Source organism: Parasteatoda tepidariorum, chromosome 12 (genome assembly GCF_982258835.1).
Source record: "Parasteatoda tepidariorum strain Cologne lab strain chromosome 12, Ptep-v5.0, whole genome shotgun sequence".
Taxonomy (NCBI): domain Eukaryota; kingdom Metazoa; phylum Arthropoda; class Arachnida; order Araneae; family Theridiidae; genus Parasteatoda; species Parasteatoda tepidariorum.
Window position 1 is genome coordinate 65,405,951 of NC_141766.1, and position 65,050 is coordinate 65,471,000.

General features: G+C 26.8%; 1 protein-coding gene across 2 annotated transcripts; it reads right to left on the minus strand.

Moving 5' to 3' along the window:
* Positions 1-213: 213 nt before the first annotated feature.
* Positions 214-56,934, minus strand: LOC107439758 (protein lap4). 2 transcript variants are annotated; one of them, XM_016052450.5, is made up of 28 exons: positions 56,659-56,934; positions 55,024-55,141; positions 52,615-52,693; positions 50,707-50,796; positions 48,237-48,357; positions 47,477-47,551; positions 43,053-43,226; positions 42,359-42,648; positions 41,548-41,614; positions 41,095-41,200; positions 40,891-40,979; positions 40,699-40,815; positions 38,953-39,064; positions 37,764-37,891; positions 33,117-33,207; positions 29,577-29,692; positions 29,424-29,501; positions 28,890-29,006; positions 27,631-28,206; positions 26,776-26,886; positions 25,251-25,313; positions 25,028-25,144; positions 23,299-23,415; positions 22,814-22,876; positions 18,190-18,399; positions 11,039-11,224; positions 8,478-8,530; positions 214-951 (listed from the first exon to the last, which is right to left on the minus strand). In XM_016052450.5, the coding sequence occupies exons 1-27, from the start codon at positions 56,806-56,808 to the stop codon at positions 8,492-8,494; spliced, it is 3,600 nt and encodes a 1,199-aa protein (XP_015907936.3). In that variant the 5' UTR covers positions 56,809-56,934; the 3' UTR covers positions 214-951; positions 8,478-8,491. The 2 variants fall into 2 exon arrangements, with proteins under 2 accessions (XP_015907936.3, XP_071044474.2); XM_071188373.2 differs by having other exon boundaries at positions 214-2,889.
* Between the last annotated feature and the right edge of the window lie 8,116 nt (positions 56,935-65,050).

The window sequence follows — 65,050 nt, forward strand, 5'->3', positions numbered from 1 at the left end:
AAAAATAAAACTAATACATTTACACGAAAGTATATATTAAATTATTCATTAATAACAAAAGAAAATCTCGTTAACTCCTAACTACAGACTTTATTTTCTTTTCAAGGATAAATTATTTTTCTTTTCTCTTATCACTTTTGAGACAGTGTGCATCTGTAAAGAAGTACATATTTCAAATCTGAAACTTTCTTCATTTACACAGTCTCCTGTACATTTTTATTTTTTGCACACTTATCTTTCATGGAAATATTATAAAATTCAATGACTGATTTTATGATGAGAATGTTACATTGCATAGTTATTGAAACACAATTATATAATTTTTCAAAATTTCTGAGGCTTTGTCAGACACAAAGCATGTGTATTTCGATTGCACCAGATCCAGATGCAACTTTAGCCTTAACAACTAAACTTAAATCTATGTAAATCTGTAACTAAACATTCGACTAGTAAATTAAAATTAAAAACAAGCATATTCTCTTAATTTATTTCAAACAAATTAGCGGAACTCAAAAAGTATTATAATGTTTAAATCAAAAATAGAAATTTGGTAAAAATTATCATTTGCAATTCTTAGCAAATGCTGAAAGAGTGTTCTCCAGAAACAGCCTTGTTGCAATAGTTGCATACATATTTTGTCATTCTGAATTTCTCAGGTATAGAGAAAGTACAACTTCTTAATTTGTTCACCACACTTTTAGTTGTGTCTTCTGTTAGCTTTTCAATATTTGATACATCTTCAATGTTTATTTTGACAGAACTAAACATTCAGCTGTTAGAAAACGATTACAGCAAATCTCAAAATGTAACAAGCATACAGTCATGTTTATCATTTTCAGATTATTCATTTTATCAGTTATGAAGATACTGTGAGTGAGGTAGTGTGAGCGCAACAGGAACATCTTAAATTCACAAAATGGGCCGGTAGACTATTACACATTTGATAATTATCTAGGGTTAAAATCAAAAAACACTTACAATTTTATGCAATGAGTTTAAACAATAAATAATGGTAGAAACTATGTCTACTGTGCAAATGAAAAGAGAAGGACAAATAAAAAAGGAAAGCATCAAGAATTAAAATTAAATTAAAAAAATACCAGTTTAAGCACAGTGAGAAAGTTTTTTTTTTAAAAATCATAAATTTAATTCTTAAAGTATAAGAGCAGCTATTATTTTGTTTTGCTTTTTAAGTCACTTGAAGTAAAACCAAACAAAACACCAGATTGTTTTTATTTTTCAAATAATGAAAAGATAGGTAAAAAAATTTGTAAATGAAAAAAAGTAAATGCCTTTTATCTCTCCTGTATTTCTATATATTAGCAAAATGCATTTGTTTAAAGGATTTTTTCTTGGTCTTGATAATATATGAAAATGCCATATTTTTCTAACAAAAAATTACTAATAACAAGAATTTAGCAAATTACATTTGATATATTACGCGTAAATGCTTTTTATGTGTAATTTATGTAATTTTTAACTGAATTGGTTCAGAAAAGTTACAAAAACAATGACTTTGCTTCAATTTGCAACTCGTGAAAGTTTATGCTTAAAACACAAATATATTATCCTTACCAGGAAAGAAAAAGTTAAAAACTCCAAAACTCTTCAATGCTTGATATTTTCATTCAATAATTCAGCTCAGAAAAGGAATAGAACATAATTTTTTTTGTTAAAAAAAGATATGTCAACATTTTATTCATTACTTTAGTTTTTTTGTAAAAAAGATTTTTTACACTTAATCACTAAGGCATCTTAGTGTCTTAAAACTGGTATGTATCTAAAAATAAATGAGGAAATAAAAAAAATTAATAAATTTACAGAGAAACTGCTTTGTTAATGAGATGGGAAGAAAGATGTAATCAGTATTTTTCAGCGAAAAGTTACTAATTAAGAGGAAAAAGTAGGCACACATATTTTGTAATAGTATATTGAATTCCATTTAAACTTAATAGAAGAAAACTTCAAAACTTTTAACATTTAGACATTTTTACTCCATCACATATAGCATAATATTACTCTATAGAAATAAACAGCATATATAAGCACACTGGACAAAACTATAAGCATAATAATAATAATTTGTAATAGGCCACTAGAAAAATTTGATTCATATTTGAGAAATTTAAAATATAATTAATACTTTAATTACAAAAAATGTTAGTTTAGAGTTATTCTTGTTACGTAATATTTTCTAATAAAAAAAAAAGGATTTGCAGAATTAGATTAAAATTTAGAAAAACTCAGAACTCAAAGATATAATAATTTAATCTGATTTTCCACATAGGATGGATTTAAGAAATTTACTTCAAATATCTTTGATAGTTATCACATTTATTTGATCTCAGAATCAAATTTTCAGCATTAACAATATTCTTAAAAATCTGAAAATATTAACTTTTTTCAATATAACTAAAAAATAAAATGACAAGAGAATCAACACGGTTAGTCTTAATTTTCTTAAAAATGAGAAGAAAATGCAAATTCACATACTTGAAAGACAGAGCCTAACACATTAGTTTTAAACATAAGATAATATATTTTTTTTAAAAATCAGTATACAGAATGATAATCAATAACAATTTTTACAACACACTTTTTCACTGTAGAGACATAGAAATATATTAATCAGAAAAAAAAAATCTATAGAAAACATAAAAATATATTTCAATCTAAGATAGCTTAATATTTAAATAAAATGGAAAGAGAATAATATATTAATAGTAATAAACAATTGCACACAGAAAACTGTCTAATATGATACTTCAAATATTTAAAAATTAAACAAACTTATATAGATATTATTCAAAGTAAAAAAATGGAATGCTCAGTCTTCAGTAACCACTTGGCTTAATGAACATGAAAATGATAGTGTGAAAAGATGTGCTCCTAAGAATAAAAAGTACCCAAGCATAAATTCAACTAAATATCTATTTATAAAAATGATTAAAAAATCTAAACAACAAAAGTTAAAAACTCAACACGCAGTGAAGTATAACACACATAATTAAATAGAAATACAGTTTATTCTCCTTAGTGCAACTCTTCCATTATAATGGTCATTACATGAAGTCCCCTTTGCTGCTCGATAGACGAATGTCATTTTAACAGCGATTAAAACGTCTGTTTATTCCAATATAGTGAACAAAATTGTTTCCATTTCTTTAATTACCCAAAAATTATTCGAAAAACAGGTGTACATTTTTGTGTTTTCAAAACTAACACTTTTCCATTGAAAACCTGTCAATTGACTGCAAAAGTTTTGAGAAAACTATTCAAACCACTATTTTTTTTAATGTTACAGCTCAAACATGAAAAATCTTGAATTCTCTATTTAGGAAGAAAGAGGGACAGGACTAGGATTGGGCGATGTAAGAATTTTTTTATCGTGATACATTGTCTGTTAGACATCGATGTATAGCGATGTATCGCGATTTAGCATATTTTCAAAAATTATCTATTAGAAATCCTTAAATTAATCAAAAATAAATAAAAGGAATAAATTTATTAAAAACTAAATGTCTTAAGTAAAAACAAACTCAAGCTTTATTTTAATTTTTTTAAAAATTTAAAATGACTTAAGATTTATTGGTTTAAAAATAATAATAAAGTTAACAAAATATTTTACATACATACATTAAAAATTAAAAGGAAAAAAAAAGTAAGAAAAACAAACAAACTAAAGAAATGTTAACTTTAGTAAAACGTTTTTTAAATTATTTGTTGAAAAAATGCCTTTGAAGCATTGTCAGACCTTTTTTAACTTATTTATTTTAAATAACAAAGTTGTATTAACTAATGGTCTAATTCTATACTTAATAAATGTAAAAATAAATTTAAGTTTTTAATTTATTTATTATTATTTTCTTTTTCGAAAATAAAATCGACTATGGATTTATTTGTTTAAAAATGATACAGACTGTCTAACAAATTATGAAACAAACCAGTATTGAAAGTATTTTAAGAAACATTTAAAAAAAATACTTTTAAGTTCTATTGTTAAATTATTAAATAGGGTCAAAACATTGCTTAACTTTTTATTCAATAAAAAATATATTTGTTTTAACTAATAGCCAAATTTTTGTAAAATTAAAAACCACTGAAGATTTATTTGTTTAAAAATAATCAAATTCTATCAAATTATTATACTTATGTGCAGTAAATAAATTTAAAAAAAAACTAAACTTTTTATAACAAAGTTAAATACAAAATACCCCTATTAAATTGTATCGCTTAAAATGAAAAATAATAACTAAAAAAAAAAAAAAACAATGAAGAACCTTTTTTTTTATTCATGTTTTCTTTTCATTAATAGATTGAGTTCAGAACGAAAATTTAAGATAACAGCAATCGCGCAAAGATCGCCAAGTGACCGTAGGTCTACTAAATTCTTTTTACAAGAATCGTTAAATACCGACAGACAAAAAAAGGAAGAAAAAAAAGAAGAAGATGAAAAAGTGACGCAATAATGCACAATGAAACGATCGCTAAGTAGTATAGTGCACAGCGATCACAAAATAACGTAAGTCCAGCTGAAAATAATGTTAAAAAAAAGTAAACTTCCAAAGACAAAAATGGCGCATAAAGAAACTATGCATAGCGTTCTGTTTCAACGCCGATCATCGCACGAAACCGGGAGCTTTTCGTTATTCAACATCATGAAACTAACATCGTCTTCGTAGCTAGACGCTAATAACGCCTCCGCAGTTAGACGAAATCAAAAGTCTTCGTCCCCGCGGTGACAGCGTTAGTGTAGGCAAGTATTTTGACATGTTAAATCGTTAAACCGCGAGCGTTGTCTTACATGACGGTTTAAATCAGATTCTTGATGCATCGCCTAAAATGAGAGTCACTCTCGGCAGCTTAAATCAGATTTCTGATGCATCGCCTAAAATGAAAGTCACTATCAGCAGCTTAAATTAGATTTCTGATGCATCGCCTAAAGCGAAAGTCATTATATCCGCCAGACGATATATGTGTTAAATCGATATTTCGCGATGCATTGATTTATAGCCCAGTCCTAGACAGGACCACATATTCCTAAGCCTAGGAGGTCTTTGGTTTAATCTATGGTCAAAAGAATTGTAAAATATAGATTACTTATCATTATTGAGAATTTGAAGTGTACATTGCAACAACATTTAGAAATTGGAGTTTCCTAAATAATCATAACCTTCTAAAATTTCTTTTCAAAAAGTTCAATATATTCATCAATCATATTTTTCTTGTTTCAAAATTGTATTTAGTACTCTTTTTGTGAAGTGTTGCAATAGGTGATTGATTTTGGAGTTGAAACATGTGGTATTATTCACATTCTCTTTTGATTTTAGTTTTGCTTTTTCTCTGGACGTATGTTATTTAGCAAAAATGGTTGTTCCCAACCAGTATAATAATATATGCTTAGAGCAGAAATTAAGAATTTAAATGAAGTAGATTGAAGAACACTAATTGCTAAAGTTAATAGTAATGTGATTGTTAAATCTGAAGCACAATGTGTTATAATTTCAAGACATCATACCCTTTTGGTTTAAAAATCTAGAAAAAATTGCTGAGTGAATGTCTTAAGTTTATGCACAAATTTAAAAGATGTTATTTGAAAATATTTAGATGCATTATTAAACTTTAGTGTACTAGATTAAATAATACTTTATTGGCTTAAAAAAACTCCATATTAGCCAGTTTTATAATTCTACATAAATACAACATGTTTGGGCCAAAATAAACCTAGCATTTATAAAATATAAGTAAATATTAGGACGAATTTCATGTTGTCACAATATAGAGACCTCACATTATAATGTCTATTTTCTTTTGGACTATAGAGAATATAGATTGAAGCACATTCAAACATTAACTGTAAGTAATTTTCTAAAACCATACCTTATTTCAAATTACTCTTAGTATCCGTAAGAAAACCTACTTAAAGCTTCTAAAAGCAGCAAATATTCTTAAAAAAATTACAAACTTTAAGGGGTGTTTATTATTTTTTATAGAACTTGTGATAGAAAATGCAAATTCCATAAATTGCACTATGCAGGGAATGCCCAGAAAAAAAGTAGGACAATAGATAAAGGCACATTACCTATTACAGTTTGTGGTAAAATGATGTTTTTATGATGTTATGGTAAAATGATACACACCTACAGTTTATTCATGTGTCTAAGGAAAATATCCCTATTTTCTGAGCGAAACTTATTCTATTCATCAATTTTTCTATTTAAATTGTTATAAAACAGCAACAGTACTTTGTATTTGTTACCACTAGGAATAAAATTTCATTTTATATGAAAACATAACTTAAAAAACCAAGTTCCCTCGGAAATAAAAAGGTAAATATAATTTAACCCTCTGCTTCTTAGTCTCAACTTATTCCAAACTTTCAGCAGTATGCTTTCTTGGATAAAAAAACTAGTTTCTCAAGTTTTTTAATGGTAAAGAAGTTCGTGGCAAGAAAACCTTAGAACAATTTTGCCAAGATGATCAATCCTTGAAAAGTTAACTATTTTTTCAAAATGATCATTCTTCTATTAAGATTATAACAAACTGTTTCCTAATAACATTAAAAAAATGTAACAATGGCAATAAAATACTATATTTTCCGCAATAGTTACAGCATAAATTCTCAATGAAATGTACAAAAATTAATATTTACTATGCAATTCATCTAAGTGTTAAAACTCATTAAAAACAAAACACATTAGGTAATGACTGCCAATAGTTTATGATTGTTGATGTTTTTAAAGCATGCAGAATTTATTCAAACCAAAACTATCTTCTTACGTTTTCAACAATACTTTTTAATTATCTAATATATAGTCATTAAACATGAAGTAGTGGGAGAAATACTTTTAAATAGATAAGTTATGCAGCATTAAAAATTGATAATTTGTACATAGTTACTAATAATTTTCTTAAAAATTAAAAATTACTACCAATATAAAATCTGAATAACTCCAAAACTCAAAATAAAATGAAGACACTATACTATTCTCATAAAGTCATAGATATTAATGCTGCTTCTTATCCAATAAAAATGCTAAAACCCTAGTATGGATTTATGAGATTAAAATTTTTGTTGTGAAAAAGTTAACATTAATGACTATCATTTCTTTTTTTAATGTAACATGCATATTATATCTATTTAAATTTTTCTAAATCAGCACAATAACTATTCTCTCTCAAATAAAAGGTAGGAAAAAAATATTCTGCCTCTCATATTTTTCTTTCTTTCTAAGCAATTAATAAAAATGCAGATATTAATAGCTAGTTCCCAAATGAATGAATAAATTTAACAGCTAGTAAGAGCTTCGGCTTATGGAGTTTCGATCTAGATCAGTGTTTCAACAACTAAAATGTAACTGTTAAAGAATCATAACTTGAGAAATTAATCAGACAACAAAAAAAAAATTATCTTTCTACCACTAAATCCAAATAATTAGCAGAATCAGGGGAAAATAAGAAAATAAAAATCGGAAGTAATTAAAAAATGAAGAAAAAATAATTAAGACTAAATTCCAAACTAAGTAATCATACAAAATATTTTGTCAATTAGCTCTATACTCCATTTCACCTCAACTTGGCACTGCTGAGAAAGGTAGGTAGACTAGATAGCAGCCGCTGTCATATAAACTGGGTAACTCTTTAAGTTAGTTAGGGGAATGATGCAGCAAAAAAAGGAGAGAAAGTGGCCAGTATTTGAATACATTGCAGAAAGCAAAGTGCCAATTTTTTTTACACCTAGATTCTTACTAAAATTTTGATGAAGATACAGAAAAGAACAAAGGATAACTAACAAAAAAAAAACAAGCTAACATTTAGTAATTAACAACAAAAAAAACAACATAACAAGGAATCACAAAAAAATTAACAATTAATGCAAAAAAATTAACAATTAATGCAAAAAAATTAACAATTAATGCAAAAAAATTAACAATTAATATAAAAAAATAACTATCAATAACTATAAAAAAACAAGTTAACAATAAATAAGTAGCAAAATCGTAATAAATAACAATAATAGCAATAAATAACAATAATAGCAATAAATGATAATAGCATGACACCTAAGCAAACTCGAAAGAGCTGGCCGACCAGTGCAAAAATATAGCCAATGCACCAATTTCTCAACATCAGAAACTAATTCACCCCCAAATTAAAACACCTCCTTCTTCTTTGCAAGTTCTCTTTTCTGAGAAGGCACTTACAAGATAAATACATTTAAACATGATAAAACTTCTAATACACGTTTCAAGATAAACTTTTCTTATTATACAATATTTATTTATATTTGTACGCCTATTTAAATTGTAATTAATTCCAAAATAGCAAGGAACTACTTTTCAATGACGTAGTATTACATTTCCTACCATTCCCTGTAGTGCCAACTTGAGGTGAAATGAAGTATAATAGTATGAACAAGAGGATACAAACTAAAATTGCAAATAGTTTAAAAATTCCAATGTAAACAAACCACTTACTTATTCATATTTCATTAAACTTCATATGGAAGATATGATTGAGGTTGAGAACCCTGCAAGAAAAATAAATGTAATAATTGATAAACATATTAATGAATAATTTAAAAACAAGGTGCTTAAATTTGTAATAAACTTGGTGATTAAATTGTCAAAAATCAATGCTAACATAAACAGAAAATTTGGACTTGACTAATTACTGCATTCTATTACATTTGTCAGAGGCCTCTTATTCGTTAGAGCACATGGTAACCTGATATCTCAAAAATTATATTTATATCGCTAATATTCACTATATAAATCCATTGCAAAAGGAAAGAAAAACAAAAAACTTCCCTGTTAAAAAAATCAAATGTTATAAATCAACTGCTTTTTTAAATTTTTTTTATGACATTAAGACATTGCAGACAAACCTAAGCTTCACTGAGTTTTTTTAAAAAGTTTATAGATTTATAATACAAAGTTATTCAAAATGAATAAAGGAATTACAACAGTTATAATTATTTAACTGAAAAGTTTAATGAATTGAATTAAATTTATAATTATTTAACTGAATTAATTGATAAGAACTACATAGAATTTAGATGGAAGTTCAAAATTTTACTATTCACATCTGATACATTTCGGTAATCTAATTGGCAGTCCATTTCATGCCACACTTAAACTTTTGTTGGTGATTAAAAAAGCATATCTGCTTTCGCAATCACCAACAAAAGAGCATTAAAAATAAATGTTTTGAGTTCTAGAACTATTTTTGGCAAAGAAGGTACATACACACAGACTTTGATGTAACCCATAAGAAAAGGCAACTCAAAATGCACATTTTGCTGGCGGTACCAGATGTGCTTCAGAATATATACAATTGACTACTAATTAGATGTTATCTGTGAAATCAAGGGGAGCGGGGTTAGAACAGTCAGGAAGTAAATAAACAAATTTTTGAACTTCTCTTTACATTCTTCATAATTTTTGTTGATTAATTCTTCTTAATTAAATAATTATAGCAAATTTTAATGGAATATTCATCTGAATTACCCTGTATTTATGACATTCCATATTTAAAGAATAGTTGTAGTTTGATTATAAAACAATATGTTCAATCTCTGAATAGTGTTAATCTATCTTATTATTTATTTTTCCATTAAGTTCTACATAATTTGGTAGATAGTACTGTTCTGATTATGCTCTACTATCATAAGGTTTTATTCTCCTTAAAATTCTAATATGTCGAATTGTGATAACTTTCTATTATTACAAGGTTTTATTCCCTTTAAAAATTTTAACATGCTTTGCTTTTGCAAATGAAATTTAATTGCTTTTTCTTTAAAATGTAAATGTTCTTAATCTCACTGACATTCAACTTTTTTCAAAAGATATAAATGTTGCCTTATTTGTGTAGTTTGTTTAAATACACAAATTTTGTCTTAAATACACAATGCTTGCCTTAAATACACAAATTTTGTCTTATTTGTGTAATTTTCTCATCTTCCCACCTTTTAGCTATAGGTTCCTGTATCAGTGACATCACTGTGAATTGTTTTCCATTGATTGAAAATTGAGAGCAAGTGGCAGTTTCTGGAACTGCATGACAGTTTATGGCACTGCATGGCCACAGGGAATCATAATTGATGGGTTTTAAAGAAGTGAATTTTGAGTGCTATTGAAAAGCAATAGTATTGTGAAGTGGTTTTTAAGATTAATCCCTGTGCATTTGCCATGAATCCTTATATAAAATGGTCGTTTGTTTTGTTATTATGATTTATAAATAATAAAGTGAAACAATCATAAACAATTTAATCAATCAGATGCATTGAAAATTATTGATGAGAATCTTGCAATAGCTTATTTTTTTGATGTTAGGCAGCAGCATACCACCATGGATGAGTAGTTCTAACACATCTTTTAAGATAGAGGGTACAGTGTAACACTAACCTAAAAGAATGAACATTTATGCCATTGTTAAAAATTTATATAGGTAACTTAATTTTCAAAATGTTACTCTATCTTTCATTTTCTTTCTTTTTGACCCGATGAGCATATAGTGCTTTTGCATCTTTTCACAACCTTTGTACTAATTTAAATTTTTTTTCAGCCCCCAAATTTACTTCTTCTTTGAGAATAAATTTCTAATTTGTAGTTTTAATCTTTTCATCTTTCTTGTGGGTTTATCTTGCCACATACAAATATAGTTTATGATTTTGTTCTTCACTATGATTAAAAACTTTATAATATACTAAAAAATATAAACTATTCAAAATGATGAAAATTTTCTATACAAGTATAAACTAAAGAAAAAGGATATGCTAATTCGTAAGTTCAATTTCGTCAAGTTTTTTTTCATACAGGTTTTATATTGTTTAGAATGGTTTTTCTAATGATCTGGACATTTTTACTATATTCCTTAATGTTTTGAAAAATATCTGAAAACATGCTTCTGATAGGATAAATAAGTTTGAATTGTTCCATCCACTACTGTAAATGAATGTTTTATATAATGTGTCTATTTTTATAAATAAATTTAAATTTACACATATTTTAAGGCTTATAAATTAAAATATCTTTACTTCATCCAGGGATGGCTGATGAACAACATGTTTTGACAAAACAATGGTCGTAGTTCTTTTCTTTTTCAATGAAGAAGTTGGTTGTACAAAAATCTGAGGTGAAGGAGATACTAAATTTTCTGCTGCTCTGATGACATCCAATACCTTCTCATCAACACTTTTATCACAGGACACGTCTGCATTCGACTACAAAATAAAATTTATATCTTTAAAAATGAAGTTTAATGCTTTAAAGGGAAGTAAAACTTTTTACAATATACAAAAGTAATAACAATTTCCTGGAAGAATATTTGTCCAATACAATTCATTCAAAAATTACCTAACCAACATGTAACTGAATATATATATATAAACACAAAGTAGAAGTTATAAAATAAAATCGAAATTTTTTATGAGAAAACGTAAACAAAATCAAAAATCCTAATTAATGCATAACTTGAAGCTAAAAATAGATTAAAAGACAGAATGTGAATATTAAAGTGTGAGAAAGAGCATTTAGTTTAAAATAATAAAATAGAAAAAAAGATTTAGATAAAGGAATAACATTGAAAAAAAATCAGTTGAAGCTTTTTATGCTACACACACAGATATATATATATATATTATGTATATATATATATATATATACAGCCAAACCCTGCTATAGTGAACACGGTTTATAGTAAACTCCCGGATATAGTGGACTAAATGTTTGGTCCTGTGCCTTGCTATACATGTATAATGTTATTTTATGAGGATATAGTGAACCAAAAAAGTGAGGAAGTTGGATATAATGAACTTTTTTCTGTCTTTGACAGTTTTTTTTTCTGAATTTCTTAGTAATAATTTTGAAATTTCCACTTCAAAATAAATACATATACTGATTTTTAAAACCAGCTATAGAGGGGAATGTAGCGATAAGCATTTTTTATTGATTGCTACTTCTTATCTCACTTTCCCATCCCTAAACAAACCAAGCAGATGTTTCCAACCCAGGCAAATGATGCACCTGTAAGGTGTCAGTGGGATCAATATGCATTTTCTGTCAGAGGGAATGAGTAATTATTCATTATTGGTCAAAGGGTTGGACGCTGATCTGTGTTGATAAGGCCCTCATTTCATCTCCTTTTTGCTCTCAGTTCAGTTAAAAAAATCCTGCAAACAAGTGTCCCAAAGTTAACTATGGAGAGCATTAAATGTAAAACGTTCTCCATTTATGATAAAATGGGCATAATCAGAAAAATTGAAAATGGATGGAAATGGAATCAAGTAATTGAAAATGGAATCAAGCTGATATTTGCAGGGAACACAAACTATCCAAATCTACAGTTTGTAGCATGTGGAAAAATAGGCAATTAACAATTTCTTCTCATGAAAAAAAATTTCGATGGCAGAAAAAAGTTAAAAAGCAGATCACAAGGATGTTGAGGAAGCATGAAGTGGTTCAGAATTCGAAGAAGCTGCAATTTTCCAGTATCTGGACATTTGTTGATGAATTTGCTAAGCGATTTTGTGAGATCACTTTTATGTGCTCGAATGGCAGATTAGACAGTTTAAAAAGCGGAATAACAGAAATTCAGGAAAAATAATCTGAGAGTCGGGAAGTGTTTCTATATGTGATGTTGAGGATTGCTGATCAGCTAATTTTATTTTGTGCGCAAGACGAAGAGTAATAAAAAATAACACATTTTTTGTTACTATATAATATTTTTCAGTCATTTATTTGAATAATGTGTAATAAAAGAGAGGAGTTTGGAACAATTAGTAAAATTGCCTGTGTAATGGATATAGTGAACTCCCGGTTATAGTGAACCGAGATTTCAGTCCCTTGAAGGTTCACTATAGCGGGGTTTGACTGTAGATATATATATATATAAATATGTATATGAATACGTATATATATGTAGTATATATATATGTATATATATATATGTATATATTTATATATATGTATATATATATGCATATATATATATATATATATATTTATGTATATATATATATGTATATATATTTATATATATGTATATATATATATATATATATATTTATATATATGTATATATATATGTATGTATATATATATATATTATATATAAATAAATATATATATATATGTATATATAGATATATGTGTGTGTGTAATACAAAAATTATAAATATTTTTGTATTAATAAAAGCATTAAAACTCTTTCGTTTTCATAAAATGTCTTTGTTAAAGAATGAGCGTAGAAATATTCTATTTTGGGACTTCAAGGATGAAAACATACCACTGAATTATAATTAGATTTATATTTCAAAGGAGGAGTTATTTTTAGAATCTTGTCCCTCTTTCACTTCCATATTAGGAAGCATTAAATGATTTTTCTTAATGCTTAAGGTTACAAGACTGAGCCTTTTCACCTTTTTTCCATTAGTATATAATGCAGGAGCAATTGTTTTTGCGTGTCTCTTGCCGTATGATGATGCCAACCTAAGCATCGCCGCGACTGTCTTGATATTAGTCCACCCCCCTCCAGCTGGGAGAGTTTAGACCATACTCCAGTAAACAAAGCCTGTTAAAATCTATCGGCTTATGTTTTCTACTATGTAAATTAAAAACACTATCAAAATTAACGGGGTTGTTGCCCTGTTATTAAAAGCCTCGCAGGATATTAGCTTCGCTGAGGAAACCCTTTGGAGGAAACTATTACAAATTTCAATAAGTTGAATCTTAAGCCTAACTACTGCTGAATTGCCAAAGGTTCCCATCCCTGACACCGGGAAAAAATTGAAGGAAGGATGATCCCACCCCGTCTGTTCCTCTACCTTGCTGTTATCAGAAGAAAGTTGGATCGAGCTTGTCTAATCCATAAACCGCTTGATGTCTAAAATTTTTTCATCTAAGTTGGAAGAAACATCATCCATGTTAGTGAGTCAGCACCTATAGATTAAGAATGTGTGTTGGTGAACAAATTCAAGTGAAAGTGCCATACGCGTGTGAAAATCACGGAGAGCTACATATGTGCTAGTATAAAATGACCAACAAAAATTTGCTTCTCGGTGTCCTAAAAATACCTGTTGGTAAAGTGATGAAGCACACCAGTGTTAAAATCAAGTGACGTTTTTTTTAAACACCGATACATGTGAAGAAGAAGGAAAGAAATTTATTTCAAAAGAATGCATATTTTTTTTTCTTCATAATTAGTAGTGATAATTTATGATTACCTATGTCAAATGACCTAAATAATTTATTCTGAATAATTGAATAGAGAAATATATTTAAGAGCTAGATTGCATTTCTTGTTTTTATATTGCTTTTTTTTAAAAAATTATGATATAATATTGTATTTATCGTGTATTTAAAATGTTTTTAAAGGAAATAAACGTGATTCAAACATCAATTAAATTAGTGACGGCAAACAAAATTAAGTTATTATTAAAACTTTTATTTCCTAATGATTTATCAAGATTAAATCTTAGAAAAATATTAAATTTTTCACAATTTTCTTTTGGATTTAATGATGAAGAGTTTTCAAATAAACTTATTTACTTTTTCGGACTTGGTCAAAACTAAATATTCCTATTAAAAAATGTGAAAACTTAAATGTTATCCAAACAAAAGGACATTTAACACTTAACAAAATTTGTGAGTTTCCCCTTAAGATAGGCGAAATTGTTAACTCAGCTAAGTTTTTATACTTGATACTGATTTACCATATACTTTATTAGGATTGCAAACTTGCAAAGATTTTTGTTTGTTTATTGATTGTGTCGGGTCAGTTGTTACTCAATTTGGTAAGAGACTGATCACCTCTGCTAATTCTAACAATGACAACTTATCTTTGCATATTAGACAGCAGAATTCTCAAAATGTTAAGGTTAAAAATGATGAAAAAAAAATAAGGTAAAGGGTAACAAAAAGAAAAAGAAAGAATGACCAAGAAGCTAATTACAAAATAAATTAAAAGAATAATTTAAGTAAACAAATTTTTGAAATAGTACATGTATCAAAGCTTAGGAAATATCACAGCCCACAAATGTTGAAATTAAGTTGAAGCGCAATGAATGGTTATATTCTGCATTAATTGTTTTTATAATTAATTATGAACTTTAAGTTTGTTTTAACTACAACTTTAAATTCTTACTTAATTATAAAAACAATTAATGCAGAATATAATGAGTGATGTCACGTCGCTTCAAAGTCATGATTAGTGTCCAAAGGAAAATAATTTTTTATTTACTTTCTTCAACAGAAGAAGCAAACCCTATTTTTTTTGTGAGATCCAGATCCGAATCGCATGTGGAGATGTTTACCTCAGCATTATTTGGATGTGAGGGCGATGGAAGTTGAACTTTTTTTTCTCACAACAAGATGAGAAAAATTATATAAACTATTTTTGAATAGACCTGTCTGGATCTCTCAATATCACTCTGCTTCATGAAATTCTGTTTTCCTCCATTTTAACGGGGAATACAGATTTTCATCAAGCCCTTAACCACACAGAATCTTAAATTCTGATTAAATGACACTTGTTGTCCAGTTCGCTTGCATAAAAGTTTTGTATATTTTTGTGTGAAAAATTTTTTTGAAAATTTTAGTAGAATAGTTATATAAACATGTTTCTTCTTTCTTTCTGTTTAGTTGACTAAACAGATAAATTACATTATCATGTTGTTATTTTTGTCATTGTAAATAAATTTTTTTACACATAATTGAAAAAATGTTATTTGTAGTAGGGAAAAGGAACAGTCATACCAACCTAAATTTTTTAAATTTAAAGTATTCTAAATTTTTTTATTTTTGGCTTACCAAAATTTTTTTTTGGGGGGGATGTAATACAAAAATTATAAATACTTTTGTATTAATAAAAGCATTAAAACTCTTTCGTTTTCATAAAATGTCTTTGTTAAAGAATAAGCGTAGAAATATTCTATTTTGGGACTTCAAGGATGAAAACATGCCATTGAATTATAATTAGATTTATATTTCAAACGAGGAGTTATTTTTAGAATCTTATTCCTCTTTTACTTTCATATTAGGAAGCATTAAATGATTTTCCTTAATGCGTAAGGTTACAAGACTCAGCCTTTTCACCTTTTTTCCATTAGTATATAATGCAGGAGCAATTGTCTTTGCTTGTCTCTTGCTGTACGATGACGCCAACCTAAGCTTCACCGCTACTGTCTTGATATTAGTCCACCACCCTCCAGCTGGGAGAGTGGGTGAGACTTCTGTTTACACCGTACTCCAGTAAATAAAGCCTGTTAAAATCTATCGGCTTATGCTTTCTACTATGTAAATTAAAAACACTATCAAAATTAACGGGGTTGTTGCCCTGTTATTATATATATATATATATATATATATATATATATATATATATATATATATATATATATATATATATATATATATATATATATGTTCTATTTATAGTAGTAATTATGTTCAATTGTTTCATATTCATTATTTTCAAGTAGATTGAACGATAATTCAGACACAGATAACAAATATAGACTTAAATAGCATTATTTTAAAACTTAATTAAAAGGAGTACTATTTCCCATTAACTACACTGACTTGACTGAGGTTAAGACAGATATTAAATATAGAAGAATAATTAAAACTTATAATGATATTAACTAGGCAAAATGATTTATTTAGGTATGATGATTGAAAGGATAATTATATATGGACCATGCATGATAATAATTTAATTGAGGTCAAGACAGATATTAAATACATCAGAGTAATTAGCATGTTATACAAGATTAAAAGTCATAATATATTATAAGTCATTATCTTTAACTTAACCTTATTCTCAAAATCATTGGTAACTTTTCTTTGCTTGCAGTTGCTAGGGGTTTGCCAACAAAATTGCCTTCAAAGAATATGACATAAAAAAACACTTACTCTACTTTGAATAAATTACTCTTTTCTTCTGAAACACCTACCTTCTCTTACTCACATTCATTTATTAAACTAAAACAGCTTCAACACAAATATTTTTTCATACAGCAGTTGAAATACATAAAGAAGAAAGAAAAACGTTGAATTATAAATAAGCTTTTAAAAAATTTATCAAAAATTGTGCTTTAATTTTTAAGTGTTTTTTTTTTGTTTTATCAGTGGATATAAAAAAAATGGCATGTCATCTTTTGAACTCTTAAATTATATGAAACTGAAAAATTATTGTTTTTGTATAAAGAATTACTCACATAAATTTCAAAGACGTACAGTACAATAAAAACAACTTATTTATCAGCAGTTGAAAGGTTTACTGTGAAAGGTTATATTTACAAGTGATAAACATTCAAAAGTAGAAAAATTTACTATGAAGTACAGTTTATGACTTCTCATTTTTATTATCAATCCAATTATGTTTGTTTGACATTCAAATAATTTATTTGAACTTTTTTTACTTTCTTTCAATACAAGTAAACTTATAACTTATTTTCAAATAATTTTGCTTGCTTGTAAGAGTAATACAATAAGGTCATGGTACGTGTACTATAAATTTTTGAAATTCATGAGTTAATTTTTTTTTAAAAAAAATCAATAAACAGTCAAAAATAAAAAGTCCTATGATAAAGTGCAGTATTCTTCTTTCACTTGATTGGGTCAAAAATATATAAAACTGATAACTATAATCAACACTTTATTTAAAATAAATAAAGCATTAATTACGTCTATTATGTTTTAATTGAAATTCAACAACAAATATTTTTGCTTGCATTAAAAGAAAGAAATATGAACTACATGATGCATCAAACAATCCTAAAATTATACTTTAGAAATGAACTAAAAAATAAGACTTATATATAAGCTATAAATATATATTTTGATGATTTGACATATTTTTGATGTGAGCATGAAAATGAAAACTTAGATACAAGTTGTTGAGTGATGACCAATATTTTTTAAGTGAAAATGTCAATAACAGAAGTAATTTTCACTACCTCTACAAAAAAAGAGATAGGGCAGAACATAAGTTATTATGTCTATCTGGTAATATACTGCCTGGACGCAAATTGTTCTCCATATGCTAAAGACATATTGCTGCTATGTGTTTCTGGCACATAGCAGCAATATGAGCTAAAAATACCATAGATAAGGTTTAGTTCAAACACCTTTTATCATCTAGACTTTATTAAATACAAGACAATGCAAATGCAAATTTAAGTATTACCGGATGGAATATTTCAACAGCCTCATCATCACTATCTATGCATGGTACTGAATTGATAGTTACTGAGCTTGAGGCAGGTAAACAGGAGTAAGATGTATCTAAATGTGAATTAAATCCATCACATACAATTATAGATACTGATCCAGCATTACTTTCAAGTGTTTTATATGCTTCTTCAAGAGTAGCACCCAGAACAGAAATACTGCATATCTATAAAAAGTGATAAAATTATAAGTTTAAGAGTTAACATAATTCAGATAATTTTACAAAAAGGAGTTGGTAAAAACATATGCATATATTATTTATTTCATATTATAAAGCATGAAATGTATTTAAAAAATTTTCTGTTTTCACAATATTATAAAATATTACAGCTACAATGTTTAAAAAGTACAATTACTTACTAGTACTTAAAAATTAAATAATTAATAATGGCTTTTTTACAGCTCTTTCTGAAGATTAACAATTGGAAACAAACAATTGAAAACTAATTTAAAGAATGCATAGTTCTGTTTTTGGACAAAGTAATTATTTTTTGCAGCTTTTTACCAAGATAAGACATTCATTTTATTTGCCTCCTTTTTTTAAAAAACATTTTTAGTTAGTGAAGTATTCAGATTGTTTAAGGAAATTCATAGCTGATCAGGTGGCTTAAAAAAAGAAGAAATCTGAATAAAAATTATTACTATTTCAGTTTTATTATAGTTATATAAAATTATTATAATTATTGACTATTTTAGTTACAAATGAATGATCAGTAAAATGAATAAGTAATTTTTTTATACTTTATAGTTATGATCAGAAGGCTGTTAACACTAAAGTGACCACACGTCCCGATTTCGGCAGGGCAGTCCCACTTTTTGGTGGACTGTCCCATGTCCCGCTCCTTTTTCAATATGTCCCGCTTTTTAGAAAATATCTGCATTTCTTATTTTAAATCTACTGTAAAAATATATAACCTATTATTTATTAAGTATTATGGTGAATATAAAGAAATAAAAAATACATAAAATACATGCAGAATAAACTAAATTAGGCATTGTACCGATTTAGATTTACTCAGTGGTGTTTGATCATTGTCCTTACGTCTCGGCTTAATTTAGATAGTCGCCACAATGTAACGGTCAATAAGGTAAAATTTAATACTCTTTTTTAGCCTTTGTAGTAAATTTTTTATTTAATTCCAGTATTTACCCACAGAATAAAAGATGAGAAAAAAAGAGAATGCAAATTTAATGAAGAGCTAAGCAGAGAATTTCCATTTCAGTCTCACATGGTGGAAAAAACGATATTACTAAACATCTAGTGACAGAGAGGCACAAAAGATTTTTGAATAATGCCGCTTCCTCGTCTAAAATGGAACAGTTTTTCGCAGTCTTAGCTTCGGCAACACGGAAGAACAGCTAGCATTAGCAGAAGGGCTATTTGTTTTCCGCACCATAAGCCACAATCAAAGTTTCGGATCAATGGATTGTACCTCGCAAATGATCAAAACATTATACGACAACAAATTTGCATGTGCAGGGACAGAAACTGAAGCAATTATTTGTGATATTTTTTCACTATATCCATTTTCAGAATTGCAGAAAATATTAGAAAAATGTGCATCCCTATATTCTGATGCTTCCAACCACAGAGATTTAAAATTATTTCCCACAATTGTTAAATTTTTTGATCCAGAAACAGGAATTAAAATTAGAATATTAGATTTCGTTTCATTGCCGGGTGAAACTTCACAAATAATTTTTGATTCAATAAGTACTATTTTAAATAATAATAATTTGAACAATAAAATTATTGCCTATTGTGCAGATAACACTAACGCAAATTTTGGTGGGAAAGCTAGAAGAGGCATCAATAACGTTTTTACGAAACTTAACGAGCATTCGAACCAAAAAATTATTGGACTAGGATGTGCATAGCACATTTTACATAATACTATTCAAACAGCATCTGACTTACTTCTAGTTGATGTTGAAAATATTGTTGCAAAAATGTTTTCATATTTTTATAGGTATATACTGTGCGTGTTGAAAGTTTGAAGGATTTTTGTGAAAGTGAATATATAAGAATTCTTGGTTACAGCTAAACATGATGGCTAGCTCTTTTACCAGCTGTAGAAAATATTTTAAAAATATACGAACCATTAAAATCATACTTTTTATTACAAGATAAATGCCCAAGAATATTGCAGCTCTTTTTTGAAAATGACACATCACAAATTTTTCTTCAGTTCATCCACAACCAAGCTACATTATTTCACAATGCTGCGAAAATTATTGAAGGGGACAACATTTCAATTACGGAAGAGTAAAGTGAAATCAATAATTTAAAAACAAAATTATGAGAAAGAATTGATAACGATTACATTCCTTTAATTATCTGAAAAGACATCACTTGGTTGGAAGAACAAGGTGCCATTAAACTACCTGAGTTTCTGAAACATGTCAAAAACTTTTATAATAACTGCTTGGAATATCTTGAAGAATGGACAGTTTAATTCGAAGATAATAAAAATTTTCATTGGGTGACATTGAAAAAGGAGATTTTATGGGAATATGTGGAAAAATCTTTAGAGTATATTGGTAACCATTTTCCGAAAAACATTATTTGCGAAATTGATCTTTTTGATGAGGTGTCATTGGTAAAAAGATATGTTACAGATGAAAAAATTAAATGTCGGTTGTCTGCAAATGTGGAAACAGACAAAAATGGACGGAGTTATTCCTTCATTTTAAACAGAGAATATTCCTTATCAAAATATTTTGAAAATTGTAGAATTCGCGCTCTCTCTTCCAGGAGCAAATGCAGCAACAGAACGTGTTTTCTCTAGTATCAATAAAATATGTACCAATAAAATTCATGCGAAATATTTCACGACATTTTAATAAATTATCCAAATCTATTGCAAAGTATTCACTAGGATCAAAAATATGACCATGAAAGAAAATCATAATTTTTTTAAATAAAAAATTTCATTTGATTAAAAATCATGATGTTCCAATTATTATTTTTTACAAATATTTTTATAGTTACCAATAATTAATAATAAATATATTTTTGTACAAGTATATAAATGTATACAATAAAATATATATAACTAAATTGTAATTCTCATTTCATCCCATTTGTCCCGCTTTGTCTCAATGAAAATGTGGTCACTTTAGTTAAAACATTCCGAATCATTATATTTATATTGATGCAAATAGAGAAAAAAATAGAGATCAGCTGTACACATTACTGTTTAAGTTAAAATTTTGAGCTTTAAACTTTAAATGCTAATTAGGAGAAATTTTGTTGCTCCAAAGAAAAGTATTCTTTTCAAAAATACATTATATTTATAAATTATATCAAGTAAGAAGTTTTACATACATGTAAATGGTAATTTATAATACACAAATGGAAGTTGCCAAATTAAAAACTACTTTAATAGATTTGAAGAGTTATAAAAAATTTCTTTTGTCAAAAAAGTTTATAATCTGGCTTACAGAAAATAGCACTGTCAAATTCCTTTAATAAAAATTTTTTTTTTACAACATTTGATATCAACTCTTTAAACATTTGAGATCAATGTATATTAATAGCATATTTAATAACATTGCTGTAAAAGTATAAGTTTAAAATCATAGAAATGATTGGGTTATTGATAATTTTGCATTGATCAACGTAGGGATAGAATAAACATTTTCTCAAATTGACATTTTTTAAAATTGTAGATTCCTTTACTCCTTTGATATTCATGTTTAACATATATTAGCTGTTTTAAGCATCCAAAACAACTCTATAACTACTATTCAGCATAAAATTCAAAGGATCAAATGAACAAGCCATATAATGTGAATGAAAGAAAACAGCAATACAAGAAAAATATTTTTGGCTAGGCCTGCAGATACTCTTTTTAGAGTTGGTTCAAACTCAGATGTATTGAGCTTTAAGGCTCACGAATCTTAAAGGTCAAAAACTGAAAACAATTATTTTGAGCAAAAGATTGACATGGAAAACTTCTAGAAAAACCCATAGTCCATCAAAAGATCATTAAACTGAATTCTAAGTATTTTTTGTTCAATATGTTGCCATAATGCAGATAACATTATTTATGTACAATGAATTCAAGCTATTAAATTTTTATGATTAATAAATCAAAGAGTTATTGACTCTACATTTACTCAGTACCTAAAGAATAAATTTATGTAAGACCATACAGATATTTACTTTCATATACTTAATTAAACAATTTTAAGACATGTATGAGAGCTACATTAAAGCTTAAATACAAGTAAAATGTTTTTTTTAATTATGTGAAGCAAATTAATTCATTTAAAAAAACAGGCTTATTTTGAGAAATCTAAAGCATCTAAAATCTAAATCCAGCAATGTTCCAACTTGATGCATTCCAGTACTTTAGTAAATTTTACACTTCATCCTTTTTCTACTTTGAAGCTTGTTTATTATTTTAGAGCTGACTATAAAAATTTTATATTGTTTTCTTAAAATAATCTACATAATACTTTAATTAAAAGTAATCTATTTCTAAATGACTAATTATACAACGTTTTTCCGAAAAACAATCTTACTATTTTTAATTTAACCAAATATGTCTCTTATTTACATTATAGTAACTTACCTCTATAACTCTCATACCAATTTTTAGTTTACCATTTCTCTCAGCAGCTGAATTGGGATGAATCTGTAAAATCATAATAACAATGTAATTGAAAACATTTTATAAAGTAAAATGATTAAAAATTATTAGCATGAAAATTTGAAGAAAACATGGCAATCAAAAATTTTAGGAAAACAGGTTAATCTCTTAAGCTGCTTAGAAGATTTGAAAAGATGTTTACTGTGTATTTCCTCTGAAGAAAAATAACCAGGTTTTATTCTAAGCTGAACTAAAAGTCAACAATTGAATGGTTAAAACTATATCTTCAAAAGCCTTGTTTGATTTTTATACATTTTAGTGAAGTGTGTAAAAAATGAGATGTGATGGCATAGTAACCTTTATAAAATGTTGATATTAAACAAAAAATGAACTAAAATAAAAAAGGTTAATAAAAAATAACAATTAAAAATCAAATCAGTAGATCTTTCAAGACGTTATATAGTTACCTTTGTCATAAATATTCCTTCATCAAAGTAATCATAAGGATTTGCATGGCTACCACTCAAGCCTCCTCCCAGTTCAATGCCTAATACTTCATCACCTTCCATAAAAATATTTACTTCCTGTAAATTAATATTAGAGATACTAATTAAATCTAACAGAAGATCAAATAATAAAGTAAAATATACGTTTTTATCAAAAATTGTTTATAATATAACTATTTTGAATCTTGTCTAGAAATTTAACATGGTTTCATATTCCTATTGTTATAAACAAAACAGCAACTTAAATGTATCAAAAATCAAAGTTAATTTAAAATTCAATCACTCAAAAATATTATTTGTTGATATAAATAAAAATGAAACTTTCCTAAGCCTTCAAGACTTGACTTTTTTCTTTATTATGAGAAGATTATTACAATTACTCAGTAAGAAAGCTAGCTTAACTTAATACTTATTCCATAAAACAGGAATATTGTAGAATAAATCAAGTTATTTAGAGAAAATTGACCCACAAATAAAGAAGGTAAACCTGAAAAAGAAATGACGTGGGCAAATAAAAAGTAATATCCCAGAACAGCAAATACTTCTTATCTTAAAATGCTTCGAATAAGTTTAGAAACAATAAGGACATTTCCAAATTTGATTTAAAGAAGCTGATACAAAATACAAAGTTTAAAAAATATAAGCACAAAAATGTAAATGAAATCAAGAAACTTTTTTGGCTGTTCTACTTCATAATATTGTTGAAATCCAGATCACCTCCTTGATTTTTTGTAAAGTTAAAATCATTCAACACTGTTCCTCCTGAATTGATCTTTATTTCTTAAGAATAATTTCATACTATTCATTGCATTAAAGAATGAAATAATGACTTCTGTAACCTTTGTTATTTTTCAATAATTTAGAAATATTTCTGGCAACAACTCTGCAACTTTTTTAAATTTATTTAAGAACAATGAATAAAAAAAAGATTAAACAGAACTGTTTTGCATTTTTTAGACATATTTTTCAAATTCAAAGAATAACTATTTTCCATGCACTTAATATAAATAAATGAGAATAAATATTACTGAATTCAATCTTCATGTATTTATCAAATAAATTTGCAAAATTATAAAAGAAGCTTTATTAAATGAGAAATTTGTGCTAACGTCTTTAGGGAGTTTGCATTTAAAAAGTCTAACAAGTCACTTTTAGCTTGTAGACCATAGGTTTACTATTGTATGAAACAATTTTTTAAAATATTTTATTTGGAAGAATCATCCTAAATTTATGAATTACTTTAATTAATCAACAAAAGTAGGACTGTAATAAAAAATCTCCACCATTTATAAAAATTTACTTAATTTTACTTTTACACGAAGGATTAAAGTAATGGTATTCCTTAAAATAGAAACATTAGACTCCCTTCTATTAAAATCATAAATGGAATTTTTGAAAGATCAATTTAAAAAAAATCTAGCAAAGCAAAAATAAATAAATAAAGTAAACAAAAATAAATAAAAAAATAACAATTTACTACTACCTTTCACATTTATCAGCAATACAAATCCCATTTTTTATATTAAAAAGGTTTTGAAACATTAATTGTTTTACGGTGAAATAACTGCAATAAGAACAGTGAACGAAAAAAAAAGGCAAACATCAAAAACTATTTTAAATTTCAGTACTTAAACCTACCACATAATTGAAACATTAAAATGCAAAATAAAACATGTGTAAACATATTTACCTGCCATCCGGTTGGCAGAGGATCATGGCGTATTACGAGTTTTACTTCATTAGCAGCAGCACATAGAACAGTTACTGCTTCAGCATGGGTAGCTTTATTTAAATCAATATTATTAACCTAAAAAAACAATAAATTAAACATTATTTTATTTGAAATAGTTAATCCTGGTCATTTTCAATAACAGTTTGAAAAAAAAACACACAAAAGAAAAGTTCAAACTAACTTTAAGAATACGATCTCCAACTCGTATTTTCTTTGTTTTAGCAGTTATTCCATTTGGTGCAATCTGTCAGAGAAAAATATGACAAAAAAGGCTCTAAAATTCATAATATCACTATAAAATAAGTTTGAAAATAAAGATACAAAAATAATAAGAATGTTATAAGCATCTGATAAGCAGTTCTTTAGGAAAACATTTCCATTACAAAATTTAATCAACATACGTCACAGTACTACATACAATGTTACAATATTTAGACCCACACACATCACATATGTATGTTATTTAAACAATGGCAGCAAGACTATTACAAAATCTTTGAAAATTGCAATAATACATGCAAATAATTTTTAAGAAAGTAATGTTTATCTTAAAATTTTATTTATATTTTTTAAATTTATTTTATCACCATTGATGAGCATGTGATCCAATTTAATTAAATTAAATTACATGCTCATTAATGATTCAGATAATTATTCAGAGAATTTAAGATATTGATATAGGCATTGTTAATTTGAGCCAGGATCAAATTGATTAAATGGAAGACTTTTTTTTTTAAATAAAAGCGTTAAGCTATTAATCTTTGTTTTGGATAAATAATAACATAAATCATAAAAAACGTTTAAGGTCAGCCAAACAGCAATCGGATTCAAGTCCATGACTTATTTAAATGCTAGCGATATTTTATATCAGTGCCGTGGTCAAATAGAATTTTGCATGGCACAACACGCATTTCCGATGTTTTGACCAACAGTTGATTGTTTTTACTAAAAAAATTTAATCAATACAACGATCAAAATATGGATGAAAAGGAGTCATATCAGAATTATTTTATTATCTATAAATATTTATTGTAAGAGAGAACAAATTAAGGTTGATTTTCTTAACTTAATTTTTGTTTTCTGATTCCAAAAGTATAATCTATCAGAGCATTTCCTTTTTCTTTGATAATATTTGACTATGACTTTCACTATAACACAACTTCTGTGTCTAAACCCCAAATGATATGAATTAAAAGCAGAACTGCAAAAATGAAACATAGTAAGAGTTATGATAACCTTCATTACTTCTACAATATGGTAAATAAGCTACATTGTTAAGAAGAAATTTAATTTTTTTTGTCAACAACACATAACATAAAAATTCCTTTTGAAATTATAGGCAAAATATGTTAAGCAAAAATCTTTTTATTGTTCTAAAGATATTATAAAGATCAATATACTGTTTTTATATTCCAATATAAGAGTTTTTTACACATCGATTCTAATTTGCGTTAATTTCCAATATAATGCTAGTAAAATGAAAGTTCTCTACAGAAGCAAGTTTATGTAAATATTAGAAAACCCATTTTTGTTGCTTTATAAGTTAGGTTTAAAAACTACAAAATTATAGAGATAAATAGAAATCTTGGACAACTACTAAAGATCCATATCAATGAAGATAAATATACCGATTTTACTTTGTAATCATAATGAATACTAAGAAAAGTTAGGATTTATATTGGAATAATGTGTTGAACAAAACTTACCCGAGAAACAAAAATACCAGGTTCATTTTCACCAAATGGAAAGCAAGATTGGTCACAACCACCCATGATGCTCAGTCCAAGCGATCCATTAGACCTTACTAAAACTACTTCCTAAAATTGATAGCTGTGTCAACATAATTAATAATATAATTTGCTCAAAACTGAGAGTACAAAAATTAATAATTCAGAAAACCGAAATTAAAAAAAAATTCTAAGACTTTTTAAATATTTTACTCTAGAGCATGAAATTATATACAATTTCATAATATTATTTTCCAGCTTAGTTTAAACTTTGCTTTAAATGTTAAAAATTAAAAGCTTGATCTTAGAACTAGCTCAGTATGTTTTATAAAAATAGATTCATTTGTATTCTAGTTGACATAATTCAGATAGAAAGAAAGATAATTAATTTCATAGAAAATGTTCTTGATATACTTTAGAACAAATTTTGATTATAGCTATTACAAGTTATAATACTCATTATCAATTTTTTATTCATATTTTTGATTATATTATTTAAGTTAAAGTAGCATAAAAAGTAATGTTTCCATACAATTAAGAAATAAGATGGCAACTTTTCCTCAAAAAAATCTTCATTAATAAAATAACCTAATAATTTTAGTTCAAAGTAGCATGTTATAAGTTTATGGTGGTATGCATGAATTTTTATTTCTGAACTAAGCACAAGTTTTAATTATGTAATGCAGTTAAGTGCAACTAAATAATTTGATTTAAAGTTGCAGGTAATGCTACACATTTTTAGATTTTCTGCCCGAAAATTTACAGAAATCTTAAGATTTGTAGGACAATGATTTTTGTAGGCTTATGTTATTTAAGAATAATTGAAAAACTTACTTCTGTTAAAAGCTTATTTGATGATGATGAATTATTAGTGAGTCTTGTGAGAGTGGTTTCACTGTAAGATGACCTTGTGAGAGTCTCTAAAGATTTACCCATATTTTTGGTGAGAGGAGGTAAATCTGGAGATAAAGGAACATAAGGACGTGGATTTTGAATCGTGACTTTAACAACAGGGCCAACATATTTGTCCTTAGTATCATATGCAGCTGTTTGAATAACCGAGTCTATTGTAGACGGTTGGACAACATCAGGAATATTTTTACTAGAAGCTCGAGATAAAACTGTAGGTGTAGATGTCATCTCAGGAATAAATGCTGTCAGTTTATTTTCATGCTGAGATGTGGAGGAAGACGATGGTCCATTGGAGATTTGGTGAAAATCGGATCCTTTGTCACAGTATGGATTATAAGTTACAACTGGAACTTTATTAATAGTTTCTGAAGGATATCCTATTCTAAACTTGTTATTTGATTCTCCTGATGGGCTTACAATGCTGTTATGCATCTGAGTAATAGCATTATGTTGGCAATCTGCAACATCTTTTGGCACATTAGCAAGCAGATAATCCTTCTAAGTGTAAAAAGTAAAATAAAAATATTTAAATCAAATTTAAACAGAGTTAAAAACATTTTAAGATTATTTTTCTTTAGCAAAGATGCAAGAGAAAGGTATTATTAATGATGTTTGAATGCATAACGTAGGTTATAAAAATTCATAAAAGGGAGTGTTTTTTCAAGAAAATTGGCAAAATATGTTAATGCAAAAGAAGTGAGGTTCAACTATGGGAGAATATAAAATCCCCTGTATAAAAATGAAGGAAGCTAGTGGTAAACAAAAGCATAAGTATATTGCTACAATGTAGAGAGTAAAAATATTTCCATAAAAAAAAATTTATAAAAATATTCTGTCGAAAAGGAAGTAAAAAACACATAAATCAATTTTTGGGTATTTGTACACGACATAAATTAACATTTTATGTAATACATTGAATAAATAGGAACCTATAAAACTTATGAAACCCTGTGCAAAACTGCAAAGAAGTTAAAATTTCAAGGAAATATTCATAAAAATAAAATGTTAAGTTTTTAAGTATAGATTCAAAATTAACATACAATTGATAAAAAGAACTAAACTCTAAGAATAAAACATTCACAATAGTAAACTTTCTACAGCGATATTTTGTACAGCATTTAGAACCTAATTTTTACACATAATATTAATAGCCAGTTAGTATGCAGTTATTAATATCTTACTTCTTTTAAGTTTGTCTCACGCTCTCTAAGAACAGTGAATTTTATACTATTTCCTGCATTTTTCAAGATTTGAACAGCAGTATAATGGTCAATATCCAGCAATGGTATTTCATTGACCTACAAAAAAAAAAGAAAGAAATGATGGCATTGTCTTGTTATTTACACGACAATTATGTGAGTTAAAAAATTTATATAGGATTTAAATATTCTGAAAAAATGAGATATAATAAAACAGTGTTTACCAAAATAAATTTTTTTAATTAATGCTTACAGAAAAGTTTAATGATAAACTATGACTTATAATTTATATTGCTATTGCAATAGACAAGAGAAAATCATGAAAATTTATATAAACAATATACTAAAGGAATATTATACTATTTTAATCCCTTAAAGATAAAACATTAAGTAATTATCATTTAAGAAAAGAACAAATTATGATAAAAATGCAAATAGTTTTTAACTACTACTCTTTAAAAAATAAACTGAAAAATTATATGTTATTTAATTTAATTACTAAAGTTACTGATTTACCTTTAAAATCTTATCATCTACTTTTAATCCAGCCTTATCTGAAGGTCCTCCTTTTATGATCTTAGAAACAAATATTCCCTATAAAAAAGCTTAATTAGAAGAATGAAACAAAATAGAAAAAATTAGTCAAATAAAATTGATACACTATATTACATCATCTTCCCCCTTGTATGGAGTAGATTCTTTCCCTCCAGCAATACTTAGACCCAGGCCAGTAGGTTCTCTCTCAACAATAATATTGTAAACATCGGAATAATATTGTAAATTACCTGTAAATGAAAATATAAAATTCCGTACATTTACATGAGATGTAAACAAAACTCTTAGATATCAAGGTTTGATTTACAGAAAGATAGTATTTGAATTTAACAGTTAAAATATAAATCAACATATTAGCATTCACAGAAACATTGTCACTCTAGCATCATAGCATATTTTGATTGATAATATATAAAAAACAATTAAGCTTTAATGTAGAAAAATGGTGTTAGGACCCTTTACAGAATATTATATCATTATGTTTAATAATTGCATGTGAAATTTGCAAATCAATTAAATTTACAGTAAATTGCCATAAGAAAAATCCATGCTATAATACTTAGAAAAGTTTAATAATGTGATTCCAATTTCAAAAGTTAATTTATTTTAAAACTTTTGTTGTACCCTTTAAATTCAAATTTCCGGACAAAAGAAGGAAATTGTTTGTGGCACCTACTGAACTTAATTTTCAGATAATTCTTCCTTTCAACAGTAATAATGTATAAGATAGACCTTTAAAAACATCAGTAATATTTAGTTCTTTAGTAAAAACAATTACTAAAGTTAAAAAATTCTATTGTTATAAAAAATGCGAGAACATGCCCTGAAATGCAAAATTTATTTTTTAATGTACTTTCCTCTTATTTTAATTATTAAATCAGAAACATGGACTAGACAAATTACATAAAACATGATCAATTACAAGAACTAATTACACAGAAACATCAACTAGAGTAGAAAAATGTAATATAGACAAAAATGAAATTAAAAGAACCTAAACGACCAAAGCCAGTCGTATTATAAAGAACCTTGTACTTTCTTTTACAATTATATTTATGAATAAATTTTACCAGTAAAGATGTTAGTAATGTGTTGCAATTAGTTTTTATATAAATTAATATGTAACATGAAAAAAGACAAAGGTTGCAAAAAATAATTTTCAGGCAAGTACAAATAAATTTTTTTACGTAGACTTCTTTAATTTTTCTGCAACAACTTGAATAGATATTTTCTTTTTATTAAGCACTTCAGGGGTATGTTTTTGAGGTCAATTACTTTTCTAAGTAAAGTTTTAAAATTTTTCCAAATTCTATGACTATTTTTTTTAATAATTAGCTTTTACACAAACTATTTCTCATTAGATGAATTAGTTTTGTTTATCTGGAGCAGTTTGCGGGATTGATGTAAATAATCCACTACTGAAAATGCATCCTTTAAATTTTTTACATTATATTTGTTAATAAAAATTCTGTTTATATATACTATAATAAAAATCTACACCAAAAGGACTCTGTTAATCACTAGTATTGAATGCTAGTAAGACACTGACTTTTTAAAGTTAGTTATCTAACGAAAAACAAGTCAATACATGTGTATTAAGAAATAAAGGGTATCTGCTACATTTTAGATTTTCAAATTCATGATTTTACATGACTAATTCCAAGAATTTTTCATGACTTCATGAAGTTACTATTTTCTCCGACGAAAACACAACAATAAATTTAAAAAAAGCATAATAACATTAATTGAAATGATAGATATACCCAAAACTGTTATACTCTGCATCTTGAAATATTTATTTTAAATTTAAAAAAACAGAGTAAAGAAAGAGTTGAAGCAATAAAATAGCTGGCAAAAAAAATACAAAAGCAAAGAATTTTTTTTCTTTTTTTCTGAAGAATCATATTTTAAAGATACTTTTCTTGCATATCGGAGGAGGAAAGAAATAATCCTGATTTTTCGGTTCTCATTTCGAAATGAAAAAAATTCACGAATCACTGGCTTGTCTCAGCTGGAATTTTAAATTGATAATATTAAAAAAATAAATAATAATAACAAAAATTCAGAAATCACAGAAGTTTAAAAGATAGTTCGCTCTAGAAATGATGTATTTTCTTTCTTTTTTTTAAAGAACAGCGCAAGTTTTAAAGAAAATGATAAAAATATTTTATATTTTAATAAAATATGACTGTGAGAGGGGATTTTGTTACAAACTCAGATATACCGTACACCATGAAATTGGGGGGGGGGGGATTATTCCATTTTAAAAATAGACTTTCGGGTGACCTAAATCCGTAACTTTCCATTATTTTTTTTAAAAAAAATAGTTAAAATCATGACATTTCATGACAAATTTTGTTCAATACCGAAATTCATGACTTTCCAGGTGCGCAGATATGCTGGAAATAATGCTGTAATACAGTCCATTCAGCAAATACAAGAAGTGAAGGGGTTAATAAAGAAGCGTGAGCCTGTTTCATTACAATTCAGTTTTTATGTTTTAGAGTAATTCTGGTGCTTAATAAATGAGGATGAATTTGGTTTGCAGTGTTTGAGAAAATAATGCTTGAGAAGAAATGTTGATTAGTGTTCAGAAAAGAATAAAGTGCACACAAAAATCAATTTTTTTAGAAAACATAAGTATCAGTGAGTAATCAACTAACTAAAAGAAATCCTTCATAGAAATAATATACATTCAAGAGATTTTGTTTCAAAAATAAAAAGCAATGGAATAATTTTGGATAAAAGGAAATGGCAATTCAATTAAATTCAAATTTTTGATATTTTCAAAACATGAAATTCTAAATAAATTATATGTAGCATAATTTAAATGTATAATTATGTAAAAGTTAACTTTTATGTCTAATTACATTTATTATTATACCAGAAAAAATAATTACAAATAAAAGAGCTGCAAAGTATATATTCTTGTTCTAATATTTTTAAATAAAATATGCAAGAATTTCCATGCATAAATGTGATCGATGATTTCTTGAAATTTATGGATTTGGGTTTCCGAAACTTTCCGGATCACGGTTAGAGGAAAATCCGGAAATTAAATTTTTTTTTTTTAGCACAATCATCTCTGTGAATATAAATATTAAAAAACAAACAAAATATATATGAAACAAAAATACCATAATTTACTAACAACTATTATTTAATTAAAGGATTAACATTTGTTCTCTTATACATATATACTTTATTTAAACATAATAGTATTGAAAGCTATACTGTTCAGTGTTTAAAAATGATGCTTGTAGTAATTTTAACAAAAATACTAAGAGCAGTTAAGTACAACTTAAACATTTTAACATAAACACACACACTCACAAAAATCAACACATATTAAAAATGAAAAAGTTACTCATACACTTTTGAACGTCAAGAAATCTGCCATTTTGAAATTTTTCTTAAATTATGATTAAAAAAAAAAGGATTTCATATTTGCTTAATTCAATAACATTTACTAGTATCATAATATATTTTTTAACGAAGTTAAATACAACTTTCAATACTTTATTCCTACATAAACTTGAAGATTTTGCATAAAACTAATGCATGAGATACAAAATTTTTTGCATTTGAGCATTGTTACATCCCGTATGAAAAAAAAATCTTAATAACATCTAAAGTAATTTTGAGACATCTTACCAACTGGTAGTCTGCAGCCTAATAAACTTGATGAATCAAAAGAAATGCTTCCTTTGCTCATGGATAAACAATTTTCACTTGAATTATCAATCTAATATTCATACAAAGAAAAAATAAGTAATGAAAAAATATTTAAAATAATAAAATAATTGGAGAAGCATAAATCAAATTACATTAGTTATAGTACTACTAAAAGAAGTCTGAACTATAAAAAGAAGAAAATTGAAACATTAGGTGAAAAAGAAAGTCTTAATAACAAACTATTTTAGAAAAAATGCCATACACTATCCTATAATAATTGAAGAGACACTTTCAGTTCTTGACATTTTTTTAAAACTTCTTAAAAAATGCTTAGAGGATTATTTTATAACATTAGAAGTGCTTAGGTCATGCGATTTCTCCTACTTTTTAATAAATTTTAAAACTTTAAGAAGTTTGAGGGACCAGAGATAAATTACAAATGAAAAAAAATATTTTGAACATCCTTACAGAAATAAACATGCATTGATAACTTAAGTTATTAAATGCAAGAACTCCATAAAATTGTATAAGCTTATCTTAAATATTTATGGTGACATGGACATTTTTATAAAAAAATAGTATATAGCCACTTGTTCTTTCCCATTAAATTTAAAAATATTTAGTAAAATCAAAAATTTTGGAGCAAATTTTAATTAACAAAATTATAATTTTGAAATTTGAAAAAAAAAATTGTGCAAGATATGAGAAGTTAAAGTAGTTTTTTCCTACTGTGCATGCACAGAAAACAAAAAAATTTTTTCTTCAGAATTTTGTATTGAATAGTAACCTACAAAAAAAATAAGATTTTAATATCTTGAAAATTTAAAAAAATTCAATCAGTGTTTAAGCAATTTTTCTACTTTTTTAAAACTAGTCCTGAATGTTAAGGGGGTTTCTCCTGATTGTCATTTTGTACTTTTAAACAAGATTTATTAAAAATAACATTGACATTATGGGGGATCATCCCACATAAAAGCAGGTTTATTTCCTTATACATTAAAACCTTGCAACAACATAATTTTTTGGACCAAATTAATATATTGTTGTAGAGGGATATATTGTTATATATTGATAGCCCATATACTTTGGGGACACAATAAGATTTATTTAAAAATTTTAATGCTATGTTTGTATTAACTATAAATGTAAATATTAATTTGCAGATATGTTAATTATGGTTAAATATTAAAGAAATCAAAATAAAATAAGAAAGAAAACATATCTGAAAACCATTTTTATTGAAAATAATCCAATATTTTTGTTTGTTTATTTATTCTTCTGACTGTTAAGTCAACCAACAAAGTATGCATTGAGTTCAAAGTACGAAAATGATTTTTGTTTGTGAATGGTGCTCCACCCACCCTCTATGTAAAAAAATCTCTTTCAGAAGTTAATGTGTGATGCTTGTGGTCATTTGTGACTCATGCAGATAGGAATAAAACCTCTGCGACTTCTTAAGAGATAAGGGAGGCAATTCTAAGAATGGAAGCTCTTGGGGTGGCCAACAGTGAGTCTTTTCTTTTCAAAAAAAAAAAAAAAAAAATGGAAAAATGGTAAATGATAAAATAAGATCTTTTTTACATTTAAAAACCATTAATAAATGGAGAAAATAAGGTTGAAATTTGAAGGAAAAAAAAGTTTTACAGGGGTTTATTGCCTAAGAATATATCGTAATACTGACAGTAGGATAACATTCATTCATATGAAAGTTCGACAGGACCACAAAATATTATTGTAACAGAGGTAGTTGTTGTATCGGATATTGTAGTAGCGAGAGTTCAATGTACCATCATATTTTGGTGTATGGGTGATTATTATAAGGTATTATCATTTGTTTTTAAGTTTTGTTTCATGATTCAAAATGAAATTTGTTTAAAACCTCTTACCATTCAGAGATTTCTTTCAAAATTTACAAAAACTATTTAGAAAATTGCTTAAAACTTTTTAAATTTGCTAGACATTCAAATAGAACTTTTTTTCATTAGTAACCAAATACAATTCATTACAAAATTATAAAATTTCTTTTTCAATGTTTCCGCACATTTACAATATGAAAGAACTACTTTAAATGCGAAAATATATTGCACAGTTTGTAAATTTTTTTTTCAAATTTAGAATGATTTTTCTTTTTAAAAATTACTTTAAAAATTTTGCTTAGTTTTATCGAATATTTTTGAAGGCTACGGCAAAAAGAAAAACATCAAACAAAAAAAGAATTTTTTTCATAAGAATGACGGTATCTCCATAAATACTTTAACTAAACTTACAAAATTTTATGTTGAATGTAATAACCAAAGTAAGTTACAGATTCATTGCTACATTTCCTGATATAAGGGAGTTCAAAATCGCCTTATTTCGCTCGTAATTTATTCTGGTCTCTCAAACCTCTGAAAGCTTAAAAATTTATAGATAAGTATGAAAAACAGCATGATTTAAACACATTTCAAGTCGGTCCTAGAGAGAAAAAAATGACATCATACTTTAAACGAATTTTTGTACTATATATTTTTTTAAAAAAAATATATACATAGAATTATAACATGAAAATTCCTATGAACCAATCCTAAACAATAATAATGTATTGAATTAAAAATTTCACAAATCAATATTAATAATAATTTTAATCAAATTTCGTTTTCCTTGTTGCCTGCTTAAAACATAGTAATGAATTATTTTTCTCAACTTTCTAATTTTTTTTTATTTATCCTTGAAGTAGCCAAATTTTTATGAAACTATTGTATAAGTTGATCTCTCTTTTTGTACATATACAGGAGAGAGTGGGGTGTGAAACCCAGTGCCGGGATAAAACCAGGTACCTTGATTTTGGCAAAATTAGTTCTGATTTTTAGCAAACAAATTCTGAATTTCATTTTACTAGTCAAGAAGAAGGACCGATCATATTAGAGTATTGTTGCTTATTAATTCGCAGCGTTTGTGAAGATAAGTTTAATTTATTACATCAACTCACTAATGTTCTCTTATTTTTAAGCAGTGCTTATTTATTGGTCGTTACAGTTATAATGAAACTACTTTTAGTCCATCTTATTATATTAATATCATATATTTATTCAAAATTCATACTCTAATAAACAATAAGAATTTTGTCCAATAGTAGCACTGTTTTGCTGCATTCTGATAACCGCTGTTGGTGGGAGAAGAGGAGGTTTGATGCCTCTCGATTTATGTCTATGCTGTTCCCAAGAAAGTAGCAATGCAGTGGAGGAAGAAGATAACTTTACCCAAGGCTGAACAGAGGTTTTACAGGTCCCAGGATAAATTTTATTACAGGCCCCTTTCTAAACCACAAAAAGACTTTATTTTCATATTTTGTAGCATTTTTGGAGATCTTTTAAACAAAACTGTAGTTTTTATGCTGATAAAAAGAAATTATCTACTATTTTCTTTAAAAAAAACATTAATAAAAACTATATTTTAGAGAACTTCTCAGCAGTCCTGGGCCCTAGGACAATTGTCCCTCTATCTACCCCTTGAGTACGGCCTAAACTACATCACATGAAAATAACATGCAAAATTTTCTTAATTTACCATATAAAATAAAGATGTCTTTCATTGAAATTCTAGCATTTCTAAATTTCTTATTTAGTTAACATGTGTAGCTGATTTTAGATCACTCATGGGATAAGAGTGGGTGGTTTGACTTATTTCAGAAAAAAATCAGTTATAATAAAAGTAATACATCTATAACTTTTCGGGAATGATATATAATGCACATAAAAAATGAATATCTTGGTTAGATCTGACAATTTCTAGGTCGAACAGTCTATCTCTTCATTAGGCCATAATTTTAGCACCCCAGTATTACTCATATATATATATAAGTAATTATTTCTATTTCATATAAATTTCTTGCAATAATATTGCAGTTGAAGAGTTTATAATAGAAAATATTGAAGAGGTATTGAAAGTTGACAGCAGTTTCTATTCTTATATTTATTCTTTTTCACATAATTTCTCATTTGCTTAATAAAAGAAATGCACAATTATTTATTATTCAATATTAAATAAATGAATTACTTTCAAAATATGTATACACTATTCTTAACAGAGTATCTTAAACAGTTTTCCTTCCATAATATAGTTAAAAAAAGAAAACCTTTTAAGTGATGCACATCTTGCAGATAAAAACAATCATTGTTCATTAAATTAAGTAGGTAATATTTGTTAAATTTTACACTGTTGCATCTGTAGGTCAACTAAATTTTGTATTGTGAGCAACAATGCCTTGATTTATATAGTTTAGTCGTGTAACCAGATTGTCAGATTGGAAACCACTTGTATAGAGCAAACTATCCATTATATTAGGTGATATTTAAACAATATTAGGTCAGATTTTTCAAGATATTAACTAGACATTTATAAAAATACACACTGCATTAGTGTTTGAAAGAAATTTCTTTTTCTGTATAAAATTTAAATTATGCTAGCATGTTTTAAGAAGGTTCTGTGATAAATGAACATTGAACTTAATGGGAAAAAGTCAATCATTTCAACAAAAGCTACTTCAGATGATGCGTTGAGACTCAAGGTCTGTTTTAATTTTTGATTTATTAAATTTTTATCAATATAAGTACAAATTTGAAGATGTTGATGAAGAGGAATACATACCAGTTCATTAAGGCTAATATCAGTGCTGGCACTTGACTTTAAGCCACGCATTGATTCCAGGCTAGCAGCATTACTTTTTTGAGCATAAGCTTGATGATTGTAATTTATTTGATCAGCAGTATTATTAGCTATAGGATAAAATCAAAAATTTCTAATTTAATTTTAAGTGCAGAATAATGCAGACAATTTTTTTTTAAACTACCCTATATTTTATTGCATATCATGAACAAAAAATAAAATATCATAATTAATGATTTAAAAAAATATAGATTTATAAAATTATAGAAAAAATTTAATTAAAAATTCCTGAAGCGATATTAAATAACAAAAAATACAAAACTAATAATTTCGTATTAACCGATTACCAATTTTTTTGAAGAAAAAAAAAGCACAAAATCAATATATTTTTTTATTTCATTAATAATTACGAGGAACTAAAACAAAACATAATATATAAGTTCTAAGTTGAAATTTTAATTTTTTTATGTGTAAAAAATATTTAATTTACCATCATACTATCACAAATTATCTCGGGTAAGTGAAAAAAGTTAAATATTAGTCTTTGTATGTGTTCACATCTCCATAATCTGAAAATTCATTTCCATTACTTGTCAGATTGGAAACCACTTGTCGCTCACCAACGCCATTTTTTAAACTCTTTTTTTTTTTAAATGTAAATTCATCAATCATCGTGTATACAATTGCACAAAACACGTCTGCAGACCTACAAATAGCAAAACTCCCAAACAAATATTGCCAAACTTCCAATCACAGCAGATTACTATAATTTTTTGTTTTGCTTCCGGCCAAATAAAAACAAAACTTATTGGCGCATTTTGCTATGTTCGAGTTAACTCGGGATAATAAGGGAAGCGGTTAATAAATTTCATATAAATACCACATAAAAAATTGAAGATGATGCATGTAAAGTTTACCTTAACAGGTAAATTAGAGAAAAAAAGTTATTTATTACAAGTCTTTCTTAAAAATAAAAATTTGAATTTTGTAACAATGTGAAATATTACTAAGTTTATGGATACAAAAAACAAAACTAAGTTAGACATTTTAAATTAAAATTAATTATAATTATTACAAACGTTTTTGAATTTAATTATTACTTTGATGAATAAGAAAATGGTGATATAATATAATGAATTATGATGAATTAGAAAACAAAAAAATATGATACCAGGTGAAGCAGCACTTGATACACCAGAATCTGCAACAGGTGAAGTGGAATATACTCGTGGATTTTCTTCTGATTTCCAAACATCAGGCTTATGACTACCATTTAAAAGATCCTAAAAAAATTATTTCAATAAATTAAGTATGACTATCGAGTAATTTCATTTATTTGTTGAGTAACCTCATTTATTTATGTGATAATTATTCGTAATTTTTTAAATATACCAAATTATTCAGAATAGATCTTTTTAAAGATTATCAAACAATTACTGATTATAATTGAACTCTCATTATTGTTGTCAACAAATACTAAAACAAATAGACAATTAATGTTTTGTAAGTGCATTATAATAATATGACACTTATTTAAAGTTAAAAAGGTTTGTATAAACTAAATGTATAATTTTCAAGATTTAACAGAACAAATTGGTTTGAAATTTTGGCTGAATAAATGAACTAGAATGCAGGACATAAAATAATATGCTGCAAACTTGATTTGATTTGCTTTTGCAGTTTATGACTTTGTCAGGAAAAGAGAATGTAGTGGCATTTATAATGCCTGAAACTTAAAAATTTTTTATGCTTGTTATTGTATGATAACTTTAAAACCTTTCCGCTTATATTGATTGCCTAGTGCAGGGATGGCGAACCAATGGCACGCGTGCTATTCATGGCACGCGACACAATATTTCGGGCACGCAAGAGATTACACAGTTCACTATGAAGCATATTAACAATTAAATTAAAACTCATAAAGAAAAAAAATCGACAGTTATTAACAAAAAAATTAACAATTAATGCCAAAAAATAATTAATAACCATAAAAAACAAGCTAACAATAAATGGCTAGTAAAAAAAAAAAATTAATATTCCTGCTTAAACTAACATCTTACAACCTGATATAAGTTATTTGTCATCTTATCTACAACAACAGAAGTCACACCGATGTTACCTTAAGTTGAACTACGCGTATAACTGAGACATTGCAAAATGTATTTTTTTCCATAGTAAATAAAGAGTTTTGAGTTGATACTTTGTATCATTATTTTCCCAAGAATCACGAAATCAAAATTATTTGACGGCACGTCTATGATCTCTGTATCCGCACGGATTTGTAGCGCCACCTAGTATAACTTGTAACACAAGAGAGTGTGTGTGTGTGGAAGGAGAGCTGTAACGAGCTACAAAAAAGCTCTCTTCCAAATAATAATAAATAAATATTGTGCATAATTATACAGTCCATTTCTTTCTGATTATTGAGCGAGCTTTTAGTTACCTGAGCGTTGAGAATCTCATTAAAAAAATTTTTTTTTTAGAAAAAATGGCCCGTTGGTGCATAAAGGTTCGCCACCCCTGGCCTAGTGAATTAATTTTCATAAAATTTTTTTTGATAAACAATATTAAACATTCTTTGAAAATTGGATGTTCAATAAAACAGCCTAACTAATTATGATGAAAATCTTAACCATTACTTCTCCCATAGCTAACCATTGTTTGTAAAGCATAAATTTATGGTATTTTGAATCTATAATATGCAATAATGTCTCTTTGCTCATAACAAATTTTTTAAAAAAAAAAACTTTTAACACTACCTACAAACAGTCAAGCTCAAAACTTTTTATGAGGCAATGATAATATTTTCAAAGTTTAAAAAATATATTGATTACCAGAAATAGAATTTTAAAAGATATAACATTTAATTAATCCAAAATAGTATTCTAAAATGTAAAATCAAGAAAATAATAGGTACATTTTTCTCACAACCATCATCCCCATTTTTCACAACTTTATTCTTTGCTGATAAAAGTTTAATTGCTCTAGTTTTCAAATCCTTAGGATATGGAGTCCCATGACGAACAAGTTCTGCCTATTAAATATATTGAAAACATTTAACACAGCAACAAAATAATTAGAATTATTAAAAGCAGTTCATCAATCTTACATCTTTGTCTAATTCATCATCACTTTCAACAGCAAATCCAACTCTTGGGTTGTTAGGGAAAATCTTTTCTTCAACTTCTGCAGTTTGTACTAGAAAAGAATTATGAAAGATTAGTCTTTTTTTTTAAACTAAAGAACACCCCAAGTTAATTTTCCTTTAAATGTTTCAAAAGAAAAATATTCTAAGCATTAAGGATATTTATACCTGAATAATCAACATCATAATCTTGCTGTGGTAACATATAACAGGTCATAACATTTCTTTGCGCCTTCCAATCATAATCTGTTTGGAACTTTAATAGAGGTTGATGCTGAAAAAAAAATTACTTTAAGTTTAAACTGATGAAACATGTAACTGAAAAACACAACAAAATTATTTAGTGATGTGATAAAAAGTTTTTCTCAAAAGATTTTAAAAATAGTACTTAAGAATTTTGAAAGAGTGTTTTGTAGTTTACTTGGAATAATAAGAATGGAAAAATTCCTACTAAGCAATTGTTGAATTACCACATTATTATAACTAAAATTAACCACGATTTACCAACGATTACAAAACAAATGATGACCTTCAAAGAGGGTGGTTATGTTAAAAAACAAAAATATACAAAACAGTATATTTCCAGGAGTAATAAAATTTCGTGACTAAAATTGCACTTACTTGATTTTCTGATAGCCAAAGGGCTTTTAAATTCAGGAACATAATGCTGGTTGGAAGGTATTGTACCCTAAGTAAAATAAGAAACATTGTTAATACATATATATATTTAGGAATAGTAAAAGCATTTAAGAAAAAATTCTACTGATTCCAACAAAACTTGTAGTATAACATTTACAGTTTTCTGAATTTTTTTTCTGGCATTTAAATTTCAGGTTATAATTATATGCTGTATTTTAATCTAAAACAGAGACTTCTATTTTCTGATTCTGCATCTGACATTTAAAATATATTCAGTTTTTTATTAGCAATTTTACTTTATTTAAACATTTTGATAGGTTTAACAAAGAAATTAAATAAATTTTAAATAGTTTAATCTCTTATGAATCATTTATTTATTTATATTTAAATAATAACCATACATAAAATACCTTTATTTGTCAATTAAAAAAAAAAAAAAAAGATTAGCCTTGACTTTTTTCTGTTCATCCTCAATACCACAATAGAAATTCTCTTTTACAAGTAATTATTGAAAGCTAAAAGAAAAGTTTTATAGAATTTTTAGGTAATTTGAACCATACTCAACTATCATCCTTTTTCTTTTTTAAAAAAAATTAAAATTAAATGAACATAAAAATTGTATTAAAAATTTGCAATAAATGGTTTATAAGTTTTTAAATAAATAAAATGATTAAAACAAAAGGTTAAAATGTAGCTTTTATTCTAATAAAAAATAATATATTTTAATTATAGAACTGAAATTTCAGTAAAAGTCATAAAATAACATTTATAAGCAAATTTGTATTTAACATACCTATTGCCACAAAGATCCAAGACTTGCAAATTTTTCATAATACCAATATTTTCTGGCAGATAGTAAATGCAATTATCTCGTAATGAGAGCAATGTTAATTCAGATAGTTGAGATATTTCACCAGGAAGACTACTCAATTTATTGCAATCTGCAATAAGAGTTTTCAGATTTGTTAGTAAACCAATAGAAGTTGGAAGGGATGCTAACTCATTATCTTTCAGCACCAGTTCCTGCATGTTAGTGCATTTTCCAAAGCTCACAGGTAATGAGAGTAATCTGTTACCATCAACCTATAGAGAATATTATTGTTAAAATATTTAAGATATGTTTGAAGTTTACATATGTTATGTTTGAAGTTTACAACAGTAATCGATACAATTTCTGTTTAATGATAATAATTTTAAAAAATGCATTTTAATAATACTAACAAAAAAATTACAAGAAAACAGGTTTTCTACAGTTTCTTAGTTTTAAGTACATAAGTTTTACACAAAATAATAAAATTAAAAAAAATTAACTTTTATAAGTGTACTAAAAAGTTTAAAATATTTTAATCAAAAATGTTAAAATATTTTAATAATTTTGTAAAAATAAAAACCATACAAGCAAAAGAAACTGAAAATATAATTTTATTCAAACAATTTAAAGCAAATGAGGTATACAAAAATAGAAAGTATTGAAAATAATATAATACCTTGAAGACTGTAAGCGATTTCAAGCTTCCAATTCCATTTGGAAGTAATTGTAGATAATTTTGAGAAATATACAAATCTGTGAGATTTTCTAAACCATATATTTCTTCAGGAAGAAATTCAAGCTCATTTTCAGAAATATCAAGACATTTCAAACTTTTAAGTTTTTTAATATCCTGAAATGAACAATTTTAAGTTAATAATTTTTAAGAACATGAACTACTTTAACATTTCATTTTGGACAAAAATTCTTAGTTTATATTGACTAACTTTTTAAAGTTATCTATAAAGTTTTTATCTTTTAAGAACAAATATAAACTTGATAAAATGTCTCCTTCAGCTATAAAAACACAAAGAGAAATGGACTAAGGCATGTTAAAATCATTAGAGCATGAATATTGCACTTAAAGAAAAATACATCTGATTTTATTTAAATAGTTAAATGCAAATTTTATTTGGTCAGTAGCAACAAGACATACTTTTTTTTTTATATCGGTTGCATCTTCTTTAAATAAAGTGTGAAACAAAAGTAATGATTTAATAAATTATATTAGTTGAAAAAATTTATTCAACACGCAACTTAAAAATACAGACTTTAAAAATAAATGTTTGAAAAATATCTTAATTGTAATTAGATTTTTAAATTTTTCAATAACTAGTTATGTGATGTTTATTTGCACATTTGTTTAAACTTTCGATTTAGACATAAAGAATATGTAAGTTTGTGTTGAAATATGCTTTAGATGGCTCATTTAAGAACTTTTATATTTGTTTAATATCTGAAAAATATTATCAGCTAAATTTGGAAGAAATATTTGATAATAGTGATAGCAATTATATAGTTAGAGATAGCATTATAATGGTAAGGTAGGGGTTTCTCTCTGAGAGTTATAATTGAGATCTTAACTAAATTTAGTTATCTTTACTTCAAAGAAACCTAGTTTTTCTACACACTGAAAGAGGCTAGAAGAAAATTGCGAAATATGAAGTAAAAAGGAAGGAAAAAATAATTCATAACAAGCTAATTAATGACAATATGCTCAACGTCATTATGCTCAGAAGTTTGATAAAATATGTTGAATAGCAGTAATAAAATTTATTGGAAGTTTTAATAAGGTTTTGATTGAACTAAAAAATAAATATTTTCCCACTACTTATTTTAATTTCACAAAATTAGAATTTGAAAATGAGTGAAAATAGTATTATAATTTTTGCTTAAATCTCAAATAACAACTGGTTTTATTTATACATACAATGTAAGAACTGTAAGACATAAGAATTGTTTTACATCAGAATTGCAATTAATTTAACATAATAGTTAATAATTAATAGAAGCCAATAAATAAATAAGCTTTCACACAAAATGTACAAAATTTAATTTTAAACAATATGACAATGTTAAATTTGCTTTAATTAATCCTGTAGTTTTAAATTTTGCTCTTATCTACATACTAACTGAAATATATTACTGACAAAAATGAACGGTAGTTGCATATGGTAATCAGAGAATTATAAATATTACATGATACAAACCAGTTTCGTACAACTTATTCAGCAAATCATAGTTTTAAAAAATTAAAATCTCAGAATCTAATTAATTAATTTTTGTGTTTTAAAAAAATTAGTCAATTATATATCTGAAAAAATTAGCTAAATAAATTTTTAATAAGTTAAATTCTTCTACAATGCTCTTCTTGCACTGAGACATGTGTGCCAATTTCATAGGTTTTTTAAAAATTGCATGGTTTATTAAAACCTTTGTGATTTTTGAAAAACTCCTGAAACCATGCTTTTTGCTTGCAAAAGCCATAAGACTGAATTATTTTATGAGTTTGATTACAGTAGCAGCAGAAGATCAAAGAAGAGTAAAAATAATTTTGTTATATAATATGAATCGATAAAAGTGAAGTAAAGCAAACAGAAAAAAAAAACTTGATACAATATAAACTAGTCAAGAGTTCAGTTGGTTAAAAATTTTTATTGTTAATTATTATTTGGATTATCAAATTTCAAAGAGAAAATGTTTTAATATTTAATTAAAAAATGTTGGTCAATTGATTATCTTTCAATCTAATATTTCATAAGAACTTGTAATTTGGTTCCAGATGGTTTTAATCAAATAAGGTTTTTATAATTTTGCATGTGATTACTGAATAATAAATCTGCGATTACTGAATTGTTGTAAGAGATAAATTATTTAAAAAACAAATAAAAAGATAAATCCAAATTTTTTAAGCTACACAGTTTTCCCCCACAAGATATGTAACAATATTTGCTGAAAATAGTCGATAAAAGATCCTTCATTCATCACTTAATAAATTTATAATTTTAATTGTTAATTTGAGTTCCTATTTCATAAGATGGTTTTACCTTAAGAAAAACTTCAATCATCAGACATCTGAAATATTTGAATATGATAGTTGATGGTCTTAAAGTTTGAAATATCGACTTAAAAATTGGTAAAGTTCAATCAATATTAATTGAAATTAAAAAAAGGAGATGAATATCAAATACGAAAAAGATTTCAAATGTATGAATGTAATGTCATGAACATTTGCTGAAAAATAGATAAGTAAAAATTTACTTAGTCCAACCACCACTTTCATTACTAACTATTAATTTGATTTCCTTAAAAAAATAATTAAGTCATTCAAATGATCCACAGCAGTTTGACAATTGATTCCAAAATATAAAACTTTTAGTGGAAACTAGGAATTTTCATTTTAAACTACAACAGTGCAAAATTAAAATATATTGAAAAAAAAATTGCTTTTTTATAAGATAGAAATCCGCTCCATAGACAAAAAAGTGTTGTCGCTGAAAACTATTTCTTTCCATTTAAAAAAAAATAAAATAACCACTAAATATTATTTAAACAGCAGATGTGGTAAAAAATTTGTATAAAAACATTTGCTCAGTATGTACTTTTACTTAAAAATTTTTGAACATCAACATGCAAGTAGAATTTGAAATAGTTTTTATCTATAATGAAAAACAATGTAAATTTCTCGTTAATAAAACATAAAAGCACCAATAATAATGTAGAAAAGAGTTCAAAACAAAAATTTGGCATGACATAACAAGCTCCTAACTTTTATTAATAGCTTCAGTAAGTATGTTTTAAATTCTATTTTAAACACATTGTGATAGTCTATATAGATCTCAAAGACACAACAAAGAGTTTGACAAATATATCAATTTTAATCTTAGTACATCACAAAAGGAAGATCAATGAATAAGTAAAATAAGGAATACCTAAGTTGTACAATTTTAAAATGCAGCTTAATCAGTTCATTTTTAGTCAGATTATACTGCGTAGCATTGTCATTAGAATATATATACAGTGAAACCTGCCAAGTTGACCACCCTTGTAAGTTGGGCACCTGCATAAGTTGACCTCAATTATCAAGAACGGAATTTTTCCTATATAATATAAAGAAGCAAAACCTTTGTAACTTGACCACCTGTCTATCTTGTATGTTGACCACTGAAATAAGTCAATTTTATCTAGGAGTATTATGAAAATTCTATTCTAAAACCCTCATAAGTTGACCAGAAAAGAAAAATTAAGAAAATTTTCTGTCATTTTGGCAATGTATGTTAAAATTTCACTTGTTTGGTGAAATAGTGTAAAAAGCTAATCTTTTGTGAGTTGACCATCAGGGGAAACTGTAAGCTTTTGACCATTTCTTTCATCCGTTCATTGAAAACAGGTATGTTAGTTGAAAAGTTGTTCTTCCAGTTGCAATAGTGAGCATTTGAATAAATGAATGCTCTGAAATATGCTTTGATCCTTTATTTATGGTCTTTGATCTTTAAGTGTAGTAAATAAATTTTAAAGTGTTCAAATAATTTTATTTTGTTAAAGTTTCCAAATTACATGTTTTCGTGTTCTGATATTTTATGAAATTATATTTATTAAACACTTCACATGCATAACTAACGAAATAATTTTTTTTTTAAAAATTAGTTAAATATTAGAATTATACAATGTATCAAATTGAAGTTCATTCAGGTTTAAACACATTTCTTAAGACATTCATTTGTATATTTTCTGAATAAAATTTTTAAGTCAAGCTAAAAAAAAAAAAATTAAATAGCAACATGATATAGGAAACAGAAAAGTAAACAATGACCCACCCCCTCTATAAGTTGACCACTTGTCTAAGTTGACCACTAAAACAATGTACCACAAGTGGTCAACTTACACAAGTTTTACTGTATATATATTTAAATGGAAATTTCTAAGTTTTCCTTTAAAACAACGTAATTTGTATAATATTTTAATGAGACAATTACAGATGCAATAGAAATACGCTTAACACTGCTTTTGTAGAGTTATGGTTATTCTTATGGTTAAAAAGACATTTTTAGAAATAACAGAAATTAGTTAAAAATCAATATTGTTATTTGAAATAAATATTACCGGTAAAAGTGAAGATATTTCATTGGAATCAAGCCAAAGCTCCTGCAACTTTGAGAGTTGGCACAAACATGAAGGCTGAAAAATGTAAAATAAATTCATATAAATAATGAAAAATTAATAAAATACTGAAATACTTACATGATAAAATACTGAAATTGTAAATGTAATAAACCTTTATCTTATTTTATGTTCATCTCACTGATTGAAAAAAAATTGAAAAGCATATATATTCAAATCTACCTCTTACGAAAGACATTTAAAGTGTTTATTTATAATATTTCATCACATATTACTTAGTCTTAAAACACACTAAAAGACTCCAATTAATTGTGACAACAACTCTCAAAATTTTATAAGGATAAATTATAAATATATATATATTTTTTAACAAATGTCGATTCATTTAATCATCTTATTTTTTTGCAAGCTCATTGTATCGCAAACTTCTCTAAAAAACTACTAACTTTTAATATCATACTACTAACTCATATAGAGAAATATCAAATCCTCTATGGTAAAAACTGTAAGTTTTCAACAATATTGTGCAAAATGTAACTTATGCTTATTGAACACCTTAAAAACGTAAAACCATATTTAGAATATTTGTGATGTTGAAAAATTACAAAGTGCAATAAGAGCACCAATAACTTCTTTACAATCAACATTTCACAATCAACTTTCACAAATCAACAATCTTAAAATATTCAAATGCAATAAATTACAAATATGAATATAAAATCTGAAAATAAAAATTTCTTACCATTTCTTCAAACATATTGCTTGCTAGATCAATGCATTCTAGATTTTTCAGGGAAACAAAGGAGGATGGGAGCTCTTTTAGCATATTATCATGAAGTTCCAAAACTCTCAAATTAACAAGTCTAAAATTAGGAAGAAAAAAAAAGTGATTAAAAATTTCTGCAGCTACAAGCATGATAAAAATTGAATAACTAAGAACCATCATGCTTAATTAAAATAGTTAAGAGCACAAAAAGCAAGCCTAACGAGCTCAACCAAACCTTTCTGAGGACAGTCTAATAAAGTTTTTTATTTTATTAAAGAAGCCTAGATTTATTTTAAATTTAGAGTTTTAAGAGCCAGAAAGAGCTATAATGTACCACATATTTTTATTTTCATGACTAGGATACTTTTTGTGTAACCAAGCATCTTGTGAATATAGTATGATATGTCAATCTTCGTAGAGCTACAAGTTTAATACATCCATGCAATCTTTTAAAGTGCTCAGTAAAATGATTACTGAAAGTTATCTCCAAGATCCCACAGCGGCTAAATGAAATATAATAAATGTAACATACTAATTGCAATTTTTTAACTAAATAAAATACTTAATTTTTGAAATTTTGATATGGGATGTTTTTCTATCAAACTACACAATTAATAATTCACTGATGTCAGGAACTTCAAAATACGGAAAATACTTTCTAGACACAGTAGTATTCTAATTAATACAAATGTCTAAATTTTAAGAAGTGTTAAAAATATAAAATGATAGAATTAAAACTACTCTATATGAATTACACACAAAAGAGTTTATTGTAAGTGTACTCAATCGTCAAATATCCAAAGATTTATAGTAGTAAAGTTTTAAAATCACTCTATAATTTTGTTTAATAATAATCAGAAAAAAAACTGTGTACTTTGTTTAAAATGCTTTTCAATTCAATTAAACACATTTATATCATAAAAGAGCTTTGAACAAAAAATCACTTACTAAAACACTAAAGAAAGATTTAATGTGTTTCACATTTTTAACTTTGTTCATTAAACCCTTCACATCTCATAAAAATATTAGTTTCCCTTTCTGATGGAGTCCTTAACAATTGCAGAATACCAACTCTAAGTTGTCAAATGACTTAGATATTATTACTTATTCGCAATACATGTAACATAAATATTTTTGATTAAATTAATTTGAATAAGTCAACATAAAAAGATGTATCAATATTACATATAAAATTTTATTCTTATCATAATTTGGCATAACCTTCATTTCGACATAACCTTTGTTATTTTTAGTTTCAATTTATCTTCAAAATAAACAAATAATTTTCAGTTCAAACTGGAACTATTTGGTTCATTTCTTTTTTAGTTTATAATTCATTTTATTTGTAATTTTTAAAAAAACTTCCTTTATTATCTGTTTTAAATGTTAAAACTTTTTTCTTTTATACCTCTTAAACATTTAATCCAATGCAATAAAGTTAATAATAAATATTCTTTTAACTATCAAGCAATTTATGCCAAAATATCTATATTAATCAGTTTAATCACTTGCTTTTTAAAATTTTCATTTTAATAACCTCATTCTTTCAAAAATTAAGTCCTAAAATTTCAAGGTTGCAAACAATTCTACTCTATTTCTAAATGAAATATGTACGTTTATATATATATATATATATATATATATATATATATATATATATATATATATATATATATATATATATATATATATATATATATATATATATATATAAATAGATATATATATATATTTTAAGATAATTTTATATGAAGTTGCTAAAAATGTTTAACATATTACACAAACAATCATGATTTCAATTTTAATTTCAGCTGATAATTTTAGTTTATAAGCGTATGTTATTCTCCTTTTTCAACTGTATAAATTATACTTTGCTTTTTTTAAAACAAAAGAGGAATACCAATTAAAAGTTAGCACCCTTTATATTAAACATCACCCAACCATGGCCCAATTTATAGGAATCTATCTTTTAACAGCCATGCCACATAATTTTGATCCTGGTCAGGCCATGTGGATAGTGTCTGAGCTGGTATCCCTCACTCCAAACTTCCCCAACACAACCAAGAAGATGACTTTTAGCCATGACAGATTTAGCATTCATATTTCTGCCTGTACACATTGATTATTCTGTGGGCTGCCAGGATCGAACTAATTACCCCCAGTTCTCCAACAAGTAATGTGAGCAGTGCCTTAAAAAACTGTGCTACCAGAGCCCTTGTACATAACAGAAAATTTACATTGCTTTACTAAAGCAGCTTCCTTTTTCAAGAAAGAGACACAAATCTTTCGTTGAAAATCATTGTTATATGCATATTCAATTATAAATTATATTGTTGAAATATATAATTTAAAACACTCATGAAACTAATATAATGATATTAATATAGTTATAACACCAAAGCAACTACAAGATGTTTTACTTTACAAAACAGTAAATAAATATTACCGTCCAAAATCAGAAGGCAGTTCCGTTAGATTGACATCATTTAGCTTCAAATCTGTTAAGTTTTGAAGGTATACAATACAAGAGGGAATTCTTCAAGGATATGAAAAAAAAACAACAATAACATGAATATCTTATTGTGTTAACATGAATGCACACATTATAGTTTATATCAAAAAAATTTAAAATAATTCACAGTATAACAAGTTCATAATTTTGAGGGTTTTATTTAAGTTTTTTTTCTTAAAGAAGTGACAGGGAGCAATATCTTTTAAAAATTGCATTTTTTATTAACTCTTGTAAAATATTAATAAAGAAATAACATTAAAAAAGTTTAAATTACTATCAGATACTGAGTTTCTATGACAAAAATAAAAAGTTTGACAAATTTATAACAACAGCTAATTGCAATTTTCTCATTTTAACTTTCATTTTATTTAAAAACTCAAGCTAAAAATATTTTAGAAATGAGTAAAGAATATTTAGGATACTAATATACTATGTAACTCATAAATGATAATCCAGGAAATAGATATGTATTGTCTCCAAGTTCTTTCTAATCTGAAAAGACATCATATATCTTGGCCAGAGGTATTTTAGAAAATTATTGGAATGTCAATTTTTTTTTTCTGAATTCAGTTAACAATTTTTGCTAAAATACTGTTGGTTACTTCTAAAAAAGGTAACAATCTTGATTTAGCATTGTTAGATTTTTAAAAAAGGATGACAAGGTCCCCTGAACCCAGGTCTTTTTAAAATCTAGATAAAGATAGATCTGAGATCTTAAAAATATATTTTGTAGTATAAAAATTAAGAAAAATAATTGTAGTTAAAAACAATTTGTTTTTCAAGATTTATAAGTCAAATTATTTGAAAAATTTAATTTATGTAAATTTAAATTATCAACAACTAATTACATATTTTTTTATCAAAATATCAGATAATTAAATTCTTTCAGATTCTTTTAACTGCTTATGGAATTTTTGACATTCGATTGCTTCAGCACTTTACAAGAAATATTATACCAAATTATGGCTTTTTCAATATATTACTATACATATATGTATGTGATGCATTTTGTATAATGTAACAATTAGCATTTCTATAATTATAAATTACGTAATTGTATCATTGAACACTAAACCAATGTGTGATTGTCAAAAACATGTTCATCACTTAATAGTGACATATTTTTATATGCTTTTTTTAATGCTGCTATCTAATACAATGCATTAAGAAAAACTATGGTATTTTCAAATCATGGATTTGAAGAATCAATCACATTACTGCAAGATATTAGATATTACACCACAGATTTATGTAAGTTGGTTTATATGTTCAACTTTTGACAATTCTGTTTCACCTCAAATTCAATACATAGTTTAGTCTATTACAATTTTCCCTACATCACTAAACTGCTAAACTTTTTCACATAGTTTTTGTATTTCAATTTTTTATATTACAATGCATGCATTACTTTAAATCTACACACTTGATTCTCCACGGTTTGGAAATGGTACCGTTGATTCTCCACAATTTCAACAGCTATTTATCTAGTTCAGCATGGTTTAAACACCTCAATTTTTAAATATAAATAATAATACCCACAAATTTTGAATCTTGCTTTTGAGATATCACTTTTTAACACAATATTAAGTGTATCTAGTGTTCAATATGTACTAATTGCATACAAAATCTTTTTTTCTTTCTTTAATTTCTTGATTTTATAGAGTGGAGTAAAGATTTTTAAGCAATTAAATTAATTTTTACGTGGGAAATCATGATAGAGATACTGAAAATTTATGCACTTCATAATGTTGCTGTTGCTTTTCTGGAGAGAGACATTATATACATTTTAAAAAAATACATAGCATAGGTAACATTACATGAAAACAACTGTCTACAACTTACTTTTTTAAAGGGTTTGAACTGAAATCTGCAACTTGCAGCTGTTTTAGAGTTTTAATATTTTCAGGAATATCATATAAATCTAAAAATAAAAAACAATCAGTCTTGAAGAACAAAATTTAAATAAATTGCAACAATGTGATAACATTTCAAAAAATAAAAATTAACTAACAGCTCCAACTATGAGTAACCTTTTAACTATCAATATCAAATTCAGAACATGGATGCTACTTTCTTAACACTAGATTGCCCAAGGAAATCATTTTGACTGCTTTTTAATTTCAATTAGAAAAACAATGATGTATATAATGACACAATTTCTTAGAATTTTGTGACTTTCTGTACAACATATAATTTTTTTATTGTTAATATTTATTAATAACTTGTTATATAACTGTAAATAATATAAAGAGTATTAAAAATTAATTTTAAACAAATTTCTTTACACATTAGTTATTCTTTCACAATCCAGTTATTTTGACTGCTTTTGAGCAATATATAATACTAAGTTACAGTCTTTCTAGTGTTAAGTAACAAATCGGTTTTTCTCTATTAAAAAACATTAATCATCAGGGAAGTTAAGCGCAAATATGCCAACTTAGCTTTACAGTAATAAGAGTAAAAAAAGTTACTTTAATAATGTTATAAATTCAAGAAAATATATTATCAAATTTTCTACAATAGAATAGTTTTTTCTCAGTAGTAAAAGGTTCAAAACAAAGATTTAAATGAATTTTTTTCCAAAAGGCAAGGTCATAGTCATATTTTGCACTCAAAAATTTTAGTTTGACGGGTCATAATTTGACCCATCATCACTTTTGACACTTAACTTATGTCAATAAACATCAATTTTCAAATAAAAATCAATCAATTTAGAACCTTTAGAACACTGCTTAACCCTTTCCTGAAAATTTATTTCACAATTGTGATTTGTACCTAGACCATTTTTATGACAATGATCTTTCATTTTATTTCTTCCACTCAGATCTGCACATCTATGCAGCCAGCATCTAACAGAAGTGAAAGAATTTTCATTGAACAATCTGAAAATTAAGTAACAAAGCTCAGTTTTGCATTTTTTTAAAAAATTGTTGATAGTGAGCTGAAATGAAATAGGAATAAAAATATTTTTTTTAAAGACAAAATTGTCATGTTTGCTACGTGAATATACATTGCTTGTTTCAGAAAAACATATTATAATTTTAACAATCTAAATGAATGTTTCAGAAAGTTCAGATCGTCTAAACGAATGTACAGAATGTTTAAATGCTTTAGAAGGTTTATTAATTGTTAAATATAATTTTCTAGTGATTGCTGTGAATAAAAAATTTCATAATAATTGTCTTTCTTTCTGTTTCAAATTTATAATATCTATATTTTACTTTTACTGAGGTTAACATTTATGGTTATGTCATTAAAGCCTCTGTTAAAACTGTAACAGCATATATATCAAAAATTCCACTTAAACAGAGCCTTTTGGCAAGTATGAAAAGACAATTACATGCCATTGATGCCTAACTTATTCAATCTAATTTCTAATCTCGAAAAGAGGGATACTTAAAAATATTAGCGTAACATCCCTAAATTTGATAACGAAACACTGAACCTATTCTTCAATGAAAATAAACACTGCTTTTGTTAGCACAATACAAATTATTCAATTACGTAACAAACATAAAAAAAAAAAAAATTTACACTTGTTTTCGGCATAAAAACAAATTGTTTAAATTATTTTAAAGACCTTACTGACAGCAAAAGAGGTCTCTTCATTCTAAATCTTTTTTTTGTTTAATTTATTCACAAAAGTTTCATGCACATATTGAAACAAAAGGCTTTGAAACTTTTTGAAATTGGATTTATTCAAATTGGAAAAGAAGTCCAATTAGAAGATGCAGCTTTATCAGATTTGCATGAAGGCATAACTTAAAAATTTAACATTTTAAACACTTATTTAAATGAAATTAAACACAATAGTTTTAAATCTGCACTCTGGATCCAAACAATGATTATTCTTATTCAATAAGTCTAAAATTTTTTTAACTATTTTTTTAAATTTGTCTATGAAATTTGGATTTTCAACCTAGAGCAAATGCTTGTTGTTGTGTCCATTTATCATACATATCTTAAAATAAATTTAATACATTTGCTAAATCTAACATAGTTTTGTAACAATTTTTGCATTTTAGAGATCTCCTAGACTTTGAGCTATTAAACCATGAAGGTCAGTACTAATGCTGGGATGTGAGTCTTAATAATCTGCTATAAATCAAATGCCAACATAATACTTAAGGGAAAAATAAATGTAAGCATAAGATAAATAAAAAAGAAGAACTTAAAATTGAAATTCTATCTTATAAATTAATGATATAGTCAAATTAAAAATAAATGCAATAATGTGAAATAAATACCAACCATTTTTACTAATATCAAGTTCTGTAAGAGTTGACAAGCTCCCGATTTCAGGCTGAAGGTGAAAGATTTCATTTTCACTCAAGGTGAGAGTCTTAAGTCTGGGTAAACGGAATAGTCCCTGTAACAGAGTTTATATTCAATGATTTTAATTTTAACATCAGGCAAAAAAAAAAAAAAAAAAAAAAAAGAGATTAAAATAGATATTTTTGAACAAAACATCTATAATAAATTGTACATAATAAATTACAAAAATTAATTTTAAAATAAATAAAAAACTTATAAATTATTAAATCAACAATTTTTTGTTTGAGGATAGCAAATAAGCATTTGATTAAAAATTAAACAAAAATAATTCACAAGTATCTGATGAATTTACATTATTAATTAAAAATTCAGATTCAAGAATATGGAAAAAAAAGTGAATTTACACTTAACACTGAGAATACTCTGTTATGAAGAAATTACACTCAAGTTGGTGTTTACAAATGAAAAACATTTAAGTGGTAACAATCATAGGCTACATAGTTTAAAAATAGGAAAATTACTGTATTAGTACCTGCACGGAAATGGTCACCAAGCTTTAGCAACTACCAGACAGTGGCAATTTAAAACAGAAAGAAGGAGCTCATAACCACTCCTCAGCAAACCACTATGTACATATAGTTTTTTTTTTCTCTATGTATTATAAGTACAATAGTATGCGTGTCTTCAAGTGGCTAGTAGTACTTTTTCGCCTATGCAATTACAGCTGATTGCTATAATACATCTATAGATACAGAAATATCTTCCTCAAAAATTATCACAAAAGGGGACCAGCTTAAAAGGTATAACTAGTAACCACACACAAGCAAACTTCAACAAGGAATATTTACATCTGTCGTGTCAACTACAATTGCCAAGGCATAAAAACATTTTAAACTTGCAATTTGTATTAAAAAACAAACAAACAAACATGTTAAGCTTTTCCCAGGGATGATTATGAGTTATACTCTTTAAGTTGGTCTCCTGCGATAATTTTTTTCGTTTTGCACGAGCCGCTGCCCAGAAGTTGGCAAGCCTTGGCGATTATTCTGTGGAAGATATCAATACAAAAATATTACTCTTCTACATAAATATATACATAAAAATTTTACAAATTTAAAATCTCTTTGGCGACTTAGGAATTGTAGTTGACGCGAACAGGTACCAATAATATAGAAATATCTCTAAAGACACTCGACTTTGCAGGGATATTTTTGAACAGATCTGTTCAAGTAAATTCAAACAATAAAAATTGTTATAAAATAAAATTTAACCTTTTGATTGTAAAAATCCATGATAGAAAGATAAAGCTGAAAGCCTTATATTGAAAGAAGACTATGATAAGGATGTCAAAAAATGTATGTTACTTACACAAACTTGCATTAGATTGAAATATACTTTTTAGTACTTAGTAAACAGGACTGGCTGGTAAATAATGTAACCAATACTGAATTGTGCTATTTTAAAACTAATACTTTATTTATTCAATCAAAATCAAAAAAATTATTAAACAAGATGAACTTTATAGGATCTATTATAAAGTGCTTTGTATAATTTAATTTTCCTTTTTTTTGTTAGAAAAACGAATAAGAAAGAATAAGTAAAAATTTATACCTTAGGCAACTGTCTGATGTGATTGGAATCCAAAAGTAATTCCTCTAAGTTTTTTGATGCTAAAATTTCATCCGGAATGTCTTTAAGATTGTTATTTCTTCTGTCAACGTACTGAAGATTTTGATTTAAACCACGCAGTAAGGTAAACATATTTCTGAAATATTAGGTACAGTCTCATTTCGTTGTAAATATAAACATACAGAAGAGTTTTCAGATTCTGAAAGTTAGTTTTTGTTTTGCAAACTTGACAATATCACGCTTATGCCAAGCTTGCTCAACTCATTCGGCGCTGAAGTTTTGGTAATTCTCACTGCATCAAATTTAAGCACTTGCGAAATTCCTATCAGCTTGATCCTGAGGAAATGAGAATAGAGTCTCTGGGATAGACAACTTCTTTATTTTCTGAAAATATATAAGTAAATAAAAAGCAAATTCCTTAAAATTTTAATTTTTATTCTTTGTCCAACTAAGGATTTTGTGGTTGTTGTTGTTAATTTACGTCGCACTAGAGCTGCACAGTGGGCTATTGGTGACGGTCTGGGAAACATCCCGGAGGATGATCCGAAGACATTCCATCACAATTCAGATCCTCTGCGGAGGGGATGGCACCCCCGCTTTGGTAGTTCGACGACCTGCGCGCGAAGTCGAGCACTTTACGGTAGCACAGTTTAACGAGGACCAATACCGCACACCCTCGGTCCCTACGCAGACTGATCCAAGTGGTCACCCACCCGCACACTCAGTACCGTTCCTGGGGTGGCGGACGCCTGCGTGCAAGAATAATTTTGTGCGCCCTATATACTATGTATATAGTTGAATAGTTGAATTTGGCGCCCCTTAAATTGGGCGCCTGCGTGCGGGGCACTCGCTGCATACCCGCCAGGAACGGCACTGCGCACACTGACCGCAGCCAGTGATGCTTGACTTCGGTGATCTGCTGGGAACCGTGTCTTAACGATCAGTCCGCTGAGGGACTCCAACTAAGGAAATTTTGCACTTCTGCGCACGTGTGACGAGTGGATGCACGTCCAAAAACCTTTGATCCATCCCAAATTTTATCAAAAATCCACAGTTCTCCAGCACGTTCGCATTATTTCTATTGATGATCTATCACAGACGTTGATGTACGCCTGTACACATCGGGGTGAAATATTGGATTCTGAATAGACTGATATCTGACATATTTTCTGTAAAAAAATAATAAATGAAAAAAAAATCTTCAAAATTGGAAATTAACTTATCACAGTTACTTAATCAACATTATAAAATGTGGCAAAGCATCACAGTTACTTAATCAACATTATAAAATGTGGCAAAGCATTTTATTAATTCTATTTTACCGTGGGTGTTTTTCCTCCCCATTCAAGTAGTAATAGTTTTATAAATAATAAAGACACATATGGTAATTATATGAATCATATTATAAATTCACTTTCATTTGTGAGCCTCTGTGTTTAGTGATTAAAGGGAATATATTGTCATTCTGAAGGATTGTGGTTTGATCCTCAGTGGCGGCCATAATCCAGTCAGTTTTAAATCGATGAGAGCCAGCTTGTCTGGGAAATACAAGCACCACTTACGTAATGCTGGTCACATTACCATTGCGTTGGTTCATAAATTGTGGAGCCGTGCGTGTCGTTCGTGGGAGGGGGAGAGTAGGTAAGTATCCTCTCAATAATAAGAAATCTTTCTAAATATCTAAATCCTCGATATTTCAGAAAAATAAGGAAAACTTTCATGAATTATCATCGATTTAAACCTCGAGAAAGGTAAAATCAAGAATAGATTTATTTTTTCACAGATGTTTAACAGACTGAAGAATAATTTTTATGTGCAAAATTTATTGAACTCGCGTGACTGTGTATTTTAATTTAGTCCCCCTCAAAATTGAACACCCGCGATCATGAGTGGCACCTAAATCTCTATGACCTCTCACCCTAGAATGTCCGGCAGTAGGAACAATCATTTGCGATACCCGTTGAAGAAAAAGATGCATAATGCAAACAACATATAACTATATATACAACTATATAACATATAACTATATAACATATAACTATATAACATATAACTATATAACATATAAAACTATATAAACATATAACTATATAACATATAACTATATAACTATAATATAACATATAACTATATAACATATAACTATATAACTATAATACTATACACTATTAATCTTATTGCTATACATTTGTAAACAATATTTACATGTTGACGAATTAGACTCTTAAAGTAATAAAATGAAAAAAAACATAAAAATAGCCCCCGATTCATAAAGCCTGCTCAGAATGCCTTACCAAAACTCCAAAATTGCCCTAATTCTTTTTCTGAGTATTGCGTCATTCTGAAGCAACTTATCACTGCAATACCTTTTCACCTTGTCAGAGATGACTTGTAATTATAGAGAGTCATCTAAGCAGAAATGTTCAAAAATTAGGTATGAAAGTTGTTTTTTTATCAATTTATATTGTTTTATTTTATTTGATTGCTTATGTTTATTTTGCATGAATGGTTGACCGTACATAGCTAACGACGTCGTTAGGTACGGGTGGCGCTAGGATGAAAGTTAGCGGTAAGACTTCCGGTTACGCATACACTTGGAAAAGCACGCCATGCAATATTAGTATACTTGTAGTGTTCACAATTTACGCGTTCTTTCAATTCAACTTTCAATGAAAGAAATGCATTTGGAAGACCTCGCAAGCATACTTCCAAAAACCGATATTTAACACAATTATAGCCAAATAAGGGATAAAACTCAAAACGTGGCAAACCTTATTCTTTACGTAAATAGTAATATTAATTTTCTTAAATTTGTTTCGGCTCACGACTCTTAGTATCTCCTGTTCTCGCTGTTTTTTAAATCCTGTTCCTGCTTGTCCTGCTCACTCGACAACAATCCTTATAAGTCAGTAGGTGTGACACTTTTTATTTTATTTTATAACCGTCGTTGAACAGCCGACCCAATTTCATGGGTTTACGACTACTTACGTTCAACTCCGTAGCCTTGTAATTTTGAACCAATCCAGAAGACAAGGAAACTCCTGGATCAGTACCCCCAGAAGTATTGATTTGTTGTGGGAACATGGAGGACTTTGAGACTCGACAGATTTAACGTGCATCAGTCACCATTTACTACACGGGGAGTCTTCGGCCGGTGAGGATCGAACCCACGACCTCTTGGATATGGGCCCAGCGCCTACCAACCAGGCTATCCCGGCCCAGGGTGTGACACTTGAAGAAAAAGGGCGCTGGATTAATAAAATGCAAGTACTTAACAAATATATAAATAAAATTAAAAACAATGTCACAAAAAAGAGCGCCGACACTTACCTGAAGAATGGAGCTGTTGAGAGGAATTGTCGAGAATAAAACTAAGTCATAGCCAATGTTTGAGATCAATGACCGTAGATGCATTATTAAAAAATAATAATAATAAAAATAAATAAATAATAAGTAAATAAATAAATAAAAAATATCAACAATTAGTGAAGAGCATCTTTCTGAATTACTGCCAATGTTATATGATTGTTTCGCGATCATTGAAAAGTAATGGAGGATCTATTTGTTATCGACTTGTTCTTATTATTGATGGTTTAACAAAATGTTCTTCTATAAGTTTCCTTTAATAAAAGAAAATGCTTTGAAAGAATAAAAATCCTTAGGAAAAGTGATTTCAAGGAATTCTATTCGCTTGTGCGCGTTACATTAGTATAACTTTTGTGATATATACTTTTGTGATATTTGTCAAACATATAAAAATATTAATTAAGGGCTATGGTTCTTCACAGTGAATGCGTATTTAAAAACGGATTCCATCTATTAAAGAGAATATATGATTTGGGGGGGGGGGGGAGGGATGAAATTGTTATTAAATTGGATTTATTGTTTTTAAATATTTGAAACAATTTTTCCGATGTTTTTATTTATCTAAAATACAGTTTTGATTTTTTAATGGTATTTATATTGATAATTAATGATTTTATTTATTTTGATACGTACTTTTGTTCTAATAATAATTTCGATATACTTCATGATTATAAAATTAAATGGCATTTTAATAGCAAAATTGAAAATAATCTTGAATTTTCTGATATTCTTGAGACTGATTATGATAATGGGGAGCTACGCTGTCAGAGTCGTGTTGACAGAACTGTGCAAATCCAAGATAATGGAAAAATAAATAAATAAATAAATTCCCAACTTCAGTAAATTTTAAAATTTTTTATTTACAAATATTTTGCTATTGGCATGAAAATAATTGAAAAAAATAAATAATAAATAAAGTTAAATCAAAACAGTACTGAAGTCTTGCACCAAAAAATGTCCAATGTTTCATTAAGAAAAACAGGAAAAAAAAAAAGGTAAACAATACCGAAATTTCTAACTTCAGATTGAAATTTTTTCCTATGTCAAAATATGTCAATTGTTTTTTATATTTCATGTTTTTAAACTTCAAAATGTTTGAAAAGTTTATAAGATTTATTCATTTTGATTGAAAATTTATTTTAATTGCGTTATAATGAGGAATAATATTTCTAAGTGAAAAATTTTATGGAGATCTTCAAACAAAAGACTTAGAAATGAAACAATTATGAGTCATAAAAACTGTTAAATTGTTTTCAACAGCATTTTAGTTGTGTTAAAATTTTTATCATGTGTAAATAACTGTAGTTTTCAAAAAAGTGCGTAAAATGTAAATTAAATTAACTAATTGAATTTTCTTTGTATAATTTTTATCTGATTTATCTGCAAATTTCACTGTACACATGTCAGACTGGGCCCAATATTTACGATTATAGTCCCTGCCCTAGAGTGTTAAGGTCGTAAACAAATATGAATTTAGGAAGATTGGGTAGCAGATTCATTCATTTAAAAGTGCATAAAAATGTAAATTAAATTAACAAATAAAAAAAATAAAAAACATTTTTTGTATAATTTTTATCCAACTTATGCGGCAAATTTTGCTGTTTACATGCTAAACTTTGTCCTTTTTTTACCATTATAGTCTCTGCCTTCGTGTGTTAGAGTCGCAGACAAATTTGAATTTATGAAGATTAGGTTGCAGATTGACTCTGTAAATTCTGTTACCGGGATAACGTCTCAAAAAGAAAGACGAGTTTTCTAGTGAGTGATCAACAAATTGTTAAGTATCATCAAATTCCATTTCGTTGAGCTATAACTTCATCCCTCTTTTAAATTTGCCACATAAAAGCAATTGTAAATCTAACAAAATACTCTTTCATCCTTTTGAGAAGCTTTTTTTGAGTAATTTTACAAACATATCTCTAGATTAACACAATAGGCAAGGATTACAATTGAATCATAGGAAGATGCGACGAAATGCATCAATGCTTTAGGACGGAAGTTCTTAAACAATAGTGATGGACTTTATGATTTATTTTGAATTTTTTTATTTTATTTAAATGTCAATGTCAGTGCCCTTGAGGACAACAAAGATCGGCAACAATGCTTCATTCAGTTGAATTAATTAAATTTTTCTCATCACCTTCGTGAGTTTTAAACAAATGAGTTGAATATTCTGCAGGAATAGCTTTAGTATGGAGATTTCAAAACGGTTTTGAAATTACGCGTAACGTAAAATCGTGATTATAGGTCACAAAATTTTGATGTTTCTAAAAAACATATTTCATTGTTGTATCTGGTACTTGAACCCATAAATTATCTATGGCCAAATTATTAGACGCCCTATAAGATTCTATGTAAAATATTAATTATCAGGTGATACTATACAGCTTTATTGTATTTGCGTGACTGAACCCCGTCTGCACTTGTTTACGTTCGTGTATCAATAGTTTAAATTAGACGATATATAATATAAATTTGAAGATTAGATAAATTAGGTGATATATTATATAAATATAGAATATTTGTTATATCAGGCATTATGTTAGTATATAATAATAAATAGATTAAACTATTAGACGCATTGCGGTGTTTTAATAATGACATGTTTTGCACGAGTTTATAGGCAATACTTTTATATTTAAACATGCATGTAATGGGTTTTTTATTCAGGATATATTTTATATACTTCCTATTTGTATTTATTTTTAACGTATTATACTATAATGTTAACCAATTGATATATGAACCTAAATAAGTGCAAACCGGTTACATCTAAGCAAAAACAATGAAGCTGTATAGATAATAACCTGATAATAAAGATTTAACATGGAACCTTATAGTGCGTCGATAAATTTGGGCATGGACTGTAGATACGGTGGGGAATGGAAATTGCAAGACCTTGTTAATCAACCTACATCGCAACGTGATATTATCATAGAAGAGTACCTCAGATAATTATAAACAAAACCAAATTATTTATTTTTCAGTTTATCAAGCTGGTCATGCTTCGAAACAAAAAATAGCAACGTGGTGAAAGTGATGCTTTGAGTATTTAGGTCATAGGAAGTGAAATCGAGCACCATTGTATCGCAACTTTTTTCTTTTTTTTTGTCAGGTCATGAAATGATATAGTTATGAAAAAACATTAATGAAACATAATAAAAATGAAAACTAGGTTTTCGAATTCTGTCCTTTGCTCATTTTTTCGTTGTAATAAATGCAGAATAATTGCACAAGATGCACACTTTCCTTCTGAAACTAAAATTAAAATGCGATTGATTAGGTAATCTTTTCTCGCTTTCAATCAACTGAAATCTACAAGTTAATGAGTTTTTGATTAATGAATTTTCTTAAAAATAATGAAATTTTGCAATTTTTATCTAATGTATTCTTTCATCATTTTACACTTAATTTCTCTTCTACATATATTTCCTACTTTGCCATTTTGAACAGCAACTTTAGTTTTTTTTGTAGTTTTAATTTTATTAATTTAATCTTAAATGAAATTAACTTTGCCTAAGGAAATTTAAAAACAATGTTGAATTAGGTTTAAATTTCTTCATGAGCTCAAGTGATTACACTGTTATAATGATTAAGATCGAATACGCAAATTAGTTAAACTATTTAAAGATAAAATAAATGATGTCATTTTTGAAATTAGCACAGGAAATTATAGTCGAAATTTAAAAGTATCCAACAAAAGTATGAAGAAATAATAATAAAGAAACATAATAAAATAATAATAATAAAAAATCATGATAAAATAACTATTTAAAAGAAAGATTATTGATTAGAAAAAATCATAATTTTTAAAAAAAATGTCCTTCAAATAGCCTAAGGAAGAAGCAGAACGTAATTCTAATTTTGTCTCAACTAAAACAAACTTTACTATTTTCCATGTTTTCTAGATATTTTTAACTTATTTTATGAGTTCTATATACTTGCAGATTATGCGCAAATACAAGAAAACACGAAGAAAGTTAAGAAAAATAATGAGAAAAACAAAGCACTCTGTTTTGCGGATATAATCGTGTGAGCTGAAGAAAAGATTTTCTTTTTTTTCCGGTTTTTTTAATAAAATTTCATTTTTTTTTATATATATATATTTATATAAACTATTGTTTGTTATTTTTTACTTATTATTCCCCCCCCCCTTTCTTTTTATATGTCTATAATTTTTCTTTGTTTTATTCTTCATTTTGAACTTATATATATATATATATATATATATATATATATATATATATATATATATATATATATATATATATATATATATATATATATATATATATATATATATATATATATATATATATATATATAATTGAAGTTACAATTTGCTAGAAATTGAAGATTCTATCTATTTTGTCGTGGTTGTTTCAAGAAAAGTGAAGCAAAATTTCAAAACAACTCTAACTGTCATTTATAGTTTCAAAAAGCGTAAAAGATCAGTGTGCTGTGAGAAGAGCATGGATTTAACCTTGAAATGTGACGATTTTTATTTTATTTTTAAGAGAAAATATAAGAAAACGATGCAGTATATTAAGATTTCTTAACATTTTAAGGTTATGCTTTATGACCTCACGCAATATAAGGATTCATCGATGCTTGACGCGTTGCAAACTCACTGATTCGGATACGATTTACTAAGCTGTTTAAAATGGCTTAACAACTTACGTTTTCGTAAACATTAATTAAAATATTCAAAATGCTTACTAGTAATGTTTACTAAGTTTTTGTAAACATTAATTGGAATCAATTCTTAATAAAGCACTAGTTCTTAATAAAGGGACAACTACTCTGTTGTTTCGCTATTTTAAAATTTTTAGAACAAAAAATATTCTTCTCTGTACCAACAATTAAATTATTTTCCGAACATTTTGGTTTCCCTTTTTTTGTAACTTTGTAGCGCACTATATTTTAATAATGTTGACCATTTTCGTATTTTTTCCTTATTAGGCGAAAACAACTAGAATATTTTAATTGTTTTGATAAGAAAAAAAAA

Excerpts from the sequence above, each read along its gene's own strand:
- LOC107439758 (XM_016052450.5), bottom strand. The coding sequence starts at position 56,808 with ATGTTTACCTTACTGCGTGGTTTAAATCAAAATCTTCAGTACGTTGAC. Across the intron at positions 18,400-22,813 it reads TTGGTATGAGAGTTATAGAG|ATATGCAGTATTTCTGTTCT; the intron begins GTAAGTTACTAT and ends CACTTTTTATAG. Across the intron at positions 11,225-18,189 it reads CTGTTGAAATATTCCATCCG|TCGAATGCAGACGTGTCCTG; the intron begins GTAATACTTAAA and ends TTTATTTTGTAG.